Here is a 61996-nt window from a genome sequence, read left to right as displayed (position 1 = left end):
ACTTTCTTTCTTTCTTTCCAAATTCTTAATCTGTTTCAATGATCTACCACATCCTCCCCTTTGCTTTCCGAGGTTTTCTCGACTGCCAACCCCTATTTCTGTGTTATTTTCAACGAGCCCCTCATTTCCTATTCTGATTCGCTATATATATATATATATATATATATATATATATATATATCCCTCGTTATAACGACATCGCTTTATTCGAAATTTATTCTGGTCCCAACCCAAACTCATGTATTTTAGGCTGCATTACTCGAAGTGCAAGAAGAGCTTGAGCCGCTTAGAGCGAAGTGGCGAGCGGAGGCATGGCCGAGCGGCGGCGACCCAGCGGCGAATCAGGCTGCAAACATGGCGGGTCAACGCCGCCCCGTCTTTTCCCGGCGATTTTCCCGAGCCGGTCATGCTCGATTCACGCCGTCTGACTTTAGACAAACAGTCTATGCGTGGTAGGGTCATTAAATTTTGTTTCTGGACATTGGTCAATTGCGTGGACGCGACGCTTTGCGAACACCGACACTCGAACCGTAGAATTCGAACCGCAGTGTCGTCGACAACGAGGCACCAAAAAATTATTGTTTTGCAAACTTCACTGCTGTACACCTCGGGAAAAAAATTTCCCGGAGATCATGCAAAGCCCCCAGTGCAAAGCTGGTCAGTTTTCATGATTGCGCTGTGCACCCAAAATGAGCGGTTAATCGTTTTTTGAGCGCAACAAACACAACCTCCGACTCCAGCCACGGCATTTGCAGCGCTTTCCAGTGCAAGACTCGCGCAGCATTCATTGACGCTCGCACATGCCCACAGCCACTGCCAGTTTTATGGGCGGCGACCACAGCCTCATGCAATGCTTTGCCACATTGAAGCAGGGATTGCTCGCGCTCGGCAAGAACTTCAAACAGCCAAAGCTCACTGCCTTTTTTGCGCCCTAATAAAGCTTTGCTTCACTGAATACATTGCGTTTTGATTACTTTCAGTTGTAGTGCAAGTAAAGCTCAACTGATTAGGCTTTTTTCGAGTGGTCGCTTATATCAAAATACCGCTTATAACGAAAATTTTTGTCGTCCCGTTGACTTCGTTATAACGAGGAATTACTGTATATATATATATAAATATATTGCATCTTGTATCACGCGCGAAAGCGTGCTTTGTAGATGCCACAGTTTATGTGCATCAATGGAGCGTGCCACAAGTTCTGGGCATACCGATGCTCAGAAACCACCCTTATTACATTACCAGGTTGAAATGCTGCCTGGTCCGGTAATGACGACGCAAGATACCACGGGCGGCCGTACTAGATGGGTTCAACCATGCTAGGTGAGGCTCCCTGGGACACAAAACAGCATTTCCTCACAAAAGAAGGATTTGGCAACCCTGGTTGAGTATATTTGCTAAAAAACTTCCCAATGATTACACAATCACACTATCGGCCTTCAGGCACTCGATGGGCGGAGCTGGAGATCTTCGGGAAAGGCTTTCGTCCCGCAGTGGACACAGCAAGGCTTTTATTTATTTATTTATTTACAAGATACCTACATCGCCACGAGGGCATTTTTGTAGGGGGGACATGCAACATGTACAGAACAGAGTATACAAATACATTTATACATTCATACACTTTTTCAAAAGCACTTATTCGTAGTGATTAAAAAAAAAACGAACACCACACTGATCATAAGCGGGAGAAAAAAAGATCGTTATTTTGAAGACTAACCAATTCCTCTGACAACATATTCCAGTCACTTATTGTTTTAGGGAAAAAAGAATTTGCAAGAATATTTGTACTGTGGGAATACTCTCGCACTTTGTTTGGATTATCATGACGAAGTGATATGTATATATCACTTATGTATATGTATATATGTATATGTATATATCACTGATGGTATATATATATATATATATATATATATATATATATATATATATATATATATATATATATATATATACATATGAAGACTGGTCCTCCAGTCGAAACGTCAGTGAACCACTGTTTTTGTTTTTAATCGTGCGTCTACCATTTTCTCAACTATTTTTTCTGGCTCCTCGAGAAGTTTCTTTTACTGCTTATATATATATATATATATATATATATATATATATATATATATATATATATATAGTCTGGAAACAAGACTCACAAAGAGTGCGAGAAAATATGGTAAGTAAACACACAGACACATGAAAAAACATTAAAAAATGAAAGTTAAGCTTGTTAAATGAAAGTTAAAATGAAATGAAAGGTAAGCTGATTTCAGTGTTATAGATACCCAATGTAGCAAGGCAGAGGGCAGGGCAAGGGAAGGTAGCATGTTCATACAATCGGATCATGGTTGGAGGGCAGCGAAAAAAATTGGAAGTGGAAAAGGTAGGAAAAATATAAAAATAAAAAAATAATAAAAATCACCCGGTCCGAACATGAGAGAGAGTAAGGAAAAAACAATCAACTCAAAAAGGTAATTGCTAGTTTCAGCGTGGCAACAGGGGGTAAGAGAGTGGCTGAAAGAAGACATGCCAATGCACGCATATGGTGCACACCCGGCCATACACATTTGTTCTAACAGATTCAGAGTCACGTGATTGAATCATGAGAGAGTAGTATACTTGGCTTGTAGTGGTGCGATGAAAGGGAAGGGCACACAAAGGCAGTCAGACAGGGTGTTTCGAGAGGAAATCAGCGTACATTCCTTCAGGTGCGCATCATGCGCGTGCATCTGTCTTTTGTTCTGTTTCGTTTCACGACGCTTTGCCCCTGTTTTTTTTCCTACCGCTATTTAGGAATGTACGCTAATTTCCTCAAGAATGTAGCCCAAATCCTATTTTACCCAATTTGTACACCCCGAACATGCTTCAGGAGAGAATCGGGTTGAACCTGATTTCCCCCCGAATGCACCTTTTCAAAGTAGCGATCTGCACAGTTGTGTGCTGACAGTCCGCCGTTCTCAACCGGTACTTGCTGGAAGCAAGCCCCCAAAACACAGCTGTAGAACTCATTGAGTATTGGCATGACTCTACTGCTCGCTACCCCTGGCTGGCAAACGCTGCACTGACATTGCTGTGCCTAGCCAACAGAAGCTGTGACGTCGAGAAAACTTTCTCCCTGCTAAGATACGTTGAAAAATCGGAAGCTCTCGAATGGGGGCCGACAAGTTGCGCATGAAGGTGGTAATGTATGTGAACAAGGATGTGTAAAAAATCGATGAACAGCTTTTTGTGAATAGAGTGCTTAATTTCTTAGAAATTTTGAACGCCCTTTGCTGCCATCATTACTGATTCATTTCCAAAGAAAGATGAAATTTCAGAGAGTATTTGCTATACAGAAAACCATGATGTTCCCTCGGTTATCAGCTTGATATAAACACCAATTTTAACAAGTTATAGTTTAGAAGCTCGTGATAACTTCTGATAAGAAGTGTGTATTACGAAATACATCAGTAGATTTAACCCGAAAAACAAAACGAATTTCAGAATGGTCTTACAAAAACACCCGATTTCTTCCTGCTTGCAGTCAAACGCGATTACAATGAACCCGGATGGAGCCATTTATGCTATATATCGAACAAAGAAAGATAAGTTACGAAAATAAATGGGAAACATACTCCTTATAACGAAGTTCACATCTGATATATCGATCTCGGCGCGCCTAGAATTGCCGCCAAAATGCATGCTCTCGGGGCGGCGATTGAGATGTTGATTGGCTGCGATGGAGATGTTGAGCCTCCCATGGAGCGATGTGACCCCCGGCACTTTCCGTAACTGTTTCCGCCGCGCCTGGCTCACGATTAAACCCTCCCAGTCAGCAATTCCGGACCAAGATGAAAGCATCGATGAACTTTGAGAAGAGCCCGCAAACGTTCCCGATGTTGTGCTGAAAGGAGTGCCCTTCAAAGATTGCCTGAGCACGGCCGCTCGATGGAAACTAGGTCCGGCCTGCCGAACGCGCCTCTCCGCCGGTGACGGCGTTAGTTTCCCTTTCCGCCGCAGCGTCAGTCGTGGCGCTAATCATCGGTGAAAGATGAGCGGCAGCTGCCGGCTGCGGTCACGGTTTCAATACGGTGTAAGTTGTTCATGACTGCCCCGACGGCCGAAGTCAGCATCCTTATAATTTATAATATTACGCGGTGATAAGTGAGGCGGAAACTCACAATATAGGCGTCACGGACTAACTAGTATTTCAGAAGTAGGCACAGCGCTACATTTGTTTTCCTTTTAGCGCGCCGCATGCGACGTTAGCAGGTGGCGTATTGCTAACGTCGAGCGCAATAGGCGGATTTCTTTCTAAAGACTTTCCCAAGGCTTTCAGGAATAATATTTAGCATGGCAAGCTAGTCTGAGCAACCGCATTTGTTTATTACAAAACAGCTTACAACTTGAGCGTACGTAAAAATTACATGAACGTTTCGTGCTGTGTCGTACACGCCCATTTCTCAATGCGCGTTTGACAAATGTGACTGGATATTTTCACACCTTGCTTTAACTGTGTTTTCAAAGAGAACTGGAATAATCTAATACCTTTTAGGATCCATTGGTCCATTTGCTTTGGAAATATTGTTCGACGGCGCGTTAGAGTACCGGGTACACAAAATTATGGAAGACACACGAATGAAATGGACAGATCGAACGCAACTATGAACTGATTTATTGCAACCAGAACACTATTTACATGGGAACCAAAACACGGAAATGAGTACAGGATGCAGTAGAATGCTGTAAAACTTCGGCAGTCGTTCTTTGATTTACACTAGTTGCACAACGTAATATACAGTTGGAAAATAAATTAAACTGTATTAAATCCATGTGACATCAAAGGTAAATTTAATACAACATTTAAAGAGGGATTTACTGGGTTTGTGAGAAAATATGCAATTCATCTTCGCCTATGGTTCACCAGCAATCAGCTTTACAAGCGGAAAACTTTTGGCGAGAAATGTTTTCCTGAAAGCTTAAGTAGATTCTCTAAAGAGCTATTAACGTCGCCAGCCCAGGTGGCAAGAAGCAGCCTCAATAGCTTTTTTAAGAACATTTCGCAAAGCTCATGACAGGGTACGGGTCCCTGTTGCTGGCGCACCACATCAGCGGACAGTCTGCGAGGTGTGGGAATACGGTGTTTGAAAGGAGCTTACAGATTTGTCCGCTGTGTCGAACTGCCTGTACAGCGCGATTCCCCTCGAACTTCTTCACTTGTTCACGAAATTCGTCGCAGCGTTTTTGCAGTTTTTGTAGTTTTTCGTTTAGTCTGTTTACTTTCATATTAAGGCGGCGGGCATTTCTCTTGGTGTTATCGAAAAAGCCTGTCAGATCGAACGAAGTCTGGCATTCTCGAGTCTCAAAATTACGTTGGCCGCATGATTGCATGTCCGTGAGAGAGTACAGGATTGGGTCTAATCTCTTTCGGTGAGTGCGGTTGACCTCTTTCTTCATTATCCGTTAGGCCCAGAATTGAACGCTCAATCGTTCCATGTTCTGCAACCATTGTGCTCACTTGCCCTTGATTGCGTACTTGAGATGCCGACGCACACGCCTCGAGCAGCGGCCGAACAAGCGCCCTCCTCCTTTTCGGGCTTTCCGGCAGCACGTACGTTGGGTACGGCGGAAATCTTGTCGACACAGCTGTTGGGAGCAACAACTTGCCCTACAATCCCACCGTGTAGTCATCCTCTTTGAAGTGCAGCGAGCGAACGACCGATCTGGAGCTTGGCTTCCATTGGCTGCCCTTGTTGATCCCTTGACGGGAGATGTGCAGCCAGGCGTCTCGGAGTCGTTCTTTGGAGGGAACTCGTGGCAGCAGACGCCCGGGGTTTTCGAGGAATTCGACTTGCAGCGCGGCACGCAGCAGTTTTGGGCATTTCATAACGAGGAGCACACTCGTACGATATATTGCACGAGCAGTGCGCGGAATTCGGCGAAACGAATAGCTCAAAGCGCTCACGCGTGCTTCAACAATCCCGCCGCTGCTGCTCTTCGCGCCCAAGCCGGAGTCTGCGCCGATACGTGGCACCCCACCGCGAGTACAAGCGGCAACCGTAAACTTCGCTTCCATGCCCTCGCCCGTCGCCGACGGGCGATGCTGCAAGCCGCATTCATCCTTCCAACCGTGTTGCTTGCCCGCGTTAATTCCGATTCCACCCTCCCGAAGTTAACATGTACAGATTATTAAAACTGGAAGCTGAGCTAATTCGGTTCCGTTCATAATGAAAAATGACAAGCAGCGTAAATGCTATACAACATAGAATCACGCAAAAATACACAAGTTATCACTGCCAAAAAGTTCTTATTAAATCTATTAATATCCACGCAAGCGGCCTATCAGACTTCACAGGTAAGATTTCACACATACGGGAAACTCGACCGCACATGCTAAATCAAACCACGAATCAAACGAAATACGGAAAGAAGAAAGCAAACCACAAACACATTACCGATAGTACACAGGTGTTTCCCTCAGGCAAAGCAGCGCATCTACGTACGCCGCGCATCGTACACAGCGCATCTAAGCATTTTATGTCCCTGTTTAACGAGTAAATATCCGGTTTACTAATAAATGTGACCTTCTGCAATTTCTCAGCATTTGGGGACATTTGGCTGGGATTAAAATTACCGTGCCTGAATTCAAACATGAGACTGCCCTGGGGCTGCTGAGCCTGTGTTTGGCAAGGTTAAAACACGGCCGTTTTAGAATTGTCCTTCAGTTAGCATGGTGCATGGGAGCAGTAATGGAGTTTTATATTCCAACACAAACGCGCTGCTGTGTTTAAAGCGAATTAGCATTGTAACATGCTGCACAGTCATATTCCCGAACATCGCGGGAACTGGGTTGCGGGAGCGGCCGCATCGCACTCGTCTTTTTAAACCGCGAACAAGAATTACCGTCATCAAACAGATGAAATTCTTAGGCATTGGAGATATATCTTTGCCGTAAATTGTGGTGTCATTATTTTCCAGATACGTGTGTTAGAACGCGAGTAAACGACGTTTAAAGGGGCGATGATCGTCGATATTCCGTAGGCGCTCCGAAGCGAGGGCCGCGGGAGCCGTCACCGATGTGTGGCGCCCCCGCCGAAAGTAGCGGCGGCAACTGACAACTCCGCTGTCACGCGCCTGCCCATTGGCGGCGCGTGAATGGGCAGGCCGGACCTAGTTTCCATCGAGCGGCCGTGGCCTGAGTGTCGACGACGACGCTGCCTTCACTGTGAGCCCCTCGGATGCCGACACCGTCTCCGGTGTCATGGCTGCTGGCGCTGCTCGAGGCAACGAAGAGGCGGAGGATGTCGCGAGTGAAAGCCGCCCGATGCTTAATGAAGCGCTTTCGGCAGTCAGTGGGCTCCAACAATATTGAAGGACACGGACTGCAACTGATGCAAATTGTGTCTTATGTAGAGAATGCTGTGCTTGTCGACGCCGCTAACACAAAAGTGACAAGAATCACCGCTTTTTGGGAAAGTAGGTAGTTACAGCGGAAAGTAGCTTTATTGCTTGCAATAAATAGATAGTTTTGTGTATGGTAATGGCATACTTTAATGTGTTCATTTCTGCATGCGGGGATGGCAAGAGGGGGGGGGGGGGGGGGTTGAGGGGGTCCCGCGTATTGCGAACTCGTAACAAATAAATCGGTATAGGCGAGTTCGGCTATTTCGAACTATTGGATATATCGAACTAATCGTGTCGCATATTGCAGTTCGCTATAACCGGGTTTTACTGTATAAGTTTTAAAATAGCAGCCGATTTTTACACGCCCCCATTTTAAAAGCAATATAAACCACAAAAACAAACAACCCGACGTATACATTAAATAATAAAAGACTTAAAATCGAGCTTGTGTAACATTTGCGATCGCGGTGAAATCAATGTAGGTTTGACCTATCTTAACACACTGCTGTCTACCATGCAAATAATTTTCTAACACCCATAAAAAGTACCGCAAAATCCGAGCAACGATAGTTGCTTGGGGTTCATAGCAGATTATGACGTACGTTGTAAAATGCCTGACTAAGATCGAATAATAGCGCCCAGCCAGCCCGATTGTGCTCGAAAATTAGTTGAGCATGTCGGAACATTCTTCAAGAATCCCTTGCGTACCCGGACCACGAAGGAACTCCTATTGGCTGAACGAAAGGACGTCATTCCCCTTTGATGCATTTTGTGTTCATTTTGTCGCGCGCGCCTCCTTTGAACAGTGGACCAACTACAGTAGTTTTCCTATTAATTGTAATGACCGATAACCGCATTCGGTATAGGGCTAGCAAAACGTCCTTAATTGTGGCAAATTTTCTGCGCAGATCGTTGATAGAAATATTGCCTATGCCCGGCGATTTGTTCGGTTTCAGGCTATAAAGGATTGCTCTGAGTTCATTTTCTGTTAGAAGTAGAAGGCAAGCCGAATGAAGGAAACCTTTCTTTTGGAGGGAGAATTGTTCTGTACTTTGTCTTGCACTGCCGTTAACTTGGGAAAAATTCTTGTTAAATTCATCCGCGGAATTTTGCCCGTGTGAGGAAAAGTGCGTGGATATAAAGTTGCCATTTGCATTATGTTTACCTCTGAGACCGTTGAGTAAGGACCAGATTTTCTCGCTATCCGACCGGGCCTCCGTAAATCTCTTCCTGAAATGTTTCCGTTTAGCCAAACCGACCATCGCATTCAACATTCGCGCCGCATGGAGTTCCCGACGCCACATTAAAATGGGGGACACGAGCGCAAGTGAAAGCTCGCCCTGTTTTCTCCCAGGCCACGAGGAACGCCTCGGCTCCCGTTTCTAGGTCACCGCGAATAACGGCACTAGCCACTCAAGGCGAACGCGATCGCGGTCCCGTCCCGTCGATAGCTCAGTTGGTAGAGCGGTGGACTGTAGAGGTTCCCGATGCTGATATCCATAGGTCGCTGGTTCGAATCCGGCTCGACGGAGTTGACTTTTTGGCACTGTTGCATGTTTTAGATTCCTTACTTCTCGTAAATATCCATGACCTATATTTGCGTGCCGTTTTTGTGCACGCAAAAATGTGGAAAATCTATAGGGCGACAGGAAACACCTTTCGTACTCGGACTACGCCTCTCGTCAAGGTTGAAAATATCCGCACCATAAGGTCGGTAAATTAGAAGCGCAGGCAGGCCGCCATTGGAAGGAGAATGAGGTATCTGCGCAGATGTCCAAAGTCGACTAATGGAAGCTGCAGCTAGGCAACCGATAACATGCTAAAACTGCCATGGAAATAGCCCCTTTGCAGCCAGGTCTCCGATTCCTCGCGCAACTTTTGCTAACACTGCAGCTTCATCAGTCAATTATAGGCTTCTCAAACCAAAGCTCTCCGAGTTGGAGCTGAACGGGTGTCCCTTGGGAGTTTTGAGCGACATTTGGGTGACAGTTGACCTCTTTGTCCCTGGTTATGGTGGAACAGACCGATACAATGGCTAGTGGGTGTTGATTAAGCCGGTGTTCCAGGACAGAAGCGCTCGCCTCCCAGTAACTAACTTTGGAATCATAGGGCCGTTCAGGAAAGTGAGTACGGAATCGGCGGTCTCGTATACACTGTTTTGCAACCGAAGCGAACGCTTCGTTAGAGTAGGGAACGGTTAATGCGCTGACTAGGGCAAAGCAAGGGCATTCACTTCGCAGAGAGAAAAGCGAGAGGCCTCACGGAAAGCGCAGACGAGCGCCAGAAGAAACAGGATGTCTAAGGTTTCGGAGGACCAGAGGACCAGAGGACAGTAGCCGCGTAAACCGAAAGTGATGGGCGAGTAGCATAACGTCTCACGTTAAAATGATCGACACAAGATCATCGATGTCCAGCTACAGTAAAGCCATGAACAGTTTTGATGGGTTGAGGGAAATGTCAGAAGCCCACCCAAGAACTCTCGCTCAATTAGAAAGCCACTAAGATCAGTCCATTCACAAAATATCCCGGTGCAATTTAAAAAACAATTTAAAATCTTTAAAAACTATGAATTCTGCTGAGAGAGCAACCCGATGGACAATTATGAAAAAATAGTTAACAGACCGCAGAGACACTTCGTGGCATGCTACAGGGATCAGTTTCAATGATTTCCCGTTTCTATCAAAGAGGTTAGGCAATGGTATCAATGCGCCAGGTACAATCAAACCAGTGAAGTACCTTGAGACGATTCAAGAAGACTGCACCTATCCGAAATCCGGATATGGGGCATATTAGCAAGCTAACGCTGCAATACAAAACCTAGTGCCAGGACCTCAGCCTTGAGAACATTACTGTGGAGTTTCATTCATACACATCACGCGTACAAAGTTCATACGCGTACAAAGTTTCTTTTTCTCGCCAACTCCTCATAAACGCCTCTTATGAAAACACAAAAAATATTCTCTCAGATTTGTATGGCGTACGTGGCCTATTCAGCCTCAGTAAGTTCCCGAACTTTATCTACCAAGTCACCACATCCTAGCGAAACTTTTCGTCGACAGTTGCAACTAAGGGGGTGTTTGCCTCCCAGCCATGCACACCAGCATGAGCGTGTTGCAGTATACCGTGCCAATTGAGCGTGCCCACTTAACAAAGGGCCCGCTACCAGCCGGCGTGTCATCATGCCGGGGTATATGCTCTCCAGGTCCGCAGCAGATGTCCCCAAAGTTTCAAGCTCGAATACCTGAACTAAGACATCGAAACAATTGTCGAAGTGCTTGAATTAGCGGAACCTGTTGCTGTGATTCTGTGTTCATTTTTTTTTTCCTTTTAGGCACACTTTTAGCCTTCCCGGAAAATGCGGGGGTCTTGGGGAGGGGCGTTTGTTATGTTCAAGCGACCACACAGCTCACCAAATCGCGCGCATAGCATGCAGGTTGGACCTCCATGGTACAGGCGACGCCAAGATTCAAAGTGGGGAGCTAGACAGCTATGGAAAGGCTGAGGATAAGCTTTCAGTGGCTCCCCGGACACTGTGGTGTACTCGGAAATCAGAGAGCAGATGAGACTACACGCAGAGGCCTAGAAATCAAAAATAAAAGCAAGATTTGCTTCACAAAAATGACGCCTCAAGTATGACCAAGGTACTAGCTCTACAGAAAGATACCGCTTATGGTCCCTTCCGAAGCATCATCATGATTTTCTATTCTCTATTGACCCCCAGATGAGATTGAGCCTGCCAGAACGACTACCTCGCCTGCCGGAAACGTTAATTCATTGACTGTGACTGAATGCGGCGTTCACTAATGCCTACTCACATCGCATAGGCCAGAGTGGCTCCATCATAACCGTGGAGCATGTTCACTTACAGTGCTCCGCTTACACCGACGCAAGGAGCCGGTTGCAGCAGAAGATGGAATGTCTTAACCCTGGACCAATTACGCTGAGCTTCGTAGTTGGACCATGACATTCTACCTCCTCTCAGCGAAAAGTCTTGGACGCGTTATTTGGCTATCTTGAAGATATTTGCGCCGCTGAGACATTATAGCCCCCCTTATGCGGACAGTCCTCGCTACATCCAATGCCTTTATGTATGACGCTATCTATTTTTTCCCTTTCCACTACTACTCCTCTTTTTACTAATCAACTATCTTTTTCCCATTCCCCTTCCCGAAGAATAGCATGTCGACGTACGCATGTTGGCAAACCTCTCCGCATTTCCTTCTTCAACAAAGAGCTTCTCTCTCTCTGCGGATAATCAGGTTTATATCAGACTATCGTGGCATTATCGACAGCTTTTTTTGTCACTATCTATATTTTCAAAAAAATTTCAATAGTAACGACACTTCATACACCGACAATTCTGGGTTAATAATGCAGCCGATACATTTCTGGATGTAGGTAGCGCCACTCTTAGCCACGAAAGTATACGGCTAAAATGCTGCGACAGATATTCGTAAGCGTACGTACTCTAAAGTCCTGGTTATTGTTTTTCTTTGGTATGAACTTTTTCCAAGGCAGAGAGTCGTAAGGAAGTGAACAGAAAAGGCTTTGAACATCCCCACTGAAAGCTGAACTACAGAAGTTGCACTTCGGGCTCTCAGTCAAAAAAGGTGTAAATCAGGCCTTGTAATTTGAAAGAGGTGAAGACCTTTAGAAGATACCCTGATACGACCCGCTATATGGTTGCCCGGGAAATTCGGACATTGCAGCACGAAAAGTAATTCACAGGTAGTGCGTTCCGGCTGAGAACAGATTGAACGAAGCCCATTATACCTTTCAACACAGCTGCAAAATTAATTTCAACTCGAGGTTGCTAAGGTGCTTTTCTCAAACTTGGCTCGCTTGGCGCTAGCAGGTTTAACTTCCCGCCAACAGCTGCGCGTAGCATTCTCGGAATATAAAACGTCAGGCAAGACATCGAAACCACATTATTTTACCGGAAAAGCATCCTTATCATCATCATACCCGTCAAACGCCAGGAAATCGGCCGAACGGCCCACACGATCTAACATTTGCGGATTGTCCACAGAAGCACGGAGAGCGGCCACGCGCTCTGAAACAACACGCGCACCCACTCAGTTGAGAGGCAGGAGATCGACATTGAGAAACTCTCGCGCGAGCAAAGGCTGGAACGCGAACTTTGGGCCCATAGGGAATAGCTATTTGTGTGCACCGACAACCCATGAATTTTACTTTGACATCTGCCCTTAAAAGTCCACGCACGCACAACAATGTCGCTTTGATTCTGCTGGAGACCTTTCATGCCGAAGAAATGTTAGGCTTGCAAGCAGCATCCTTGGGCGCACGCTGTATTAGCACAATTGGGTTAATTGGAGCACGGTTGCGCTATTGAGCACGAGGTGACTCATGGGTTGAATACCCGGCTACAGGAGCAGTTTCTCGAATCGGACAAACGCGGAAACAGCCACGTTTTGAGATTTTGGTGCACGTTTATGATCGCCGGGGGGAGAAGGGGGGGGGGGGGGGGGCGTGTCTGGATTAATCTGCATGGCTGCAACACGAGGTATTTAAGAGAATCAGGCTCATTACAATTGGCGAGCATAGGATTGTTTCTTCCGCACAACATTAATCCTGATTCGTTGATTGATTTGATTCTAGGGTTTAACGCGCCGACGCAACGCAGGTGATGAGGCGCGCCGTAGTGGAGGACTCCGGATTAATTTTGACCACCTGGGGATCTTTAACGTGTACCGAAATCTCGTATACACGGGCGTTTTTGCTTTTCGCCTCCATCAGAAAAGCGGCCGCCGCGGCCGGGAATCGAACCCGCGACCTCGTGCTCAGCAGCGCAACGCCTTAGAATCCTGATTCGTGTTATCGGGAAAGCAATCTGTTTATTTTTCGGGTACGAACTATGAAGCACAGGAAAACGGGGCTATGATCCCTACTTGCGCCGGTTTTCTTCAAGGCCTCCTTTTTCAGAGCTTGCTGATCGGTCATGCGCTTTGCGAAACCCCTCCGTCGTACTTTCTAACTGGCGGGACCGGTGGGCGGACTTTAAGGCGTCCGACTTTGGGTTTCCTCGTTCGACAAAGGTAAATTTTCTCGTGTTCTTGTTCGGGGTAGAATTGCTCCATTTTAGAGAAACCAATTGGAGTTGATACCACAATGAATTGGCTTCAGTTCTCTGGTGGGAATTTATGTCAAGAATATTTGGGGAAATTTACTTTTTTTTCGTGAATGGTAGTTAATTACGCAAAATTACAGCTGTTATTATTTCCAATTCTAGTGATCGCCAGCACTCACAGACACGAGGAAACCTGGCTACAGCTACACTTACTTGTTTATTTTTGTTTTTGTTTTTCAATTCTTAAAGGTGCCATGCAGACAAAATACAAGTTTGTTTTATTCCAAAGATATTTTTTATGGTGTCATGACACCTGCGATGACATAACCAGGACAGGTCTTTAAGCGAACGTAGTGCGCTGTTTACTCTGCAGCGGACTGCGGAACGCCTTTTTGCCCTTAGTCCTCCTAGATGGCGCCACCGTGCTGTTCAGGGCCGCTGTCTGCCTTTGCATTGTTTCTGACCGTATTTACACCTGGCATGTTTTTGTTGCAATAGGCAGCAATCGTTTCGTGAAACATGGGGAAAGCCCGACAAACAGAGTCACCTAGGGACAATGTCGCTTATGCCAATCGGCCAGTGTCGTGTGAGACAACCACAAAGCACTGGGCTGCTGCATGTGCTGCTATAACAAGTATAGGGCTAGTGCGCTGCTACTTCGGCCGTACACGCAGCGCCACCTGGCAGCCTCCGCGGCATTTTTTGCTTGTCCGGGTCTTAGCGAAGTCAGCCGCCGCCGGTAACGAAGTGTTGCGGGATGGCGCCTGTGCGGGCGAAAACACGCAAATCAGTGTACTGTTGCGTCTACGGATGCCATAACAGCTACGCCAACACTGCTGACAAGCTCCCGAAAACCAGTTTTTATTCCTTTCCGTGGAAGCCGTACGAAGAGGAGCGCAGGCTGCGCTGGATTAGGGCTGTGCGTCGTGCAAGGTAAACAAGCGCGTTTGGCGTCTCTTTTGACAGCTCCCTCCTGGCTTCGGCTTCGGTATTTCTGCCTGCAAAAATAAAAAAGAAAAAAAAAATGTGTTAATGTGGACTGAGGAGTTCTAACATGAGAAAGTTTGTTTGTTCAACAAACTTTCTTCTTCTTGTTAATATGACCTGTTTCATGCAATTTAGTTTATTCACGTGCATTTAAGACTCTATTTACTGCAAGTAAAAAGGACGGATTGAGCAAATGTTTAAGGTTGTGCACCCATACGTGAATCCTTACCGTAAGTTGTGGCTTGCGCCCAGAATGGGCGCGGTGAAGCGAGTGCAGCTGCAAGTGCTTCAAACTCTGTCCTCCTCGTTTTGATGCGGTGGGCCATCGTGCTTGTGATGCGGTGCTTCCGCTCTTGGTGCCATCTGCGACAAAATGTGCCATTTTGTATAAAATGCACAACACGCTGTGAAGCACATAAAGGCTGCAGATATAACAAACCTGTCTACAGCAGCCTGGCCCAGGGTTAAAAGCACGATCTCCGCTATCTGCTCCACGCTTTTTTTCACAAACGTTTTGTAATACGTTTCCTCTCTCTGCTCCAGCATAGCGAGCAGGTTGCACCTGTTTATTGTCAGGGGTACCACGCTCGCCACCTGCATGGTTGCGTACGTTTCTCGCGCTTCCCCGAGCAGCGATCTGACAACCTCGATGCCGAGATTGAGACTTTCGTCTACAGCTTCTGTGGAAGCACCGGTTGGATCTGCATTTTCGTCGTGGCTGTCCTCGCACGCGATCATGTCCGCGAACGCACACCTCACGCCCGAGAATTGGGTGCAGTGCCAACAGCCGCACCCACGGTGCTTTTATGTTTGCGGGTACTTTCGTAAATTTCACTGTTTACGCCACCATTCTTGCTGCTGTAAAATGAATGTGCTGTAAAATGAATGAAGCACAAACAGCTCGTTCTGCAAGCTTAAAAGTCCTGCCTCACTTGCGTTTGCTTTTGCCGGCCTCAACCAATCGCACAGCTGTGCATATGACGGCATATGTTCTAGTGCGGGAAATGAGTTTGTGAGTCGCATGGCCATGCCTTTTTTTCATTGTTATATACCTTATTTGAGCGAAGTTTACGTTAAAAGTGGTGCCAGTAGGATTCTAACGAGGCAATCTTTCGGATGAACCAAACTTTGGCTTTGTCTGCATGGCCCCTTTAACACGTACCTCACTCTTGACCTGGCTGAGCAGTGGCAGTTTCGTGATTAAATGCTCTAAAGTAGCAGTGGGTTTGTTTATTCAAACCTCGACAAAGCCCGCGCCGTAAGGAGTAAAAGGAGTAGTCCGAGCACAAGTGAACGCTCGGCCTGTTGTCTCCAACGCCTCAATGAACCACCCGCGCCTATTGCTAGGTCAACGCGAATAATAGCTGTGCCCACTCAAGGTTGCTGTGGTGGTGGGGACGTTCCGTCGATACCTCAGTTGGTAGAGCGGTGGAGTGTAGAGGTTCTTAACACTGATATCCATAGGTCGCTGGTTCGAATCCGGCTCGACGGACGTGATTTTTTTTTTACTTGATTTACTTTTTTCCATTGTTGGTGGCCTCCCATTTTTTAAGGCGGTCGAACTACTCGGACGCACGCTGTATCAGCTGCGCATAATATTCCCGTACGCCACCCCATGGGCCAAATTCCCCACCATATAGGTCATACCCCCCCCGTGCTTGCACACAATGGCAGTGGGTGTTCTCGAATTTCCACCGCTATTTCTAACACCACGCCGCCACTGAGCTAACCATATCGAGGGTTATCCCGACTTCACCGGCTCTACCCCGCCCCAGCTCACCAACCGCTCCTGTACACGGTCGCGTGCCCCCTGCGCAGCCGCAGTATACCCAAGCCGGCAACCTGTGGTCCCGGTACGGCGCGTGGAATATGCAGTTGAGGGAGAGGACGTCGACCCAGCGGAACTCGCCACACCCGCCTGGGCCCGCGTCCGAAGGAAGCAATAATCCTTTGGCATGCAGCTGGCTTCATGTTTCTTCAGCCCCTCAATGCTCTCCACGGAACTCCAGCACAAACCGAGGCAGGCCACCTACTCGCCAACGCTCAGCGGCGGCACCATTACCGGCGACACAGATATCAAAATCATCCGCAGGCCGCCGGACGATCTTGGCTGTGGGGATCGCGACTTTCACGCGAACTCCTTTTGACTAGCTTTCGCTGGCGCGACGGGAGCCATTGCGAGAGCGCGCCAGCACTGAGCGAGTGACAGGGAGTGCTGCGAGCGCCAGACGAGGTCGGACGTGCAGCGTATCGGCTCCGGCCATTATCGACTGGAACCGCTGACCAGCGCAATGCACCCCGAAAATTTTGATGTCTTCGGACTCCAAACATTGGAAGGATCCCGCAGACACCGCCCTAGCCCTTGCCTACACATACCCAGCTTTCTCGCTCAAAATTTCAAACTCTCAAGAACCTAGCAAAAGCACTTTAGGAAAGTGATATTTGGCATAATGTCAGAAGTCAACGTAAAGATGAAAACACTAAAATAACTTTCCAGGTTTCTGAATATTTTTGTGTAATTCGCTGTCAAATCTTACTCCCCATGCATTTCTATGGGATAGTTTCCATGGCTCAGGAACCTAGCCGCGCAACGTGCGCGACTTGAAACTGTGCTCAAAGCAAGCATTCACCCCAAATATTAGCTGTGCAAAATAACTTTTCATTTGGCTAACAAATTGCAGAGTAATCACTGTTTAAAGGACTGCCATGAGCGGGAAAGCTGCACATGGAAAAAAATTTGACCGTGTATCCAATCATGCCATCCCCCTTCAGCTAAACGGCTTTCGCACTGAGCATTTGTATGTGTAATTATGTCCAAGCTTTTCTGTCGGAACGAACTGCCACCATACAGTTGGGCAGCCGCCAATCGGCTCTCATTCATCTCCTGCCGTGCAGAACAACACCACAGGGGGCAGTGCTTTCACTCACCACTGCTATTCAGTATCGCTGCAATTAACCTCCCCTCGCTCTTATCGAACATTCCATCCTTACATCACAGCCTCTATGCTGATGCTATTTCTCTAAGGGTGACTGGCGGCAGCGACGCCCATGTTGAATCTGTCCTCCAGCAAGGACCCGACTATTGGGCTTTTTACGCCAGCTCTATTGGCCTCACTTATTCACCGATGAAGACCGAACTTTTCGCCCTCAGAACTCGCAGCTGAATCCAGCACGCAACCTCCTGACATCCCGATACAACTCTGCTCAATCCCGTCACCCAAGGTATCCTGCATGAGAGTACCGGGGCTTCTTCTCCAGAAGAACTGTTCCAACGCAACATTTATTTCAGTCACATATCTTGCCCCTAACTTCGCCTTCACTTTCCCCCGCGGGTCGAGATCGACTGCTAGCGTCCCACGCCCTCCCGAATAATGAACACGAACACTTACAAAGAGTTCGGAGTGACACAAGGAATTATGCCCTTTTCTCTAAAAAATGGCCTCTTTTTAAGGTTGTTTTATACGTGAACGACGACCCCATCTTCAGTTTGTCCCCTGGACGAAACCTGTGAAAGGGCACACACTCGACAATGGTTATAGGTCTTATCTGCAGTGTACCTGAAGAGAATGGGCACAAACTGGTCAAGAGTTAAGGTGCCCCTCCTTGTTTTTTTTTTTTTATTAACTCAAGTTCAGGACACAAGAACTGAATATGAAACTACAACAATTCATATTTTCCCCACCCTCTTTTATTCCCTCTTCCTACCCTTTCCTCCACCAGGGCGTCTTTCCTCCTTCGCATTAAAGCCCCTCAATCAACCAATCCCCAATTTGGAAACGGCCGTTCGGAATTTTTCTAGAGGTCTCATCTCACCTTTGACCCTCAAGTTTCTCCTACAAAATATTCCCACTTGGGGAGTTGACCTGGACAGAAGCCTTAATGGGCGTAAGCGTCAACGAGATCGCTCACCGAGCCGCTAGTGGGCTCACCGTTCGAGTAGCCCCGAACATCACTCCTCACGATGGTGCCCACTAAGCCCGCGATCGGTTCCTCTCATTTCAAGACATTAGATCCTACTACCGACTGTCACGCCGCCTTCTATCTGCTACAGCACCTCTCTTCTCTTGCGCTGAAAAACACCTCTGGCGTCTCGTTAAGGCACACCACCTTACGTTCTAAGTACCATCTTTACCATCTCTATTCCTCTTCATATCTATCCCCTCTATGCCAGGCCTGCGGAGCTGTAGACACCCAGGACCACTGTATGTGGCAACGTCCCTAACGCCATGCATCCTTCGCAAAGGTTGTAGCTGCCCACATAACTAGCCTGCCATCCAACTATACGCCTACAACGAGGCCGCTGCTCCCACTTTGGTGTACGCAGCAGCCACGAGCATGCCTTACTATTCCAGGGTTAACGAAGAAGCGAGATTGTCCGACGCTAGCACTACAGCAGCTAACTCTTATCTAACTACACGAGCGATACAGCGACCGCACCCATATTTACACCGATGGCTCGGTAACCACCTCTGGTTCTGCCGGCGCGGTGGTTATACTACGATTGTCGATGACCACGGAATTCAAGATAGCCCAACCCACAACTTCCACGGCTACCAAACTTACCGCCATCCGTTGCGCCCTTCACACCATTGAACAAGCCTCATGCCGAAGATGGGCGGTCTTCTGCGACTCCAAGCCTGCGCTCCAATCGCTCCAGTCAACCCTGTGCCGTGGACCCCATGAACAGCTGCTGGCCGAGATAAGGCTACTGTATGACCATGCTGCTCAAGCGGGTCATGACATTGCCTTCCAGTGGCTTCCCAGTCACTGCGGCATTGTCGCCAATGAAAGTGCGGATGCTCCCGCCCGCTTGGCACAGCAAAAGTCAGATACCATATCTATTCCATTATCCAGGACGGACGCCGCTAGGACTCTCTGCAAACTTGCCCGGGAAAACACGATACCCAAATGGACCACCCAAGAGTTCACGAGCTCTCGTATTCATGCCCTGGACCCGCATCTTCAGTGTCCTCTCCCATTAGGCCTCCCACGGACTGATACAACCGTCCTTTGCCGTCTCTGGCTTGGAGTCGCCTTCACAAATGCCTACTCCCATTTGATTGGAATGGCAAACAGCGAGGTGTGTGAGTTTTGCGACACACCGCAGACCATACGTCATCTTCTATGCGAATGTCCGCGTTTTTCATCGGCAAGAAGGCAACTCTCCTCAACTTTACGGAAGCTCGATTCTCGGCGGCCGTTCTCTGAGGAGAAAATCCCGGGCCACTGGCCTTCACCGTCATCTACGCACAAGGCCACAAAAGCGCTCCTGTGCTTCCTAAAAACAACGAACTTGCACAGCAGACTGTAGCACAAGGGACTACTTTCTATGAAGTCAATGAACTCTATCGCCTATAGCGTCGTGGCGCTGGCCACACCTCTTCACGCTCTCTCTTTACCTTCCCCTTCTTTTACTGCTTTTCATTTTTTTCCCATTGTTCCCCTTCCCCACGTGTAGGATAGCAAACTAGGCCACAGCCTGGCTGACATTCCTGCCTTTCCTTTACATTTATTCCTTCCTTCCTTCCCTAAACCCACTACCCCCTTTCATGGATAGAGAGCGTTGGGTAAGGGCGCTGGGCAGCTCGGACCGTGAGGTCCAGGAAACCATCATCTGCTCTGGTCACCTGCGGGCTCCGGCTCAGGTCACCCCCTTTCCCAATTAGCCTTTCTTGCTTTAACTTCAGTTTTTATTACTACTACTACTACTACTACTACTACTACTACTACTACTACTACTACTACTACTACTACAATTACCACTACTACTAGTATTTCTGTGTCGTAGGAGGAGGAAAGGGATATCTTTAATGATAAGGAAAAGTCAGCCTAGCAGCGAGCTTGGCTTGCTACTCCCCACGGACATGGGAAGGACGAAACACGCGAAGACTGAAAAACGCCCACAAGCAGTGACAAACGTGGAAACTCACGCGGAAACTGACGGACGTAGCGACGCACACACAGCACAGGGATGGGGTATGGTTAAGGCAAACTTTCACAGGATTTTGTTCAATGCGGATTCACCGAGAAAGGGAACCAAGGATAGTCCGCGTCACTGCGGCAGGGGAGTGCCATCCCACACTCATGTGTTTTCAGCAGATTAAGCGACGAGGTGTAGTGTACGTTTCGCTGGAAGAAAAATATACATACACCTGAAAGAAAGCTGTTGTGGTAGGGTGCACAGATTTCTCAGAAAACTTCGCAGTCGGAGAAAACCTTCAAGGGGATAGTAAACGGGGCGAGTTGGTGAAAATTCATTTTTGATTCAACATCGCAACTTGGGTGTGAGCAAACGAAGACGAGGACATGGGCGCTGTCTCTAAATTTTATTTTCATTAAGCAAATCTGTTGGGCAAGGTGGTGCATTATGATTAAAAAAAACTCCCACCTCCCCTCGCGGGAACCCCTGTGTAGATGCGACGCATAGGCGGAGCGGCGAAGGGAACTCGTTTTATAGCGCGCATAACGTTGAGGGGACTGCGTAAGACGGTCCCAGTCGATGACGACGTTGGCGTACTTGTAAAGCGGCGTGGACTCTAGGTGTTTGAGCCAAGCGTGGATGTTGCTTCGCCGGAGAACGGCACACCGGTTATATGCGCAGCGCGCCCGAAGGAGAGGAAACCGCGGAAGAGAGAGTACTGCACATGCGCCGGCCCCAGCGCGTCTGCCGCGGCTATGACGCAACGTGCCGCGGCTATGACGCAACACAATCCAACACAATCCACTTTAATCAAATCCAATCCAAATCCAATCCAACCGAATCCAAGCCAAGCCAAGCCAAGCCAAACCAAGCCAAGCCAAGCCAATCCAATCAAATCCAATCCAATGCCCCTCGCCAGAGAGTGTTCGTTATCGGAGAGGAGAGGGGGTGAGCGGCGGAGAGCGCAGCTCGCGCGGCGAGGAGAATGGCAGAGGGGTGGACAACGCCAACAACGACGACGACGCCGGAGGGACAAGGCGAGTGAATCAGATGCTCTGCATCTAAAAAAACTCCCACCTCCCCTCGCGGGAACCCCTGTGTAGATGCAACGCATAGGCGCAGCGGCGAAGGGACCGCGTTTTATAGCGCGCATAACGTTGAGGGGATTGCGTAAGCCGGTCCCAGTCGATGGCGACGTTGGCGTACTTGTAAAGCGGCGTGGACTCTAGGTGTTTGAGCCAAGCGTGGATGTTGCTTCGCCGGAGAACGGCACACCGGTTATATGCGCAGCGCGCCCGAAGGAGAGGAAACCGCGGAAGAGAGAGTACTGCACATGCGCCGGCCCCAGCGCGTCTGCCGCGGCTATGACGCAACACAATCCAACACAATCCACTTTAATCCAATCCAATCCAAATTCAATCCAAGCCAAGCCAAGTCAAGCCAAGCCAATCCAATCCAATCCAATCCAATCCAATGCCCCTCACGAGAAAGTGTTCGCTATCGGAGAGGAGAGGGGGTGAGCGGCGGAGAGCGCAGCTGGCGCGGCGAGGAGAATGGGGGAGGGGCGGACAACGCCGACGACGACGCCGGAGGGACAAGGCGAGTGAATGAGATGCTCTGCATCTAAAATAGAGCGCGACTTGGACAACGACAGTAAAGAAGGACGACGGGACAAGCGCTCGGGGTAAAGAAGGACGACGGGGAGAGCTTGTCCCGTCGTCCTTCTTTACTGTCGTTGTCCAAGTCGCGCTCCATTTTATTGAAATTTTATTTTGTTTCGTGTTCTTACGTTCAAAATACATTTCAATTGAGAGTCTGCAGCGCCCGTGTCACCTTCTTCGTTGGTCCTCATCAGGAATCGGCTTCGCTTCTCCCGTTAGATTTTAAAGGAAGGACACTCCTGTTTGAGGAATTTTCTTTGTGAGTATCAGTTTATTACACAAAATCGGAGCCATCATTATTTCCCCTTCTAGTCATCGCTCACACGAAACAGCAAGCTAGAACTATATTTCCTTGTTTTTCATACCGCTTTCTGTGCGAATTTCTTGCACCTAAAAATTCATCTGGCTGACCAACGAGAGTTGCATGGCTAAATGCTCAAAAAAGTCATGCTTTTCTCCAGGGCACACGTCTGCAATGCCCTCGTGTACCCTGCCATGCTGTACGGCGCACGCATCACCACGATCGACGCCCGCACAATTCACAAACTCCACCGGTTATGGGCCGTCTCCTCTGGCGTTCTACATATGAACTTCAACCTGTGTTGGAGTCTGGAAAAATGAAGTGTTGGTCTTGCGAACTTACAGCTCAAGCTGACCGTACAGCGCTTCTTGTACTTCCGCGACCAGCCGGACTCTCTTCCGAGCGGTATTACAGAGTCTTGGCTCCGCACACCTGGCCAGGTGGGTCGCCACGTCAGCAGGCCTTAACCACACGCTATGTCTCACCGGGTTCTACAGAGAGGTAGCTGTTGCATTCGTGACCTTGGAGGAGCAGTTTTCGTGGGAAAACCTCCTCACCGCTAAACCCCGAAGGCTTTACTGGGACCTCCAGGCGAAAGTCCTCCTGCCTCCACTTTATTGGCAGCCTTCCGAGAGAGCGCCAGGCACGAACGTACTGAGGCGCGTGCGAGCTCTTCCTGTGCCCACGGGGTCTAAAGATTTCTTCTTTCGCTTTCACGTCGGAGTGTTGCCCGTTATGGCGCGGCAGGAGTCTCGGGGCTTCTTTATGCCTGACGGCGCAGGATGCATACTGTGCAGGCAAACGGAGACGCCTGAGCACGTCTTCCTTGCATGCAACACTGCCCTCTACTTTTGGGACGAAATACAGACTTTCTTTGACCCACGATGGCAGATAATTTGGTCGAACCTCAGGTACTAGTGCGAAGGGCGGCGTAGGAATGTCCGGTCCTTCGCGAAATGTTCTCGTCCTGCAGCCTCCACTCCCTCTGGAGGGCACGGGTGGACGCGGTCGAGTGCGCGGTGAGACAAAAATTGGCCGCGTATCTGCTCCTTTCGTTGCAAATGCCGTCAAAAGACGATAGTCTTTATCGGCTTTTGCTAAGTAAATGCCTCCCTTCGCTTTCCCGCTCACCTCTCATGTTGTTCCTCTTGCGTCGCGCTCCTCCCAAGGTAAAGACGCCAAAGGTTTGCCTAAATCATTTTAAATTTCCCGTGTTCCACTGCACCAAACCGGGTGTCTCGATGCGAACGCTGCCGTACGGCGAAGACGCGCGTTAATCGAGGCGCCCTACTTCAACGTTTATGGAACCGCGTTTCCCTACTCCACGTGCGTTTCAAGCAGAACGTGGAACATATCTAGTGGAACCTTGCGTATCTGTTGCCGGTTGATTTCTTAAAATGGCGCCAGAAGCTAAAGTGGCGCGGGCGACAGCAGGCGACGGCGGAGTGAATTCTTTTTCTGCAGTTGATGAAGTATTTAATTTCCGAAAAGTCAAGCATGTTTGATTTTTTTATAAAGGAACACTGCAAATATCACTTCTGTATTGATTTGTTGTCTCATATTTGCGTAATGTCTTGTTCTTCTTCAACAATGTTGACAAGTATGAACATTACACCGGACATAGACGGATAGATTTAGCTGTGACTATATAAGACTATTGCGCAGGCATTGTTTTGCTTTGGCCGGGTGGCTGAATCGAGTCACAGACAGACAGACGGAAAGACAGACAGACAGACAGACATACAGACAGACCAAAATTTCTGGGTTTAAGTAGCCCAAGAAAGACTATCGTCTTTAAAAACCCGCCTGGCGTCACTTCGTTCAGAAGGTAAACTGGGCGACGAGTGCGCTGGAGGGACCCGAGTCGGACGAGGCACTGCGCGAGGCACTGGCGAAAGGTGGTCAGGCGGCGAGTTCCTTTAAAACAAAGGAGTCCACCCGCCGAGATAAACGCGTGTCTGTCTCGCCTATACTTATCCTGCGTAGCACATACGCTGCAAGGGGTGAGTGGGCATTGAAGGGATGCACGCCAGATACTCTAGGCTGCAGTATTTACCTTGTACAAGTCTTTATGTCCGTTTTCTTTTCTTTTGATTTCTCTCGTCAAGTCTGATTCATGATTTATTTATTTATTTATTTATTTATTTATTTATTTATTTATTTATTTATTTATTTATTTATTTATTTATTTATTTATTTATTTATTTATTTATTTATTTATTTATTTATTTATTTATTTATTTATTTATTTATTTATTTATTTATTTATTTATTTATTTATTTATTTATTTATTTATTTATTTATTTATTTATTTATTTATTTATTTATTTATTTATTTATTTATTTATTTATTTATTTATTTATTTATTTATTTATTTATTTATTTATTTATTTATTTATTTATTTATTTATTTATTTATTTATTTATTTATTTATTTATTTATTTATTTATTTATTTATTTATTTATTTATTTATTTATTTATTTATTTATTTATTTATTTATTTATTTATTTATTTATTTATTTATTTATTTATTTATTTATTTATTTATTTATTTATTTATTTATTTATTTATTTATTTATTTATTTATTTATTTATTTATTTATTTATTTATTTATTTATTTATTTATTTATTTATTTATTTATTTATTTATTTATTTATTTATTTATTTATTTATTTATTTATTTATTTATTTATTTATTTATTTATTTATTTATTTATTTATTTATTTATTTATTTATTTATTTATTTATTTATTTATTTATTTATTTATTTATTTATTTATTTATTTATTTATTTATTTATTTATTTATTTATTTATTTATTTATTTATTTATTTATTTATTTATTTATTTATTTATTTATTTATTTATTTATTTATTTATTTATTTATTTATTTATTTATTTATTTATTTATTTATTTATTTATTTATTTTGTAACTCAAAGGCCCCAGGGGGGAGGGTGTATTGCATGAGGGGTGGGCAAGCACATCAGCAGCATGGCAACAAATACAAAGAAGACGATCAGTCAAGATAAGCAATTTCAATGGCACACTTGAAGTTGACGTTACTGGTAATAGTGGCAATGTTGGCGGAAAGGGTGCTCCATTCGTGCGCACTGAAGATAAAAAATGACCGGTGAAAAGTTGTGGTCAGGGTACGTGGGACATACACGGCAATGGGCTGAGAATGGCGAGAGATATGATGCGCTGGAACTATGATCTGGTTATTGCGGGGAAGAGTGTAAAAGAATCGGTGATAAAGGCAGAGACGAGATATGTGGCGGCGGGATTCCAATGATGGCAGGTGGAGCTGACGTTTCAATACTGAGATGCTGGAACGGAAAGAGTATATTGATAGAATGAAGCGCGCAGCACTATTTTGAACGGTTTCGACGGAGTGCGTAAGTTAGCTTGATGTGGGTCAAAGAGAGCACTGGCGTACTCTAATTTAAGCAGGACAAATGTTTTGTACGCTAATAATTTAGTTGCATGCAGTCGGAGCGGAGGACACATTTCTGCGCAAGAAGCCCAGGGCACGGTTAGCAGAATTAGTCAAACCCGGTTATAGCAAACTGTAATATGTGCTACGATTAGTTAGATATATCCAATAGTTCGATATAGTCGAACCAGCCTATAACGAATTTTTTGTTAGGAGTTCGCAATAGGCGAGAACACCACCTCCCACCCCCTCCCTCCCCTATCCCCGCATGCAGAAGCGCACACAATAAGGTATGCAATTACCATACACAAAGCAATCCATTTATTGCAAGCAATAAAGCTACTTTCCGCCTTATCAGCCTACTTTGCGAAGAAGCGGTGATTTTATTTTCACGTTCGTTTTAAAGGCATCAACTAGCACAGCATTCTCTACACGAGACATCGTCTGCATCATGTTCAAGTCCGTGTCCTTCCCTATCGAAGCAATAATGGCGGGGCACATCGACTGCCGAAAGCGTTTCCCAAGCGTCAGACAGCTTTCACTCTCGCCATCATCCGCTCTTCGGTGCTATCGGCAGCACCATCTGCCATGACATCGGCGATGGTGTCTGCGTCCAAGGGGCTGGCAATGACGGCAACGTCGTCGCAAAAATTCAGGAAATTTTTCAAGGACTCTTTTCGGCACAGCAACGGAAACGAATTGGCGAGCTCTTCGCACAGTTCGCCGATGATGCCGTCTTCGTCCGGACTCGCTGACTGGCCAGGTTCTGTCACGAGTCACAAACGGTTACGGAAAGTGCCGGGAGCCACGTCATCTATGCAAAGCTCAACATCGCAATCGCGGCCAATCAACATCTCAATCACCGCTCCGAGACCATGCATTTCGGTGGCAATTCTAGGCGCACCGAGTTCGATATATCAGATGTGAAATTTGTTATAAGGAATATGTTTCGCATGTATTTTCGTAATTGATTTCTTTTTGTTCGATATATAGCATAATTCTCTCTATCCGGGTTCGTTATAATCTGGTTTGACTGTAGTAATGAAGTTGATGTGATGGGTCCAAGTTAGATCATGGGAGATGATAATACCAAAGTTCTTGAATGAGTCAGTGACAACAATTGCGGCGTTATTACAGACATACGTGATATTTATATAATTGCGACGTCGGTTGAAGGAAACTAATGAGGACTTGCTAACGTTAATTTTCATCTGCCATTTCAGGCTCCATTCCTGGATATTAAATAAATCTTGTTGAAGGATAGCGTTATCGTCTGAGGTTAGTATGGGACGGTAAATTACGCAATCATCTCCGAAAAGACGGTTATTAGATAAGACAGTAAGCCGCAGAACATTAATGTAAATTAGAAATAATAATGGGATTAGCACTGTTCCCTGGGGAACACCAGATAGTAAAGGAGATAAGCAGTAAGAGTGCGAATTTACATGAACAAACTGCTTGCGGCGGATTAAAAAATTTTGTATCCAATTAAGAACATCCGGGTGTAGGTACTATTAACCCTAATCAACCTAATCAAATTTCCTTGCTCGACAACTCTGGCAACATCGTCTCAGAAATGAATTGTGCTGACGTCCTGAACATTTTTTCTGTGCCGTTTTTAACCACGAGCTCTCTGATAATCTTCCGGATGCACATTACCTTTCACATACCCCAATGCAAAGTATTATATTCAATCCTCACGGCATCGCTGAAGTGATTGACTCATTATCGAACTCGTCTTCAATAGGAATTCACCGCATCAATGCAAAAATCCTAAAGAACACTAACCACATAAGCATCCTCCTCTTGTCACTCATATTTCAACAGTCACTTGATACAGGCTCTGTCCCAGAAGACTGGCGTATCGGGAAGAATACTCCGGTTTTTAAGAAAGGCGACCGGTCGTCACCCAACAACTATCGCCCCATTTCCATTACCAGCATGTCTTCTAAAATCATGGAACATGTATTGTACTCCCATATATAGTTTTTTTTCTATCATCTGTGAACTTCTTCCATCCAAATCAGCACCGGTTTCGTAAAAATTTATCTTGTGACACCCAGCTTGCCCTTTTTCTTCATGATTTGCATACTTATCCAGGCAAAAACGTCGAAAGTTTGAGTAGGAGCCGGGCGTGAGGTACTTTATCGAAAGCCTTCTCGAAGTCCAACAACGGGAACGTTTTTGCCTGGAGGTACTGGGCTGTTTTCGACTCCACGGTTAACTAAATACGAAAAATGAATGAAACTCGGTGTAATGGCATATTCGTCGTATCGGCCTATTGCAGTATGATTTCTCTTAGGATACCCAGATCGGATTCAGAGTCAGAGAGCATTCACAAGAAAGTTGGCTTTGCCGCAACGTGTTTTGGTGTCGGAGCGCCGGGCACGATTGAGACATTGCGGGGTAGCGAAAGGCTCTGCGCTACGAAAAGCTTTAGTGCTAGTCTGCACTTATTACACTCGCCATGGAGGAAAGAAAACCTACTTCGTCGCATTTCGCAGGCTAGCATAGAAGCTAGCGCAGAAAACTGTATGTCCCTAGCAGTCCTGAAGCGTCCACGGTGCCTCACTCGAGCCAAAAGTACGAGCTCCACGGCACGAGGTTCGCGGCATGAAGTATATTCTAGTTCGCGATTAAAACGAACGTCCCGGTGTGCGCAGCTACTTTGCGGTCACCATTGAAGTTGCCGATCGTTGGAAACATTATATACTACCACCGATGCGGTTTCAGTCAAGAAGGGCCGTGGGAGCAAACAGCTCGTCTGCTCGCTCCCACACCAATCCAACAACAAAATAACACGAATTCGACATTAACGTGCGCTGCATATTTAGACGAGGGACAGTCCCTGTCCCTTGTCCAAATATGCAGCGCACGTTAATATCGAATTCAAGACTATACCAACTAGCCCCTAAACAAGCCTTTGTTAATTTCAGCAAAATAACATTATACTTATTTGCAGGCATACTTGTTTGCAACGTCCGAAAACGGGAGGCCGTATACAGTCGGCATATAAATGCATTGCGCCGGAAGCACTCGTTTTTCAGACCGGGTGGTCGATACCGTGCGACCTTATGCGTGTACACGAATGTTGGCCGCCCTTCTTTCTTCAGCCGCCCGAGTTGCAAGCAGCGAGGCACTAAGGAGTGCATTATGCAAGGGCCACTCGTAGTATATGCACTGCACACGTTAGCCATGTGTGAGCCGCAAAGACCGCATTAGTGGCTGTTATGTTACCGTTTGTGCCCAGTTTTACAGGGATGGTATCAAGTATGGGCCTCCGCCGAAATTGTCAGTGAATGTCCGCTAGCAACGGTGTGGGTCACAGCCCCACTCCGTATGCGACCACTGTCGACCAGCAGTACGACGAGATCCTTGAATAACACTGAAGTCCCCACGCCTTTGGCAGTGGAGCGCACGGGGCTATAGACAAAAGCGCAGTGCCCTGCAAATTCATTCCCAAACGCTAGAGAAACCTCCGGACATCTTAGCTTTACAAGAAGACCGTACGAAAGTTAAGATCCCCGGGTACAAATCTCTTCAAAGCTTTCATGACTCCAAAACAGCGGTTGTAATTCAACGCGATATTCCCGCCGAAAGGCTTCAATTCGATAGTGTTAATATCCCTCATGACCTTGTTAGCCACAACTTTGTTATTTTGTTTTTCCTTGCTAAAAAGAAGCTCGGAAAATTCAGTGCCCTTCCACTCTGTGAAGAAGGATGACCAGCGAAGCTCTGGTGCGTAATGTTGGCGTCGCCTTAGCAGCTAATTGTCGTATAATTGGTTTCAGGATAATCCCGGCAAAACAAGAGTTACATCCGTTTTCTGTAACCATACTCCCTCCGTGGATGGGCGTGTATTGACAGCAAATACTAATTCTGTAACGTTTGCAACTTCACTGCCAGTTAATTCTGGCAAGTCAATGAAACTCGGAGTAATGGTAGAGTCAGGGGCGGATCCAGATTTTGTGTGTGTGTGGGGGGGGGGGGGGGGTGGTCAGCTTCTAACCGTGATGATGATGGCGGTGATGAGTAGGAGGAGGAGGATAGTAGCCTTTTTTATTCACAGAAATTTCGGAAAGCCAAAAGTAGAAGAAATAGAAAAACATCATCAACTAGACTTTTTCTACTACCTGAGGGTCATCTTCTTGGGGGTATAAATTCAAAAATTAAGAGGGGGGTCAGTACATCCGGACCCCCCTTTGGAACAACCAATGGGTAGAGTCGTTTTAGCGGCTAATTGTTTCCGGATACTTCGTGGGATAATTTGTTTCAGGATACTTTCGATAACACAATTAGAGTCGTTTTCTGTAATCATACTCTCTTCGTAGATGACCATGATTCACTGTGCAACGCGCAAACACGCAATACAGAAAAGCCAGCTTACGAAGGCCAAGAAGCTTACACAGATCACCTTAAAGTCGGCTTCACTTCTAAACACAAATGCATTGCTAGGAAGGCGTTTTTTAGGGGCAATATCAGCCGTTTTATATGAAATACCCTCACCAGCCCTCACCAGAGCAGGATTGGCCACCCTGGTGTAGTAACGGCCACAACCTCCCATGAATACGCCAATTAACCCACGGCCCTCAGTCCCCAGCGGCTGCGAAGCAACTGACCACGGCGGTGGTCACACCTGCGACGCAGCAGAGGGTGCTAAGCATACCTGGATCCGGACAGGCCGCCAATGGAATCTGAACCTCGCAACGTTTAACGCGCGAACCTTATCTAGCGAAGCGAGTCTCGAGGTGTTGTTCGAGGAATTAGAGGGCATTAAATGGGATGTAATAGGGCTTAGCGAGGTTAGGAGAGCAGGCGAAGCCTTTACGGCGCTGAAAAATGGACACGTCCTATGTTACCGGGGTCTAGAGGACAGAAAAGAACTGAGAGTGGGATTTCTAGTCAGTAAAAGCATAGCTGGCAACATAGAAGAATACTATAGCATTAACGAAAGGGCAGCAGGTCTTGTAATTAGGCTAAATAAGAGGTACAAGCTCAAGGTGGTGCAGGTCTACGAGCCCACATCCAGCCACGACGACCAAGTAGTGGAACGCTTCTATGAAGATGTGGAATCGGCAATGGCTAAAGTAAAAACACAGAATACCGTAGTTATGGGGGACTTCAATGCTAAAGTAGGCAAGAATCAGGCTGGAGACAAGGCAGTTGGGAACTATGGTCTGGGCTGTAGAAATAGCAAGGGGGACCTACTAGTTGAGTTTGCGGAACGGAATAACCTTCGCATAATGAATACCTTCTTCTGTAAACGGGAGAGTCGGAAGTGGACCTAGAGGAGCTCGAATGGGGAGCATAAAAATGAAATAGACTTCATATTATGCGATAACCCTGGCGTCGTGCAGGATGTCGAAGTACTCGGAAGGGTAGGTGTAGTGACCACCGTATGGTAAGATCTCGAATTAGGCTAGATTTGAGGAGGGACCGCAACAATCTAGTACGAAAGAAGCCGATAAATGAGCTAACAGTAAGACGTAAAATAGAAGAATTCAGGATCGCGCTGCAGAACCGATATTCAGCTCTTAACGAGGAAGCCGAGCTTACGACACAGGAAGCCAGCGACAACCTTACACGCATTATCACGGAGTGTGCAGTAGAAGTCGGGGGCACTATGGCTAGACAGGATACTGGTAAACTTTCGCAGGAGACGACAGATGTAATTAGGAAACGGCAAACCATGACAATCTCTACCGCAGCTGACAGAATAGAACTAGCGGAACTTTCGAAGTTAATCAATAAGCGTAAGACAGCTGACATACGGAAGTATAATATGGAGAGGATCGAATACGCTGTAAAGAACGGAGGTAGCCTGAAAGCTGTGAAGAGGCGTCTTGGCGTGGGGAAAAATCAGATGTATGCACTTAAAGATAAGCAAGGCAATGTCATCACAAATAGGGATAAAATAGTCACAGTGGCCGAGGAGTTCTACAGGGATCTGTACAGTAGCCGGGTCATCCAGGATAATGCCGAACGAGACAGTAGTTCAGAGGAGATAGACATCCCACCAGTAACGACGGAAGAAGTAAGGAAGGCTTTGAAAGAAATGAAAGGGGGCAAAGCACCTGGTGAGGATCAGATAACAACAGACCTCTTGAAGGATGGCGGAGAAATTGTACTTGAAAAACTGGCCAACCTGTATACGCAATGCCTAATGACCGCAATGGTACCGGAGCCTTGGAAGAACGCGAACATCATCCTAATCCATAAGAAAGGCGACATGAAGCACTTGAAAAATTACAGGCCGATCAGCTTACTGTCAGTCGTCTACAAGGTACTTACCAAGGTAATCGCTAACAGAATTTCTGCAACCTTTGATTTCAGTCAACCTAAAGAACAAGCAGGGTTCCGTAAAGGTTATTCAACAATGAACCATATTCACAAGATCAATCACGTGATAGAAAAGTGCGCTGAGTATACTGAACCCCTATATATAGCCTTCACAGATTATGAGAAAGCATTTGACTCGGTCGAAACCCTAGCAGTCATTCAGGCATTACGGAACCAGGGGTAGATGAGCATTATGTAAAAATACTAGAGGATATCTGCAATGGGTCCACAGCTACCATCATCCTCCATAAGAAGAGCAGTAAAATACCTGGAGACACAATCTCTCCAATGTTATTCACAGCATGTTTACAAGAAGTATTCAGAATGTTGGATTGGGAACAGGTGGGAGTAAGGGTTAATGGAGAATACCTCAGTAACCTCAGATTTGCTGATGACATTGCCTTGCTAAGTAACTCGGGGACGAATTGCACAGCATGCTTTCCGCACTCGACGAACAGAGTAGAACCGTGGGCCTGGAAATTAATATGCAGAAAACTAAAGTAATGATCAATAACCTCGGGACAGCGCAGCGGTTTGAGATAGGTGGCGAGGCAGTGGAAGTGGTAAGCGTATATATCTACTTAGGCCAAGTTGTGACCCCAGATCCCAACCATGAGGCAGAGATAATTAGAAGGATCAGAATGGGGTGGGGTACATATGGCAGACATTATCAGATAATGAATAGCAGCCTACCATTGTCGCTGAAGAAGAAAGTGTATGACAGCTGCATCTTACCGGTACTCACCTACGGGACAGAAACTTGGAGGCTTATAAGAGGGTTCAACTTAGATTGAGAACGACTCAGCGGGCAATGGAGCGGAAAATGATAGGTGTAACATTAAGGGGCAAGAAGAGAGCGGAGTGGGTCAGGGAACAAACACGTGTTAAGGACATATTAGTAGAGATTAAGAAGAAGAAATGGACGTGGGCAGGGCGAAGGCAAGATAACCAATCCCTAGAGAAGGCAAGCGTTGCAGGGGGCGGCAGAAAGTTAGATTGGCAGATGAGATCAAGAAGTTTGCGGGGATAAATAGGTCACAGTTGGCACAGGACCGAGGTAATTGGAGAATAATGGGAGAGGTCTTTGCCCTGTAGTGGGCGTAGATAGGCTGATGATGATGATGATGATGATATGAAATGCCCTAGGGCCGCGTTTTTATTTCTGTAAGATTTTTTTTTCATACGGTGAAGGTGTGGGGCACAGTTTTACGATCCAAGTGCTTTGAGTGGGCGCCACAAAATGGCGCTACACTCGCGTCCGATTCTTGTCTACATCGTTCTGTCGTCGGAGATAATCTGCTCGATACTAGCGACACACCACATCGCTGCAAAAAATTGAGCAATTGCTGTAGAGCACTCCTTTTGGATCTGTACTCCTTACAGTTCAATTGCCATATGCAGTATGGTTCGTCACGCCTTTTCGTTATCATGGCGAGCTGTGTTTGCTTCATTCTCAATGTTTCGATTCTTCGGGGTCTTCACTCCGTCGGTGAGTGCGTAGAGAGGAGGGCACGCGGAACCTGCGGAGTTCTTCGGGACATCGAGACGGCCATATTCCCGCATCGGCTCTTTCAAGTTCGAGAAAGGTACGGCAAGAGTGATTACCATGTTGGCCAGTTTGTGAAAGTGCTGGTCAAGTTTCTTTTCCAGCTTGCTTTCTAGCAAAGGTCGTTCTGTGTATTTAGGATCGCTGTGCGTGCGTGCGAATATTATCTGTAATGTCCCCTCCGATGTTCTCCTGCTGTTCTCTTGAATGTGGTGTACCGTGGGGCCCTGCCTCAGACCTCGTTTCTTCGATTGAGAACTTCGTTAGCTGACAGCGCGAAAATGCCATAGTCCTCGGTGGCCTGATGGTCCCAAAGAGCATGTGGTAAGTTTAAGCGTGTCTGGGTAGCATGCGGGGAGGTCTTAAATGGGTCATGCTTCGCCATCTGCTTTTCGTTCGATCACTGTGTTAGCGCGCAACATGTCGCTTTGCGCGAGAAGTGGTATCACGTGACTCGGCTAGCGTTCTGAATGTTTTTGCCACAAGGCGTTAAGCTGCGTGCTCCAGCGGTCGCCGTTGTCTACTCTCCACCAGTAAACCCGCATTCCAAGACAACAACCCGCAGATAATGCCCAAATATATTTGTGGGCTACCAGATAAGTAATCGTTTGCCCATCCCCTAATCCAACAAGCCGTCCATCGAAATCAAAAACCTTAGGCGAAGATCTCGCTCATGCCAGTAAGGTGCTAATCTCTCGAGAGGCTAATGAACAATCCTCTCACGTATTATTTGGACGACCTCCAAACATTTTTTCCACCGCGCGCAAACAGGCACCCGCACAAATGTTGGCACGCTATAGCCCCTGTCTGCTGCACAGGGTCTTTTATACCCCGATTACAACACGCGAAACCATGGTAGTTGGCCTCCGTAAGGTCTTCGATAACGTTAGCAAGCAGGTCATCCTAGAGAAACCGGCCCATCCCTATCTCTGTGCCCGGACTCAAAACAGGATCCGGGCCTTCCTACACCGGCGGCCTTTACGCCGTTATTGATGGCGCCCAGAATAAAACTCACCACTCACTACCACCACCACGGGTTTTCCAGGTACCTATTTTGGCCCCTCTACAATTCAACCTGGCGTCACGTGTGGTTTGTTGAGCTTCTTGTACATGGCGCCAATATTCGCAATCACGAGCAGAACGATTGTCCATTTCGCGGAAACAGGTGGTATTCGGAAATTAGATGTCGGGACAATAATAGGTGTGGGAGAGAACGGACATGTGCAGGCTGATACATTAGAAGAGTCGCAATCAAGTTTCCCGTAAATAGAGTTTCTGGCATTATAACCTGTGCTTCCATTCCTGTGTTTGCATGCGTGGCACCACTTTGATTGGATTGGAAAAACATTTATTGTGCCTGCATTTGAAGCCCTATTTAAGACTTTAGACTTGGCAAGCATCGTCCCCGCTGCCGCCACCAGGGTTAGAGGCCCACCGCCCGTTGCCGTACTGCGAACACTCCTGCCTGGCCAACGCCACGATGACCCGATGGACGGCGTCGGGTTGGAGGTCTCGGTTGTCGGATCGCTTCGCCTCTTCAAAGGCGGGCGGAAGTCTTCCTGATGTAGAATCTTTCGGGAAGTTGACAGTCCCAGACGATGTGCTCGAGAGTCGCGGGGCTTTGCGACACACCCTGCACGTACCGTCGGTGTGTGCCTCCGGGAAAATCTTCTGCATGCAAGCCGGGCTCAAGGCCGTTCTTGTTTGGAGCTCCTATATATGACTGCCTACTCCCTGCCCAGCCCTTTACAGGGCGGCGGGAGCGCACGTCTGGCGAGCCGATAGGCCTTGGTGATCTCTTTGAAGCTGGTCATTTTGTCTCTTGTGCTGAACCACAAGTGATCACCGCTCGACCCGGCGCGGTCCGTTAGTTCGCGCGCGCGCGGGCGTGTGCGGTTTCGTTGCGGTTAACGTTGGTGTCCGACACTTCCACTGCGTGGGCCGGAAACCACTTGATTCTCGCCCTTTCTAGGTGTCTCGGTGTCTCGTTCAAAATATTCGTGGCAGTAGCAAAGACCCTACCTCGGGCAAAGTTCCTGATTGCCTGCCGCGAGTCGCTGAGTTTAGTGCTGCAGCCCGGTTCTTTGACGGCCAGTGCGATCGTCACCTCATCGGCCTCTTCGCGTGTACTCCTCGCCGTGCTGGCCGCCGCTCTGATACTTCCCCGGCATCGACGACAACCACGGCGAAACCTCTTCTGCTCGCACATATTCGGTAGCATCCACGTAGCGGGTGCCCACACCGCCGGCGTGCAGGTCCACCAGCTCCTTGGTCCTCGCCTTGCGTCTGCCTTCGTTGTATTCGGAGTGCACGTTACGCGGGATCGCGTACACGCGGATTTTGCTCCTGATCTCATCCGAGACGGGCGTCTTGACCCCTTGTTGTTCGTAGTATCAGATACCCAGCTTCTCGAGGAATCTCCTACTGGGCTTGGTCATAGACAGAATTCCAGCTGGGAAATCCTCTGGCCCTCGGCGATTTCGTCGATTGGTGTGTGGATGCCCAGAGTGTACATCCTCTCCGTGCAGGTGGACTCGGGAACTCCAATGGCCGTCTTCGGGTGACTGCTTCGAGCTTGTTTTCGTCCCTCTTCCATCTGGGGAAGGTGGCCACGTGTGTGATGTGGCTCAGGATGAAAGAGTGGACAAGCCTCATGAGGTTCTCCTCGCAAAGTCCCTCCCCTCCATCTGTTCGACACTCTTCTCATTAGTCTGATGGCGTTGGCTGCCTTTCCGACGACTGGTGTCACCGTGTTGCCTTTGCCTCCGTGCTCGTTAGTAAGCATTCCCAAGATACGGATGCCTCCGACTCTGGGTATGACGTTACCGTGTCTGGTGTAGACGGAGATTTCCTCGCGATCGTTTTTCTTTTCGGTGCGAGGACCTTCCTTCGCCTGTACAGCAGCAGCTCGGACTTACTCGGTGAGCATCTCAGGCCGGTGCCCTCGAGGCTTTCCTCGACCGTCCGTACCGCCCGCTGAAGCGCCTCTTCTACTCGAGTATCGCTGCCGTCATCGACCCACAGCGTGGTGTCGTCGGCATATATAATGTGCCCGACGTGTTCCACCTCTTCTAGTCTACTGGCGACCTCGGTCAAGACTATGTTGAATAAAAGTGGCGAGATCACCTGCCCTTGAGTGGTGCCTCAGCTCCCGTTCTCTTTGGCTTTCGTCGCGAGATCCCCGCAACGATTTCTGCCGTTCGGCCCGTGGGAAAGCTCCTTATGTACTCCTGGGTCCTCATGCTTATGTTCATCTTCGAGACTTGGCTTAGGATCACCGAGTGGTTGACGTTGTCGAAGACCCCCTGTAGGTCCAGGCACATGAATGCCCTTGAGTCTCGGGTGTCCCTGTCGACAATGAGGTGTTTCAGTTTTTTCATGGCGTCCTGCGTGCACAGGTGCTGCCGGAATCCGATCACAATCGCGGGGGTAGAGGTCATTGTCTTCTACATATTCTTGCCAGCACACTAGTAGGACGTGCTCCATTACCTTGCCCACGCAGGATTTGAGCGATATGGGACGGAGGTTGTCCGTGTCCAGCGGCTCGCACGGCTTGGGTATCAGGATCATCTTAGAATGTTTTCCCTCCTTCGGTACGACTCCCGACCTCCAGCACTCATTGAAGTATTTCGTGAGGGCCACAATCAAACGGTCATCGAGGTTCTTGAGTGTTCTGTTCGGCACGCGGTCAGGGCCGGTGCCGATCTGCTGTTAAACTCTTGCAGAGCCGTCCGCACTTCCTCGACGTCGATGTCTCAGTCCAACCTGTTGTTGGTGCTTCCGAGGTAATCTCTGTGGGTGACTTTCTGCGTGGAGGGGATGTATTTCTCCAGAAGTTTCTTCTTCACCGCATCCTCGCCTCTTTACTTGATTTCAGTTAGTAGTATCTTTGCAAGTCTGTCCTTCTGATGAGACTTGGTCCTCGTCTCATCCAGTAGGTGCTGGAACAGGTTCCAGGTCCTGCCATTGAAGAGTTGCCTGTCAGCAGTGTTTCAGAGCTCGTTCCACTGCTGGTTGTTTAGCTTGCGGCAGTGCTCCTCAATCTTGCGATTCAGATCGGCGATCTTCTTCTGCAGCCCCCTGTCTAGCCTTTGCCTCTTCCGTCGCTCTTGTATTAGGGATCGCTTCGCCTCTATTATGCGGGCTAGCCTGCTGTCCATGCTGTCGGCTTGAACATCCGTCTCGATTTCTCTCGTGGCCATCTTGACGTCCCCTGTAACGTTTTTGCTCCAGGCGTCTGTCTTCGATTGGTTGGTCTTCGCCTGTGGCCTCGTTTCTTTGCCTTCTGTAGGCTTCCCAGTAGACCCATGTGTGTTCTTATGCCTGAGGTGCGCTGGCTCCAACCGGTCGCACTGTGGTTTCCACAATCATGTGATCACTTGCAAGGTCTAGTCCGGGTTTCTTCCACTCTACGTCTTCCGCGACTATGTTCTTGACAAAGGTTGACGTCGGGGGTGGTTTCTTTGTACACCGAGTTGCCCATTCTCGTCGGGTTGGCAGGATTCGTGACGAGGACGTACCGTTAATGAGCGCATCCTGCGCCAGGTTTCTGCCTTTGGCGTTGCTCTTGACGTAACCCCAGGACTGGTCGATGGCGCTGAAATCGCCACAGGCCAGTAGCTTGGAGTGGAGCAGCCTGCCTGTGCACTTGCCTTGTGTAGGATCGCCCTGAAGCGCTGCTTGCGTTCACTTGGGATGCTGTATACTTTGAGGATATAAATGTTTTCTTTTCTTTTCTTTTCTTGCTCACAACCACTCCCGCAAAGACATGATCAATCGTAACATTCATGGGATTAAGTTCCAGCGTTGTCAGCTTCTTCCTGGCCATGACGCATAGTACCTAGGCTGTTGTCGTCGGTAGACCATAGCGCTCTGTAGGCATGTAGGGGTAGACGCACTGCTAAAGGTTTTTGAATTTTGAAGTAGAATTATTCATTCATTTATTCAAAGTACCTTACAGGCCCAGCAGGACATTGGGTAAGGGGGAATTAGCAGGGCAAATAATCACAAAATAACAGCAAAAGTTATACAATAATAACGCATATAATATAATGCATCAAGAAACCAGTGAAAAACAAAAGAACATCATTACAACAAGCATGGCAAGATAATTAATACAAGGAATAATGACATCAAGTGAAACACCTTGTGGTAGCCGTAACTGCAAAAAAGAAAAAAAAAACATCATGGCACTCACAGAAAGGAACACAAGCCTTCCTGTTTGGTGGTTTTACACGAAAAAATGCTTGCGCAGGTGATGGCGGAATGTTAATGGGTTAGTCAGCGATGCGATATTATCAAGGAGATCGTTCCACAAGCGGATAGCATGTGGGAGAGCAGATGACTTGAATTAGTTAGTGGCGGCATAGATTCTGGTGAAGCTGCGTTGATTGAATAATCTGAGTGCTGTGGAAAGAGGGCTTATAGTGGGTAAAGGGGAGGGTCTGGTACGATAAATGTATTTGGAAAAATGCATAGAAGCGCGATTAGCCGTCGGATATGCAATGGTTCTAGTGAAAGATCGTGTTTTATTTTTGTTATACTTCAACTGAAGTCGTATGATTTAGATATACAGTATAGAATCTCGATAAACAGAAATCGCTTAAACGGAATTGCCGCTTAAACGGAACAGTTGCCTGGAATTTGGTTGGTTTTGATTGATTGATTGTAGGGTTTAATGCGCCGACGCAACGCAGGCGATGAGGCGCGCCGTAGTGGAGGGCTCCGGATTAATTTTGACCACCTGGGGATCTTTATCGTGCGCCGAAATCTCGTACACACGGGCGTTTTTGCTTTTCGCTTCATCAGAAAAGCGGCCGCCGCGGCCGGGAATCGAACCCGCGACCTCGTGCTCAGCAGCGCAACGCCTTAGCCACTGAGCCACCGCGGCGGGTAATTTGGTTGGTTTTGTATTCAGATAACGTAAAAAAACTCTCGGTAATCGGAACTAAAATTTCCGCATCACCGTGTAAACGGAACCAGAAATGGAACTTCATGTGAAATCCACTGGCATGAGAATCAGCTTTTTACGGTTCCGGCTGTTTCGTTCTTGTTTTTTTTTTCTTCTTCCTCCATGCTTTTTTTAGCCTTGTTGGCCTCGTAAGCCTCGTCTCGTAAGTGGTTAGCTGTGTTAACGCAACGAATGCAACATCGCAGTTCTTGTTCCAGTCGTTCGGTCTCGATTCTAGACGCCGAGGCTACAGGGCTCACCTCCTGTCGCCTCGTTCGTGCCATCGTTGTGCTATTCGTCCTTCATTACCACGTTGCCGTCTTCTAAATTCGGTGGCTCGTAAGCACTCGCGAAGTTGAGGCCTCTAGCCTCCGTGAAGATGCAGTTGCAAGGACTCAAACAAAAATAATTGACGCATTTATAGTGCACAGCGACTCATTGTTGCCAAATCAACTTTGTGAATGCTGTGCCTACGCTTCTTGTAGTTTTCTTGCTTACTGAAAACTATCAGCTACAGTCAATTCTAGTGGTTAGAGTTCCATGAAATGCCCTTAGAAGTGTGTACGCACATAAATTTGCACCTTAGAACATCTCTCTCAGTAAACGGAACTCCTGTTAAACTGAACTAATTTTTCCGGTACCTTGAAGTTCCGTTTATCGAGAGTCTACTGTAAACCGCGCCGCCCGATTTTGTGCGGCTTCTAGTTTGTAAATTAAATAATTTTGATAGGGGGACCATAGGCGTGCGCAGGGTTCTCGATTAGGGGGAGCTAAGTCTTAACTGAGCGCCCCCCCCCCCCCTTCTGGAACTCCCAACCTCCTCCCACTGAAGGCCTAACGGTCAGAACGCAGTGGAAAGACGAGGAATTGTTATAAAATTTTTATTTCAATGAAATGGAATTGCAACACCTACAAAATATTTCTGGGCAGAAGTTTTTACTTTCATGTGTAACATCGGCAAAGGGAGCAGGTCCCATGGCGGATGCCGCATCAATTTCACAACGCGCTGCCGGAAGAACTTCCATTCTCCCTAAAGCACACAAACATATGACATGTGCACATCTGTCTTTTGTAAACTGCAACGTGGTTCTCGTGCGTACCGCTCAAACGCTAGCTTTTGAAATTCGTAAGAATTTAAGAAGGTAATATTGTCTGTTCTGAAACTCTTTTTACGCGGCTATTTTGCTCAGTACCAGGCACATCATTTGCGAGAAAAAGTAGGAGGAGGACAAGCTCTGCAGTAGCTGCAAATATGAAAATTAAGTGGTAACGTGTTTCCCACAGCGAGGCTGCTTTTGGTACCCGCACTTCCGGGGCTGAAAGTAAACAGCCTTTGGAAGGCAACATGAGGCTTCATCGGCTGCCATGATCGTGAAAACACACGCGTGGTCGTAACCCTACGAGACAGGTTCGATTGAGTTAAGGCATGGGGAAAATTTGGCGCCCCCCTCCAGATTGCCCCCCCTTTGCGCACGCCTATGAGGGGGACCAAACTGAGGACATGAACTCTAGCTGTGGTAATACAAATGTTTTATAGGCTAGTTGACGAACGCTAGACGGAGAAGCATGCAAATTTCGACGTAAGTATCCTAATGATCGTGAGGCTTTAGCACATATGGCGTTCATGTGGGTGGACCATGATAGCTTTGCCGTGAGGAGCGCGCCTAGGTATTTATATGTTTTGTTAGTGCCTCAGAAAAAGTCTACTTTCCGGTCTGTTCTCGATGTGTCGCAGTAGAACTGCCCACTTCCTGTCCCGGCAGCAGCAATTCCACTTCAAAACGACTGTTGTTGTTTCTGGGGCTATGATCGATCTTTCCTGGTAGTGCCGCCCTGCGCCGCTGTGCGTGGGTCACGTTTTTGAGATAAGGCCGCATAGTTTGGAGTGGGTTGGATGACTCCCTCGATCTCCAAGAACCATTCATGGTCTATCCTGCTTTTTTCGGCGATGGCCGACTTGAGCGAGTCGATTATTTTTTCCATCCTCGATTCGAACATTCGCTCCATCCTCTGTTCCACCTTGCTCAACCTGTCTGCTAGGCGAACTTCGTTGCTACTAATTTCTTTGTTACCACGCTTTTCCGTGACCCTCTTCTTTAGGACCGGTTGTTTGAGTTCCAAGGCGTCGCCGACAGCTTCTATTGGCTGTCCCTTAGGCACAGACTCCGACATGTTTGTCGAAGGGCCCGGAGCGGTATCGTTGCCCCTAGCCTCCGCCAGACACTGTAGGCTCGTCTTCAATTTATCTACCACTCTTCTCAGTTCCTTGTTTTCCTCGCGAAAAGGCTCTATCATTTCGCGCTCCTTGCTTTGCGTTTGCTGTTTCTTGGTTCCGTTGCCGCTGGCCTTTCTGGTGCCCTTGGCCGCGTCCGCTCAGCTTACGCGTTCCCTCGACGGAGATCTTCCTTTCCGGGAAGTGCTGGGATACCGACTCTGACGGCGCAAGATGCCACCGTTGGATGGTGATCGGCTCTTAGAATCTTAGAAGTAGAGCGGTTCCTCGAATGGATCTTGATTTGCGTGTGGAGCCCAGTAATGGGAAGTCGCGTTCCGACGGCAGCTGGCTTTCTCCCGAAGCGTAACGCCGCTCCCATTGTCTTTTCCTGACGACATATGGAGTCTTGTAGCGTGTCTTGCAGGTCTTGTCACCCGTAACGTGGCCGCCGCCGCATAGCTTGCATCTTGGTGAGCATGGATGCTGGTCCTCTGGGTTGAGTTTGCCACATCCCCGGCATATTCTTTCGTTGGGGGTGGAACGCACGTCTTTTCGATGACCAACGCGTCCGCACTGGTGACAGACATCCAGCTGCTTGCGATAAAGAGAGCATCCAAGCAATGCCGAGCCATACCTCACGTAATTCGGAACCTTTGTGCCCTTGAAAACGACGATGACCGTTGTCTTTTCGCCGATTCTCTTGGCTCATAGGGGTAGCGGATTACGCTTGTTGACCAAGCGCTCGTTAATGTCGCTGGTGGTATCGCTGCTCGGGATTCCCCTGATGACTTCCCTGACTGTATCGTGCGGCGCAGTTCTGTAGGCCCATACTTCGTGCTTCTGTTCTCGTATGGCGATTTCTTTGATCTGGCTGTACTGGGCGGCTCGATCCTCCTCGGAGGTGCAGATCACAACAATGTTTTGCTGAGCGTTTACACAGACGATGTCCTCGTACACAGCTTCCTTAATTGGTGTTACCGGCCGTGACATGTACGGCCGCACTCAATTCCAATATGCCTAGCTTGGCCGCGTTAGTACCTCCTAGAGGTCTCAAGACGATCTTGATGGTATCCTTTGGCAGCGCTAGCATTCTCGCAGCCGTGATTGCCGAAGATCTTGTTTTCCTGGCGCTAGCCGCTGCCTGTTTAGCTGCGGTTGCGTCTTTTTTCGTCCGCGACGGGGTTTCTCGTTGGAAACTTCGAGCGAGTCAAACCCCCTCCAAAACCCCCCATCCAACTTTTTATACACGCTGACCCAGTACCGCACACACAGACTCTCAGAGTCGTAGGCCTCACCCTAACACACAACAGATCACCCGCACTCACCCTCCAACACGTAAAGAAATACGTTACCCAAACCACGCATCTCATTAGACGGATCGCCAGCAGACACCATTGCATCACGGAACAGGACCGCCTCCGTCTCGTACACAGTGTTCTACTCAACCGTATCTTGTACCACCTACCATACTTTAACCTTACATCCACCCAACTCGACTCCCTTGATGCCCTCCACCGGAAGACGTATAGGCATGCACTCCTGCTTCCCCCATACGCACCAACGCATCGCTTTGTCGACCTCGGCAACAGCATACAGGAGCACCTAGACGCCCACCACATCTCCCACCTCACGCGCTTCGCGTCCTCCCCTACAGGGTACTACGTTCTCAACTCTATAAACGTGCTACCACCCATCATCCCCATCCCCCCATCCCCCATTCCACCTCCCACCCGTAACAACATCCGAACCCGCCCAATTCCTCGCCACATGCACCCAACTTTCCATTCAGCCCGCCGACTAGCACGAGCCAATGCCCACGCCAAAATATACCCACCATCACCATGCACACTATACACTGATGCCACCCACTACCCTCACAAACCTGCACACTGTGTATTGCGGGCCTACACAAACCACCAAACGTCACGGCGGCTACCATCCTAACTAGCAACACAACCACGGCGGGGGAGGCAGCCAATGCCATTGCCCTCGCGCTCACCCAGCGCCCCACCCCAGAATTCGTCCTCTCTGACTGTCAGCAGGCCATCCGCAATTTTATTCGCGGTAACATCTCTCCCATCGACTTGCAAATTCTCTCCAAAAATCCTCCATCCGACATCGTGACCCTGCTGTGGACACAGCCCACACAGGCGTAGGCGCTAATGAAGTGGTGCACGTACGTGCTCGCGAACTAATTTACTGGGTCGCCATTTTCACTGCGCCTACACGCGATGCCCCTGCAGGCAAGCCAACCTCCCTCCTGCAATACAGCGATATTGCACTGCACTACCGCCTTCTCCGCCGCCGATACCCACCCCAGCACCCACACCGCTCTCCGGAGGCAGGCAACATGCTGCGCATCCTACAAACACACACCTTCCCACACAGAACACAATTGATACACAGTCATCCACACCTCTTTACTGACCCTACCTGTGCAGCCTGCAGGGCACTCGACATTCACTACCATTTTCTCTGCGAATTCCCCGCAGACCCGTACCCCCCCCCCCCTCCCCCCGCTCCCTCCCCTCACCTCTGGGAGCAGATGTTGCGCGACCCGGGGTAGTCAGGCCAAGTCCTAACCACCTCCCGGGGCCTGGCGGTCGCAGCGGCCCGGTGGGCCTCCTCCACCCGCAATACCTGATCCCGATGGACGAAAAAATGTATTCCTTCCTTCCTTCCTTCGGACGCTCGCAATTTTTCATCCTGCTTCTTGTATTTCTTCAGGTGAAATGTCTTCGCCCTCCACTTGCACACTCATTTTTCCAAAATCACTGGTAGACGGAGTGGACGGCTCCATCTCCGCGTCTAAACTTGCCATCTTGCGGGGTAGAGGCGGTCCCAGCCGATGTGGCGCCGGGACTAACCACGGCGACCCCGCCTATCCTCACGCCGATGAAAAATCGAGTAGTCCGATAAATATACTTGTCTTTGATGATATTCGTATCAATCGATGCCGTGTGCCTTCACGAATACGTTGGTCAGCACAAATCAAGGCTTTGAACTGATAAGCACTGCTAATCTGTCATTAGAGACGGAGCCGACGTGAAGCGCGTCCGCTCTCCTCGGCGACCGCAGCGCCTCCCGTGGCACCCAGCTTTCCGGCAAGAATGACATCCACTTTTAGGGGCGAAGCCCCTTAGGGGCTCGGCGGTGGGCGACTCATGTAGTTTTCGTCTCATGTCGTCATAGTATCATGTAGTCACGGTACTAAAACACCGGGACACTCGTTTTCCAACGCCTCGAGCTAGAACACATCGTGTTCCAAAGGCACGAGACTTACAGCAAAGCTGTACACCTTTACCCCCCCCCCCTTCAACGGTTTCATTTCCGTGAGAAAAAAAGCCAAGGCGCCAAGAATACACTTATACACTGCATGCTTCGCCCCTCCCCATGGTTCACTTTAGGGGAGATGGCCCGGTATTTGGTGTATTTCAATTTTGGCATGTACACCGTAGTCCTGAATATTTTGGGGCGTCCATATACTACTCGAGGAGAGGACGTGAGATTTTCTAAAGCCGTTAACTGTTCACGGCTGGAAGCACTCGAGCCCGGCCTTGCTCTGTTGTAGCATGAAGTGCCGCTCTAAAACTTTGTTTCGGTCCACCGAATTACTTCCGAACGTTAGAACGAAACTGCTTCAACACTCTTGGTTGAACTCTTCCTGTTGATGCCACTTTACAGATCGCGTCACTGACAATGGATCGGGAGTGCTGCTTCGCTTGTACACTGCGCAAGTTTTCTATGCTTGCTTCTTAAGTCTCCAGTGCGGGAACAAGTTCTTTTAAACCGATAGGCCTGCGAGTATGGGATATTCGTCTACTCGCAGTGCAGGGGATGACAGCTAGCTGTTTTAATGGAGCTGTCGTTGCCTATTCTTAAGCTTTTTCTGCACGCTTTAAGTCCACCTTCTCGGCCTTTATTTCACACGAAAATTGTTGGCGGTGGTTGAGCAGGTTCAATCGAATGCGATGCTGGGATGGGCCTTATTGAAAGACTCGATGAAGTTATTAAGTCCTCCTCTGGACGAGTTCAAATAAGGAATACGTCACCAAAAAAGAATTTGTAAAAAAGGGCTTGATTTTACAGGTTCACAGAAATTTGTTTTCGAGATCGTTCATTAGTATATCCGCGTAGTTTCATGCCTTTGTAGTTCCCATCGATAACGTACGAATTGTTGATTGTACTATCGGGATACATTGAAATACGAACAACGGAACGCGTGGCTTTCAGTACATGCCGCACATCCTGCCGACGGGCCGCGTATGCACTGTACGAACAAGCTACGAAAGTTTGTGTCGAACCTTGGTATGGGAAGCGACATTACCACACACTACCGCCTACAGCGGCTAGAACTACCGCCCCCTCACACGTCTCTTCCTTCACCCTTGGACAGATTATGGCGACAATTACAGACCCATTCCCTCCCCACCAGACACGTCCTCCACCACATCTATCCCACATTATATCCCCGCCCAAACTGCCCGGCATGTGGCGCTCGAGACACCACGCCACACGCCATTTGGGAATGCCACTCTTTACCCCCGCTCCGTTTACCCAACCCTCCCACTACCTGGCTGGAGGTGACCGGGAGCTCCTCGCCCGAGCTACAGCTCCTGACCGCCACTAGGGCTCAGGATTACCTGGTGCGCCTCCCTCACCTGAGGGACACTCGCTATGACTGAGCCTCGTCAGAAATAAAGTTATTCTCTCTCTCTCTATCGTTCGCCTTTTTGGTTTGTATTCCCGTCGCGTTTGGTGCCCGCTCAAGCGAGCGTTATCCACTTTGTCGCTGCGATGAGTGAAAACGGCGCACGCAGCCATCGCCTCCTGTATTTTTACAATGCCAAACGCATCGCGCACTTCCCAATGGGAGTGAGTAGTACCAGAACTCTGGTAGTATACGCTTGCAGTGCCCACATGTCGCGAGGTGGGGCGCCGAGCTGAACCGGGATCACGCAACCGTAACTGACTTCGAGAGAAGTTTGTGCCTTGTTGCCAAGGCAACCGATGTTTGCGATTGTCAAAGAAATGGCGCTCGCGCCAGCGCTAGGAAGCTCAGAGCCGCGGCGGAGCATGTTTTGCCAACGTTGCCGCTCTCCACCACGCGTCGCCCCAAGCTGAAATGGTCACATGATTGAAGCGCTGGGAAGGCTACCGATTGGGGGAGAGTGGCCAGAGTAGAAGGAGAGGGCTTGGTTGGCCGGTCCGGGCTGATTCATTTGGCATTGTAAAAATACAGGAGGCGATGACGCAGCTAAAGTGCTTTGTCTTTTTTTATTTAGTGTTGAGCGCCCAGCAGACACTGGAAAGACGATGACCTTTTTATATCAAGGCTGGTAACCAACTCTCGTAACTTGTTCCCGCTGCGCATACGCGTCCCGTCGCCATGAAGTGATGCATGTACTGAAAGACACGCGCTCCGTTGTTCGTATTTCAATGCATCATGATAGTACATATATCCTATCGACATCAAATATATGTAGCGCACCGCGGCTGTGACATCAAATGCCCGGCTCGCCTCCAGAATACGATCCCGCCACTGGTGAGCTGCTTGCTGCAGAAATGAAGTGACGCGTCTGAAAAGCAACAAGGACGAGGAGAGCGCAGGAAGTGGGTTGAAAGCAGACCTCCCAGACAGAAAGGATGGCGTGTTGGTTACGGCGTGTGCATGAAGCTACTGGAGGAGGACGCTGATCAGATAAGCAGGTGGGGTTACAAGACTCCGCGAATTCTGTACGTACACAGATATAACGCCGGAAGTCAGAACCATAGTCGGGTTGCTTGGAAGGCACCAGTGCACAGAAAGAAGGCCGCCGCTGAGAACAAGAGCACAGGGCACTGCGGAAACGGGTCGAGTGGAAAGCTTGCAGGCGATTTTGGAAAGAACAATGACCAGGGTGTAAAAGCGGCCTTGGTCCGTGTTTTGAGTGTTGTCCGTGCCAAAACATCCGTTTCAATCTTTTAAGTAGTATTTGGTCCATTGTTGAATAGCCTTTACGAAACTCTGCTTGTTGTATTTATTTGGCTGAAATCTAAGGTGGCAGAAATTCTGTTAGCAATTACCTTGGTATGTAAATTGTATACGACTGACAGTAAGCTGCTCGTCCTGTAATTTTTGAAGTCTTTCAAGTCACCTTTGTTATGGATAAGGATGATGTTCGCTCTCTTCCGAGATTCTGGTACACTCGCGGTTATTAGGCATTGGGTATTCAGCTTTGCCAGTATTTGTAGTACAAGTTGCCCGCCATCCTTCACGACGTCTGCTGTTATCTGATCATCACCAGGCGCTTTGCCCCCTTTCATTTCTTTCAAAGCCTTCCTTACTTCTTCGGTCGTTACTGGTGGGATGTCTATCTCCTCTGAACTACTTTCTCGTTCGGCATTATTCTGGGTGTTCCGGCTACTGTGCAGATCTCTATAGAACTCCTCGGCTACTATGACTTATTTTTTCCTAATTTGTCATGACATCGCCTTGCTTGTCTTTAAGTGCATACATCTGATTTTTCCTCACGCCTAGACGCCTCTTCACTGCTTTCAGGCTGCCTCCGTTGTTTGCAGCATATTCAAACCTCTCCATATTATTCTTCCGTATGTCAGCTGTCTTACGCTTATTGATTAACTTCGAAAGCTCCGCTGGTTCTATATATTCTGTCAGCTTGGGTGGAGATTGTCATGGTCTGCCGTTTCCTAATGAGATCTTTCGTCTCCTGGGAAAGTTTACCAGTATCCTGTCTAGCCATCGTGCCCCCGACTTCTACTGCACACTCCGGGATAATGCGTGTAAGATTATCGCTGGCTTCCTGCGTCGTAAACTCTGCTTCCTCGGTAAGAGCTGAATATCGGTTCTGCAGCGCGATCCTGAATTCTTCAACTTTACGTCTTACTGTTAGCTCATTAATCGGTTTCTTTCATACTAGCCTGTTACGGTTTCTCCTTAAATCTAGCCTAATTCGAGATCTTACCATACGGTGGTCACTACACTTCACCCTTCCGAGCACTTCCACATCCTGCACGACGCCAGGGTTATCACATAATATGATGTCTATTTCTTTTTATGCTTCCCATTCGGGATCCTCCACGTCCACTTACGGCTCTCCCGTTTGCAGAAGAAGGTATTCGTAATGCGTAGGTTATTCCGTTCTGCGAACTCGACTATAGGTCCCCCCTGCTATTTCTACAGCCCAGACCATAGTTCCCAACTACGTTGTCTCCAGCCTGATTCTTGCCTACTTTAGCATTGAGGTCTTCCATAATTACGGTATACTGTTTTTACTTTGGCCATTGCCGATTCCACATCTTCATAGAGGCGTTCAAGTAGCTGGTCGTCGTGGCTGGATGTAGGTGCATAGCCCTATACCACCTTGAGTTTGTACTTCTTATTGGGCCTAATTACAAGACCGGCTACCCTTCCGTTAATGCTATAGTATTCGTCTATGTGGCCAGCTATGCTTTTATGTACTAAAAATCCCACTCACAGTTTCCTTCTGTCCACCAGACCACGGTTACATAGGACGTGTCCATTTTTCAGCACCGTAAAGGCTTCGCCTGTCCTCCTAACCTCACTAGCCACTAAGCCCTATGACATCCCATTTAATGCCCTCTAATTCCTCGAACAACACCTATATTGGCCCCGAGGACATACCGTGGCGCCACCTACGAGTGACGTCACTTGTAGGACGCCGGGTTATGCTGTCGTCTGCTAGAACACATTTCCTGTGCTTATGCGACCACACGTTTTTGTTGTGGCCGCCGTGTGCCCCCTCCTCGCGGTTTTGTAGCAAATTACAGAAGAAAGTTCTCTACAGACCAAATAATCCGGGCAAGCAATCAACGGCTCGTTTGTTCCCGACGACACCGCCGCGGCTGGGTAGTTGCTACCATCGCCACCGACAGCTCGTACGCAGCCAGCTAACGCCAAGGACGATACAATTGGTGCCGAGAAAAGTGCACTGTTAATTCATTATGAAATACTCGCGACGTGACATGTACGCGACTGTATGTGCAAGAAAATAGACCTTGCAACAGCGGCAGAAACGTGGCGCTCAGTTCTGATCTCAACACGCGTACTGCGCGCATTGCATGCTAAATCAATGACTATACGTGAGAACGGTGGGCGGATTGCTTCAACGCACATGCTTAAAAGTGCTGGTACGATCTGCAGTTTGGCTTAAGCAGTGCTTATTTGCCCTCCAATGTTTTTTTTTTTATATTTGTGCCCTTTATTTGTTCCCTTTATATTTATTAACGATCACTAGCACTCTGTACTATGTTTACTTTTCGCGACAACTTGTCCGCAATGTATGACTGGTATTAACACGAGTTTTCAACGCCTTCGCGTGGGTTTAGACGTGCCTATATTTATTTTTTATTAAGGCCTCGCCGTATATATTTATAATTGCAACTCGGTATTTTGTCTGTTTACAATGAGCCTGCGCCTTTCTCTAACATCATGTTCAAGAACTCACGACTGCTCACAGAAGGCGCGGCTGTGTACGAGGAAAACGCGTCGTGGGGTAATGGGGAGCTTTAAGCGCTAGACACATGTACGATTGGTACACGCGATTCGCATGTGACTGATCGTTACGACTATCGCCACGACTAGTCGTACGCGTGAATTTGAGACACATGGCCCGATGCGCGCATGCGATGCGTCGTCTGCGTCACTCCACCCACTGTTTTGCTCCATGGTCAACTACGACGATCGCTGAGCTTAATTTGTAGATTCCGTGCATTTGTTCGCAAGAAATGGACAAAGCAGGCCATCGTGAAGCGTTTTCTGCCTTCGGAAACACTCCGCGAACACGCCGGCCGCGCCTGCCAGCTCGGCACACTCAGCAGCTCGAACCGGCGCAGACCACGGTAGCAACCGCGCTTGTCGCTGCTCTTCTGAATCAATCTGATCGCTAAAAAGAAGTTCCACATGCGAGAAAGTAGGTGTTAGTGTGATGAAAAAAAAATTGCGCCCACCTCCCCGCCAGGGGAACCCTGTGTGGATGCGACGCATCGTGGGGTTCACTTGGTGTTTCCGTTGCATTGATTCTGAAATCGCGTGAAACGTGTCGGGAACGCGTATGATTATTATGTTTTATGATTTATTATTATGTTTTATTGGCCAATCTTGGTCAATCTCTCTAAGTGGTATGCTTGGGGCTTCGCTGTCGCAACAACCTTTACTCCATCATTGAGTGTGATTTTAAAAGGCGGCAACAAGGTGTTGCAGCCGCGACCTACGTCGGTGCGAGCCGCCGGCGGGCTGCAGGCACGGCGGACGTGTGTGCGGAGTGTTTCTGCGAGCAGTAAACGCTTCATGATTTCTTCCTTCACCTATTTCTTGAGAACGACAACCGAAATCTAGAGATTTAGCTCGGTGATCGTCGTAGCCGAGCTAAATGTTGATCGGGGAAACGAGCCGCAGCTTCCGCTTACACAGGGTTCAGTCGCATACGTCCGCACGCACTATCACGCTCAAGTTGTTTGCGGGCAGCCTGCCACGGTTACAAAGTCCCCATGAGGTCAAACTACGCTTCACGCACTGATAATGAACTTCAAACGCCGAAAATTAGCACGGAAATGCACTTATAAAGCGGGTGCTGAACGAAATGTCACGCGCGGCAAGCCAACAACGCAGCAAGGTAGGAACAGGGATCCTACAAGTGACGTCAAAACGATCGCAGCGCCGGCCTCTCCAGTGGTGGCCCTCGCGGCCAATACTCGCTTCGCTGGATAAAGTTCTCGCGTTAAACGTTGCCAGGGTCAGGTTCCAATGGCGGTCTGTCCTGCTTCATCTATTCTTAGCACCCTCTGCTGCGTCACAGGTCTGACCGCCGCCGTGGTCAGTTGCTTCGCGGCGTATTCATGGGAGGTTGTGGCTATTACTACGCCAGGGTAGCCAATACTGCTCTGGTGAGGGACTGCGTTGCCAACAATGGTCGCCGGGGTCAGGCCGCACCCCAAGCCTCATTCTGCAATTCCATCAACACGCAGATTTTTTTTAATCCGGTGGAAACTGTCCGGTCCCGGGATTCGAGCCGCGGTTCTTCTGCACGTGAGGCAGATGCTCTACCTCTATGCCACCGCTGCCACCCCAGATGTACAATATGTACACTTTAGTTACACTACGCATTTTCAACTTTCAAGACTCATGATCACATAAACGGGTCATGCAAGGCCCTCGTCGAGCAGGGGCTCGCCTCTTCCGTCCTGCCTCCTCTAAAACATCAAACTCCACGGTTTTACCATCGACACCCCTCCCACAAAAGGGAGGTCACAATTTTGGAGGGAGGATGGCCTATTGATTAACTCACACTAGGCCACTGATTTGCCACCGTGACAAACTTAGTGGGGTACCAATAGTCACATGATCCTCTCTCTCACTCTCATATGGAACCTCGAAAGTGTTTCACAAAACACAAATATAGCACCAATAAAAACCAGCCAAGCAAAAGCAAACCTAGCTCCGCCCATCGGCTCTCGATCGGGCGGCACCTCTTAAAGTATTGTCCATACCGTGCACGCCTATGTTTGTGCTCCGCGCCGCCAAAAGTTCCTTGCGCTGTAAACATGCCAAGTGCATAACAAAGGCTGGTCGCCAACCCAATGACGTCTACCAGCCACCGAGTCGCCAGAGTCAGGCGTGGGACTTCGCCCATTAGCTTTGGACAGTGTAACCGTGGTAGACACTGGACAGACGTCTGGTGCCCTCTTCTTGCCTTTGACCCCTTGACTGACCTCCAGGTCCCGTCCGCTTTGGGCATTCTCGTGGCGGTAATAGCACAATAATGGCCGACCAGGCTTTTTTCTCGCGCTGTAGGCGCGTCAGGAACAAAATGATGCAACATGTTTTTAATGATCATTGAAGTACATGCACAGGTGAACATCTGGGGAGAATTTCAGCAAAATCGAAGAAGTGTTTTTTTTTTTAATAAGTCTCTGAACTCGGAGTGTTTTAGTTTTTTTTTTCACAATTGTGCGCCATTTACTTTTTAACCGTAGTGTGCACAGACACGATATTTCCGGCCCTTATTTGTGCTTGCCAGGAACAGCCCTCACTCAAATTTGAATGCTCTAGCTCCATTACTTACGATAATACTGGCCCGCAAAGTACACAACAAAATGCGCTCTGAGCAAGATTTGGAAATTTATTTTAAAAAATGTATGTTTTTCTAGCCGACGATATTTCGGGCACGCAATGTACACCAGGCGTAGATTAAGCATAAAAATTACCATTCTCGCCCGATCAGTACATTTCTTGGTAGACGCCGCTAAATTTGGCCGCGGCGCATGGGCAGGTAGCGGCCGGGGTCCCCGCGGGTGGGTTCCAAATTTTTTTTCAGCCGGCCAAAATTTTTTCCGCCGAAAATATTTGTGAATCCGCACATTACATACATGCGGGAATGAGGTAAAAAAATTTCAAGCAAATTGAAGAGGTCGACCAGCCATGCTTTGTTCGATCTTATCTGAAATGAACAAGTGGTCGTTAAAACGTCATTGGCCCCCTCCGCCGGTTCCCCAAACAAACTAAACGAAATCCTCCTTCAAAAGCTAACATCGCTGTAAACTATCCTGGGGTCCTATCTGGGCCTGCTCGTCGGGTGAACACAAAAGCGGGGCGGGCAAAAAAAAAGCCTCCGCGGATTCGCCTCACACCCCTCACGCCCCGGATGGCGTGAACACAAACACATATACAGGCAAACACGTACACCCAACGAACGATATCTCGTTGCCGGGCGGTATTAAGTGAGGCGCCCGAACTTAGCATTGGTTGCAAAGATGCGTGCAGCGGCACTGGTGTGCCCCCCCAAGCTTGATTTTGATTTTATTATGGGGTTTAACGCGCCGAAACTACACAGGGTTATGAAGCGCGCCGTAGTAGAAGATTCCGGATTAATTTTGACCATCTGGGAATCTTTAACGGGCTCCGAAGCCCGCCAAGCTTAATAAATCCCCTTAATTCCACAATATAGCCACAGTGCAAAAATATTCCTTTCCTGTATAATGCACAAGTTAAATATAATCAGTCATGGTCTTGCATAGCTCATTTAGCGGATCTAGTTGTAGGTAAGTGGTGTCATTTCATTAAATTAAGTGTCGTAAGTACTTGTGGTTTCGAATACCTCCCACAATAAAGTGCCATAACCACTGAACCATTCCTGCGGAAACACTTGTCAAGTGCGTACACTTTCCTGATGTGGGACTCTTTTCAGCAAATTATGAAAGGCTACAAATAATGCACATCTCAGGTGAGGGCTTTCACCAATGTGCAGTGCAACAATCTTCCAGCCTGAATGCTCCTGCACAGTCACGCTGGGGGAACGGCAAAGTCGATGTTTTATATTTTTTGTTTGCCTCGTGTGTCGCTGTCTGTACTTACGTTATATATATATATATATATATATATATATATATATATATATATATATATATATATATATATATATATATATATATATATATATATATATATATATATATATATATATATATATATATATATAGTATAAGTAAAGAATCGGATACAATGCAAGAACGATAACAAAGAAAGGGTTTACTTACGTAGCGGCAACGGGACTTGCCTTCATCAGTACAGTTACATGATTTGTATCCTGTAACTGAATCATGTAAATGTACTCTTATGAAGGCAAGTCCCGTTGCCGCTACGTAAGTAAACCTTCTTTGCTATTGTTCTTGCTGTGTATCCGACTCTTTACCGATACTATTTCTGCGCGCTTTGTGAGTTTTATCTTTATATATATATATATATATATATATATATATATATATATATATATATATATATATATATATATATATATATATATATATATGCGGTAGGTCATTGAAACGGATGAAGAATTTTGAAAGACGGAGAGAAAGTAAAGTGGAGAAAACCCTGATTTCTGTCTTAATTCAACGAGCCCTTCATTTCCCATTCTTCATCGATTGATTGATTGATTGATTGATTGATTGATTGATTGATTGATTGATTGATTGATTGATTGATTGATTGTAGGGTTTAACGCGCCGACGCAACGTAGGCGATGAGGCGCGTCGTAGTGGGGGGCTCCGGATTAATTTTGGCCACCTGGGGATCTTTAACGTGCTCCGAAATCTCGTACACAGGGGCGTCTTTGCTTTTCGCCTCCATCAGAAAAACGGCCGCCGCGGCCGGGAATCGAACCCGTGCTTAGTAGTGCAACGCCTTAGGCACTGAGCCACCGCGGTGGGTTTCATTTCCTACTACTACTGCTATGTATATTTTATTGGCGCAAGGGCGTCTTCTGAGGCCAAAGAGCGCCAAGACAATGTTTGTTTTGTCACATTTGTTAAAATGCCATGGCGATGATTGTGATGTACTTGATAAAAATAGTGTATATATGGGTGTAAAGGGCACTTACTCTAAAAAGCGAAGATGAATAAGATGAGAGGTAACAGTGACGATGTTTATGTGTGTGCTGGGAGCGCCATAACATAACAGGGATGGCGGTGACGTCCCTGGCACGTTATGAAAACGCTCAGAACCACCCTCACTATTTGCATTGGGTGTCCCTGATGTCACACATGGTATGAGATGAGTGCTAAAAATCCAATGTCAGCGAGATAGGCTAAAAGGCGTTCACTTCTAATCGGGGGTTGATCAGATAAAAACAAGGATGGGTGTAAGGGTATCGTCTAGGTGTATAGTTCTGGGAAGTATCGTTCCCTTGCGTCATGGTATGCCAAGCATTCAATCAATACATGGAGGACTGTAAGTCTTCGTCCGCATTTCTCACAAGATGGTGGTGGGGTTCGGTTTAAAAGATATGAGTGTGTAGCGTGTGTGTGACCTATTCTTAATCTGCATATTGATATTTCTGTGAACCTGTTCCATTTCTCTGTGTTGTATTTCCCTATGTGTGGTTTTATAATGTGCAGTTTGTTTTCGATTTGTGTGTCCCACTGTACCTGCCAGCGCCTCCGAAGCATACTCCGAACTAGTGGTTTCATGTCTAGGTAGGGCATATGTGGGATATCTACAACACTGCGGAGAGCCGCCACAGCAGCATTCTGGTCAGCAATTTCATTGCCCGAAATTCCGCTGTGCCCAGGTACCCAGCACACTACTACAGTCAATTTTAGAGCGTCAGCAGATATTATAGATTTGATAAGACGGTTTAATATAATGTTTCTCGTTGGTTTTCCTGAATGGAGAGCTAGTACTACACTCAGGGAGTCTAAAAATAATGGAACTGTGTATTCTGGTTTCTGTAATGTGTTCCACAGTGGTTAAAATGCCGTGTGCCTCAGCTGTAAAAATACTGGTATTTTTGTTCATTGTCTTTGTGATAGCAAAGTTTGGGCCATGTGCAGCGCATGACACAGAATGGGCGGACTTGGAGGCATCTGTGTAAAACGTTGTGTAGGGATATTTGTGTCGTAGATGTAGGAAGGGCTGCAAGATGAGTTCTCTTGGTGCAGTGCTTTTGTTAATGGCTCTAAAAGATAAATCACAAGAAATCGGGGACATTTCCCAGGGAGCAAGAAGGTCTGTGATCAAAGTTTTGTAAGTCTCGCTAAAAGAAATCCCAAGTTCTTCAGCCTGCACTTTCACTCTCAACGAAAAAGGCATAGATATAGAGGGCCGACTGAGAAACGAGTGCAAGGCAGAGGTGTCATTGACAATAAACGAAGAAGGGTGATTTTTTATGCATGTTACCTTCATGGCATACAATAGATCTGTGTATAAGCGCTGGTCTTCCAGGCACCACTGGTCACATTCCACATAAAGGCTTTGTGCAGGACTCGTTCGGAAGGCTCCTGACGAAAGGCGAAGGCCAAGGTGCAGAACAGGGTAAAGCATTTTTAAAACGCTCTTCGAACCTGACCCGTATACTACGCTCCTATAGTCCAACCGCGACTCCACTAAAGTGTTGTAGAGACGCAGCAGGCACATCTTATCTGCGCCGTAGGAGTGGTGGGATAGGACTTTTAGGATATTCATTGCCTTTATACATTTTATTTTGAGTAGCTTTATATGTGGAATAAATGACAGCTTTTCATCTAGCACAATCCCTAAAAACTTGTGTTCCTTCTTCACAGGCACAGCCACTCCACTGAGCTGGACGGTGGGCTCAGGGTGAATACCACGCCTCTTGGAAAATAAGACACATGTGCTCTTTTGAGGATTTAGCTTAAAGCCATTTTCGTCGGCCCATTTTACAAGCCTGTTTGTGGCAAGTTGTAATTGCCGTTCACAGATAGACAGGTTACAGGACTGGAAACTGATATGAACATCATCCACGTAAATGGAGTAAAAAATGGTACGGGGCAGAGCTTTTCCAAGTGTGTTCATCTTAGCTATAAAAAGTGTGCAACTAAGTACTCCACCCTGAGGAACGCCATTTTCTTGCATATACAGCGCGGATACTACAGCCCCGACCCTCACTCTGAATGTTCGTTCAGACAAATAGCTTTCAAGGGCATTAAGCATATTCCCACAAATTGCAAAAGATTTCAGGTCTCGCAGGATGCCGTAGCACCAGGCAGTGTCATATGCTTTTACTAGATCAAAAAATATGGACATACAAAACTGTTTAACAAAGGCATTTTTCACATAGGATTCAAAAGCGACAAGTTGGTCTGTTGTTGATCTGCCCGACCGAAAACCTGCCTGGCAGCTGTCAAGAATACCATTGTATTCCAGGAAGTATACGCCTCGAGCGCGGCCTGTAGGGGCTAGAGTTCCTGTATATAGCTCCCGCAGGGAGCTAAGAGTTGCGCGACCGGCCGCCATCTTTTTTATCCGGATTGCTGCGGGAAAGCCGCCCGTCGCGAGTGAAGGAGCCTCGCCGCCACGCTTCCGACGGCGGCCGACGCGCGGTGGGGGCGCTTCGGTCGGCGGCGCCTTACGGCGGCTACGCTGGATTCCTGGGCGGGGCGCGGTACCGCCCGCGTCGGTGGCTGCGGCGCAGCCGTAGTGCGGGCTTCTCTGCGCGGCATGGATAACCGGAGTGTCGCAATCACGGCGGCGCGTGGAAAAGGGTCGCGCAACTCTTAGCTCCCTGCGGGAGCTATATACAGGAACTCTAGTAGGGGCGCCACTGAAATCCCCCTAGCGGCCCGTTTCGAAAGCAGGCGCGGGAGTCCGCGCCCCGCTCCCCAGTGCCGCCGCTGCTTTTGCGGCACGTTCACAACTGAGATTTATCGTTTGTGGGCGTTTGAAATCCATGTTTGTGTGGAGCAGTCACTCTGTTCGCAAATGGGGTGTGTTTACGAGAGTTTAAATGTTTCCGACGCGATCTTAGTGTGGTATTTCCGGTCTGTATAAGCCCCAGGTGTGTGTCACAGGCCAGCGTCGCGGAACCGGCGTATGATGGAGCCGATTGTAGTTACACTGACCTGAATTTACTAGCCGTGTCTCTGTAACCACCGGTTCCTCAGATGTTCATGCTACGGCTATACACTACGATTTAAATCGGTTTTGTGCGCTTACATAATCAGCAGAGCACTCATACCTGACAGCACACCAGTTACGTTTGCCAATATTATACCTCAGATATTGATCACCACCATTTACAAGCCAGTCTGTGTTAATTTCGGGAATATTCAACAAAAGTACGATGGACAATGCATAATTATACTCGGGGATCAGCACACGACAGAGTCGTCTTGTCGTGAGGTGCGCGCCCGCAGGCCTTCATCTGCTTCATATATCCTCTGCGAGCAGCGCGGAGACGGGCTTACAATATAATCCGCGTCCGCGACTAAATGCTTCTTCGACATATCGTCATATGGCACAGGGAGCCTGCAAAATAAACCATAAACTGAAATCAGAGGGCCTTATCACATACCACACTCTTCCAACGACACCTTTCATCGCTTGTTGAACAGCCTACCCTGTATACTTCCAAAAATGCGTCCGCCGTACGATCAGCTCTTCGTTGAAGTAGAAAAACAAAAGGAAAGTGAACGCGAGGTTTATGTGTGGGATTACTAAAACGCTCATTGCTTGATCCCGCTTCGCATTTGTACACGGCGTCCCCCTCCCCCCCCCCCCCCCCCTCCGATGTCTCGCGAAATAGTGCATTTCGCGTATAGTTGGTCTTGTGAGATAAGTTTAGACGAACGTCTTTAGCATGCCAGAAGCTGCACTGTTTTTTTTTTTTTTTTTCATTTCCGTTAGAGCTATTATGTTTCTAAATTCCGCATTGGCACAGCATTTATTTTTCCGTGGTTTCATTTCATTGGTTCTTGTTATATGGCGTTTGGGCACATATTTAACGACGCACAGGCTTGGAATATACTTTACATTTTCGCATGGTTTATATTCTTATAAAAGGCATAAGTTATTGTCCGGGATTTGGGTAATCACATCCCCGAAACATATTTTTCTGCGGCGTATATATGCGAAACGAAGCCGCATTCGTTGTCCACGCTGCAAAATGAAGCCAACTCTCATTGTGCCAGTATCAGGTCTAAATGAGGCGTCAGTAGGATTCATTTGTGCCTGATGTTTTGGAGGTTACACGGGTGATATGTTGCTGCCGTCGCCGACGCCCTAAAGAGCGGCGACGAAGCGCGCAGAACCCCGTCCCCGGGTAGCTGTTGCAGGCGATCGCGTACTCTACGACGACGCAGCTGCTTTTTAAGTGACCTAAACGTACTCTTTGCCTATAGTCGTCACCATAACAAGTTTTTTTGGGGGGCGCGGAAAGGCGAAACGAAGCGAAATAGAACCAAAACACTGCCCGAACCCCTATCAGACACGCAGCGCAAATCCCGTCAACGCCGCGGAGAAGCGGCGGCAGGCGGCGCAGCGATCGCGAAGCTCGAGGCGTATAGTAACCTTCTGTTGATCATTTTTTCGAACAGCTTGCACAAGCAGCTGGTCAGGGCAATTGGACGATAACTTGAAACACAGGATGCATCCTTTCCCTCTTTCAGCAGTGGCACAACAATAGCCTGTTTCCATGCCTTCGGAAAGTGCCCAGCACGCCATATTCTGTTAAATAAAAACAGGAGAGTATTGATTGCGTCTGTATGAAGGTGTGTGATCATGCCGTACGTAATGTTATCTGCACCTGGCGCCGAAGACTTGCAACCAGCCAACGCAGTCATGAGCGCGTGAAGGGAGAATGGAGAGTTATAGGAGTCATTTGATTGCTTGTGGTCACGTATGGACTTCCGCTCAGCTGACTTTTTGTAATGTATACATGTACTTGTAATGTGAAGAGCTTGAGACGTGTTCAAAGTGTTGTGCCAACGCGTTTGCCTGGTCCTCTAGGGTGCCACCAGTGGTGTCAACAAGGGGTAAGCCATGAGTGCTTTGTCCATTTAGTTTTCTTATCCTGTTCCAAACCTTTCTTGTATCGGTGAAAGAATTTATTGAAGTTAAGAAGGACCTCCAGCTATTGTTTTTGGCCTGACGGCGAATGCGCCTTCCCATGGCTTTGGTGCGCTTGAACGCTACAAGGTTGTCCGCAGTGGGGTACCTGCGAAGAATGCCCCACGCCTTGTTCTGTGCCTGGCGTGCTTGTCGACACTCTTCATTCCACCAGGGCCGCCTCAGGTTACTTGTGTTCCCAGAAGTCTGGGGAATGAAGTTCTCTGCAGCGTCAAGGATATGTGCCGTGACAAGGCTACAAGCTTCATCAATACCCAAGTGTTCTATGGAACTGTGTGTGAGTTGAGATTTCTGCTTAAATTTCTCCCAGTCTGCAGCGGTTTCTTCAAACCTTTTAGTTGAGATGGGAGTGTAGGGGTCTCTGTCTAGGCATCTCAGGAATACTGGAAAATGGTCACTTCCAAGCGGGTTTTTCTCCACCTGCCACTCAACGAGTGGAAAAAGAACAGCAGAACCGATTGCCCAGTCTATGTGTGAGTACGTGTTGTGTGGGATGTTATAATATGTGGGCTGTTTTTTGTTGAACAAACACGCACCAGATGATACTAAGAAATGTTCAATCAAGCGGCCACGAGCGTCAGTTCACCCAGAACCCCAGAGTTTGTTGTGTGCATTTAGGTCTAAGATAAATGGTTCAGGAAGCTCATCCACCAACGACTCAAATTCTGAGGTAGACAATTGATGATCCGGGGGAATGTATAAGGAACATATTGTAATCAGTCGACCAAAAATGATCACGCGGACAGCAACTGCCTCAAGGCTGGTGAGTAGTCTATAGGACTGGGATGGAATGGATTTTGGCGTCACAATGGCAACCCCACCAGATGAATGAGCAAAGGCATCTCTATCTTTCCTGAAGTCAGTGTATTGTTTAAGAAAGTTACTTAGCTTGGTATTCAGGTCTGTCTCTTGGAGGCAAACAATACTGGATTGATGTTTATAAAGGAGTTCATATACATCATCCAAGTTTTTTATGAGGCCCCTACAGTTCCATTGAACTATGTTGGCAACAGCTATTATGGATTAAAGATAATAAAGATGTAGTTGAGAAGTTGCCTATTTTGGTTCATGTCAGTGAGTCTTGTTTAGGGCCTGTGATACGATGAGGTGGTTTTTTCCCACGGCCCAAAGTGCTGCGGCGCTCATTTTGCGCCTGCTGGGCAGGTTGAGATACCGAGGTGTCCATGTCCTCGTCTGACAAATCAGGCGGCACCGACATGGTGTCCATCCGACATCCACCTCGCGGATTGGTTCCTGAGGTGGCCGCAGGCTTCTTGGTTCGAACCTGCGGTGCGGGAAGGGAAGGAGTACGTGTGGGGCCACCTGAGTTCATGCTCTCAATGCCCTCGGGTGTCGTGCGGCCCAATGGAGCTGGACTGGAAGAGGCCGGACCAGTCCCAACAGCGCCCGTCACCACATTCTCCATGGGCTCCGCAGACGTAGTGGCGGGGTGCTCGGCTGGGGACGGCAGCCCAGCAGGAGGAGGAACCACCAGGGCCTCTGCTGTAGAGGCAGGAGCTGGCGGTTGCTCGGAGGGGGTTAACGACAGCGACACATCAGCTAAGCTGCATTGTGTCGCAGTACTAACCAAACGTCGCCCCAACCCCCGGCGGGCGGCATCTGCATAGGATGCAGCCGAAAACATCTTGTGCTTTTGGCGTGCTTCAGGGAAACTGATATTTTCGGTTACTTTGATCTGAATGATCTCTTTTTCTTTCTTGAAAGATGGGCAAGATCGTGAGTATGCAGCATGTGAACCACTGCAGTTCGGACATTTCATGATTGTGT

The 61996-nt window shown here is 47.9% G+C and overlaps 2 non-coding genes across 2 annotated transcripts; both read left to right on the top strand.

The window, feature by feature from the left end:
* The first annotated feature begins 8815 nt into the window (after nt 1-8815).
* On the top strand, nt 8816-8905 carry Trnay-gua (transfer RNA tyrosine (anticodon GUA)). The gene is given in 2 exon segments: nt 8816-8852; nt 8870-8905. It is a non-coding gene; the product is annotated as a tRNA-Tyr (tRNA).
* A 6946-nt stretch (nt 8906-15851) lies between these two features.
* Nucleotides 15852-15941, top strand: Trnay-gua (transfer RNA tyrosine (anticodon GUA)). Its single transcript is given in 2 exon segments — nt 15852-15888; nt 15906-15941. It is a non-coding gene; the product is annotated as a tRNA-Tyr (tRNA).
* The last annotated feature ends 46055 nt before the right edge of the window (nt 15942-61996 follow it).

The sequence above is a fragment of the Haemaphysalis longicornis genome, unplaced genomic scaffold (genome assembly GCF_048455015.1).
Source record: "Haemaphysalis longicornis isolate Haplotype H1 unplaced genomic scaffold, Haemaphysalis longicornis Haplotype H1 scaffold_1, whole genome shotgun sequence".
Lineage (NCBI taxonomy): Eukaryota > Metazoa > Arthropoda > Arachnida > Ixodida > Ixodidae > Haemaphysalis > Haemaphysalis longicornis.
The sequence above is the reverse complement of the archived record's forward strand: the minus strand, read 5'-3'. Positions and strand labels throughout refer to the sequence as shown.